The 63,660-nt window shown below is 37.2% G+C and overlaps 3 protein-coding genes across 6 annotated transcripts in view; all 3 read left to right on the top strand.

Moving 5' to 3' along the window:
- The window catches only part of LOC107561924 (PIN2/TERF1-interacting telomerase inhibitor 1-like), a 29,783-nt gene extending 20,904 nt beyond the window's left edge, over positions 1-8,879 (top strand). The window contains exon 6 of the mRNA XM_016246461.1: positions 8,119-8,879. Coding sequence (XP_016101947.1) covers positions 8,119-8,781 — 663 coding nt within the window. The 3' untranslated portion in view covers positions 8,782-8,879. The remainder of the gene's footprint in view (positions 1-8,118) is intronic.
- Positions 8,880-19,056: 10,177 nt separating this feature from the next.
- Positions 19,057-22,090, top strand: LOC107561931 (transcription factor Sox-7-like). Its single transcript, XM_016246467.1, has 2 exons — positions 19,057-19,480; positions 20,722-22,090. Exons 1-2 carry the CDS (start codon positions 19,249-19,251, stop codon positions 21,681-21,683), a joined length of 1,194 nt encoding a protein of 397 aa, XP_016101953.1. The 5' UTR covers positions 19,057-19,248; the 3' UTR covers positions 21,684-22,090.
- Positions 22,091-36,498: 14,408 nt separating this feature from the next.
- On the top strand, positions 36,499-59,167 carry LOC107561938 (retinitis pigmentosa 1-like 1 protein). 4 transcript variants are annotated; one of them, XM_016246483.1, is made up of 5 exons: positions 36,499-36,530; positions 36,722-36,862; positions 42,707-43,321; positions 47,298-47,475; positions 47,726-59,167. In XM_016246483.1, exons 3-5 carry the CDS (start codon positions 42,830-42,832, stop codon positions 58,069-58,071), a joined length of 11,016 nt encoding a protein of 3,671 aa, XP_016101969.1. In that variant the 5' UTR covers positions 36,499-36,530; positions 36,722-36,862; positions 42,707-42,829; the 3' UTR covers positions 58,072-59,167. The 4 variants fall into 4 exon arrangements, with proteins under 4 accessions (XP_016101969.1, XP_016101971.1, XP_016101968.1 ...); XM_016246485.1 differs by lacking the exons at positions 36,499-36,530; positions 36,722-36,862 and adding an exon at positions 38,709-38,826 and having other exon boundaries at positions 47,726-56,230; positions 56,296-56,404; XM_016246482.1 differs by lacking the exons at positions 36,499-36,530; positions 36,722-36,862 and adding an exon at positions 38,709-38,826.
- Positions 59,168-63,660: the final 4,493 nt, after the last annotated feature.

Raw genomic sequence — 63,660 nt, 5'->3', positions numbered from 1 at the left:
GTGTCATTCGCTCAGTTATGTCATTTTTAATGCAAATATGACATTATTTTACCTAACCCTACCCCTACCCTTACCCCTAACCATAGCCCATAACAAAGACATCTCAAACAATGTCATCTTTGCATTAAAAATTACATAACTGAGTGAATGACACTTAATGACAGTTGTCATAAACATGCATAAAAACCCTTCATATTCATGACATGTGTCATGTCATGATTATGTAGGTGTCATGTCATGATTATGAAGGTGTCATGTCAGTCTTATGTACACCCCTTCAAGTAAAGTGTAACCATACGTTTAAATGCACTCTTCCTTACATAAATGTAAATATACGATGTACCTACTCGCATACACAGCCTATATATGTGACCCTGGACCACAAAACCAGTCTTAAGTCGCTGGGGTATATTTGTTTCAAATCTGGGTTGCAGCATTTTTTTTTATCCCTTTCATTTCCTGTACTCTCTTCTCATTAAAAAGATACACAATGCTAATAATAAAAATGAGAAAAAACTTTAAATATAAAAACAGAAACTTTAGGACCAGACAGCAGTTCACACTGGCACGTTGTATCCTTGTGCTCCAGCATGTTTTACTTCTCAACTAATGCAGTAACTGACGCCTGTGCACCGGTGTTCAAAGGCATGTTTGTTTTCGAGCGGGAGATCCCTAATATGTTCTCCGATAACATCTAATTGCCTCAAACAAAAGCGCGGCCTCCCTTACACTGTTGATGGTGCTACAGGGTAATGAAGAAACGGACCGTAATGACTGCTTGCTACATACCCTCCGGCAACTGGCTTTAAGCCCATGCCAACCCACTGACACGTACAAACTAGTGTGAAAATAAAAACGGCAATAACTAAAAGGGGTAACTGAAATGGGCAACTTCTGCAGTCATTGTTGGCCCAGGCAGGGCTGCCCTGGCATGGTGATTACAGTACGAATAGAGGAAGCTAACCACCTGACGCTCCTGAGAGCCACCACCACCGCTGTTTTTATGAGCCTCGGCTTGCATTTAATCACCGCCAGTTTAATCTAATAAATCACCGCAGGGCAGAGAATAAATGGTGTGTCCTCCATCTTGGGGCTGACACATCAGCTCCTTGGAGAGCATGGAAAGGCAAGCACTTTTCAATGTAAAGTAAGCAGAGTTTAGTGATGATGCCCTATGCAGCGTGTTGTTGCCATTTGTTACTCATGATAAGTAATGAAGTCTCAGGTTGGTGGAGAGGTCTGCATCACGCCGGCTTACTTGCATTAGGTGAAAGTCTTTGTTATTCAAACACCTCTTCATCACTTACACCTTCATTTGGCCTGTTTTATTCATTCTTTTTTGTCATTCTGGTTAATTATTTTAATGATTAATATTGAAAATGTAATTGTTTTTATAGTTATTATAAATAAATATGAATTGAATAATAATAATAATTGTATTATTATTAATATTAATAATAATAATAATAGTATACACCAGAGAAATTCTTTGAGGTTGCATGGTGTATGCTTAATTGGTATAATAAAAATAAAATAATAATACCGGTAATAATTTATTGTTATTGCTGTTGTTGTTAAATTTGTAATATAATTTTATATTTAAATGAATTTATATATAATGCCCACTGAAAATGTTGTTTGGTGTAGATTGTTGTTATTGTTATTAATAACAATAAAAATAATAAGAATAAGAATAAGCAGTGATGTGCTTGTTTGTATCAATATCTGTATTTAAACTTTTGATCCACTGCTATTGCATTTTTTGGGCAATGTTTGAGTGCATCCTTTAATTTTGTTTGATTGAATCTGTTCTAACATGTTGACTAAAGTTTTGTGTACATGATTTACATATTCTTGGTAAGAAGAGCATTGTGCTTATCGTACATTTAAAGAAACGTGTATCAAAGGATGGCTTGTAATTGGACCATTTGCTTTGTTCTACTTCGTTACATTACGTTCACATAATGTATTATATCATGATACATGTTAAAATGCTCATTAAAGCATGCAAAGCACTGTATTGCGTGGGTGCCACCTGTTTTGCTGTCCGCCCACGTGAATGGTATGAAGGATGGCACGGCGGGTCCTTTCTCCTCATCAGGGAGGGACAGCTGGGTAATCTGAGTCCCGATCCATAAGCCCAGGCCACCACCAAATTTATAATAGTGGCAGGACAATGAGAACACACTCGCACAATCAGCCCTCTTCCCAATATCATCTCAATATTATCCATCGGCCTGTGAGCGTAATAGGCCAGGATCTATTTTGTTTAGAATATAGTTTAACTTTGAACCCTCAAAGGAGTAAATTATCCTCAAAAACCCAAAAATTGAGGGATAAGAAGGAAAAAAATGGTGTTGATGTCTTAAAGAATTTTTTTTCCACAAATGAAGATTGATTGATCATTGAACTCCAGCTTTTTACCTTGCCCTTATCTATAGTTGATGCCCAACCGAGAGCTAAATCAGGTATTCATTTAGTCAGGCACCATTATATATGTTTTTAAGAGTTTTTTTTTTAATCAACTTGAAAATTATCCAAATTGGCAAAACAGGGGATCATAATTGCAGAAATATGACAGATTTTTAAGTCTTGTTTGCGAGATAGTCAAAGCAAGAGAGACCAAAGCACACAAAAGTATATTTCTTAAATAAGTATTTTATTTATTATTTAATTTAAATTTGAATGCATTTAATATTATAATTTATAATTTATTACTATTACTTAATTATGATAGCACACTACTAACAAATTGTTTGTTGTGCATGCTCACTGTATTAATAAATCAATACATATATTTTTGATGATTTTTCATCCTTGGCTAGGATTATTGTAAAAGTATTACTAAATATCTGCACTTTAAATAATCATAACTTTATATATAGCACAGTATTATTGCACCACCAAGTTGATGCCACATCGAGAGCTTAATCAGTTATTCATTCAGTCAGGCAACATTATGTACTTTTAAAAAAAATATGTTTTTATTAAATTTAAAATATTATGCAGATTAGCAAAACGGGGATAATAAATTCAGAAATTACAGATTTTTAAGTCTGTTTTGAAAGGTAAAATCAAAGCAAGAGAGATTAAAGCATACGTTAACGCATATTTAAAAAAAATAAATATATATGTATATATATTATTATTTTTTATTTATTTATTTATTTATTTCAATATCATGTCTTTTTAAGCATTATAGCACACTACTAACAACTTGTTACCTATACACTGCTTGCACTGCATGCCCACTGTATTAATGTATTTATACATTTATTTTTGAAGGTTTAACATTCTCAGCTGGGATTATTGTCAAAGTATTGCGAAAAATCAGTACTAGAAATAATCTTAGCTTTATATATAGCACAGTGTTATTGTACCATATTGTGGTCTTTAATCCCTGGACACCAGAAGTTCTCATTGCTGACACAGCATTTGCAGTGCTAAACTAGCGTAGTCAGAGCGCCGTGTCTCTATGCAGGAAGGAATATTACTTTTGTGTTATAAATTAGGGACTTTCTGACATAGCACAGAGTGGGACAAATTAGTTGCAGTTTTCAGCAGCAAATTCAAGAATGTTGTCACGATTTGTTTTTTTTTGGTTCGTGAACACATTTAGACAATTTTTTTTCCTCCGTCCCTGGCTGCTTCGGACTGTCTGCTGCAATGTGTTGGCGTCAGCGGCAATGTCTTATTCTTCAGCTTCCTCCTCACGGCCTTTTGAATGTCCCGACACCCCCCTCCAAGTCCAGCCCCACTGCCGCGCCGCCCCCACCCCTCCAGCCGCCCATGCCTGGGGAGAGCGGAGCAGGAAAGAGCCCATAGCTCCTGCTGCAAGGGCCTTATCTGAACACTGCACACAGTTCAGGGAACGCATCCTTTTTCCTGGGGCCTCTCATCTGCCAGGAGGAGAGAAAGAACGAAGGGAATGTGGAGGCAGAAGAAGCCAGAGAGTGTCTGAGAACATTCAGGAGCCATTTTTTGTTGTGTTTACACCCTCTTTAGGACATCCAAGCACAGTCATGAAACCTGGACCTGCGTTATCTCCGTGTCAGCCTTCCTGCTCACTTTTTTGTTTGTGTGCGCGTGCACGTATGTGCTTGCATGTGTGTGTGGTATAACCCAATCCATGCTCAGCACTGTTGAGGGAATGCTACCAGCAGCACTTCTCTTGACACATTAGAGAGATAAACCTAATAGAGGTCCCCAGGCGGTGAGACATCGCACCACACACACACACTATCACCACCTCTACGGTGAAGAGGATTTCCCACTCGCTCCATCTCTCTTCCTCTTCTCCTCGTTCTCTCTCCAGAGAGTAATTTCACAATGTGCTCCAAAATGCCCCCCAGTTGTTTCTCTAAGTCCCTGCTCTAAGTCAGACGCATCTCTTCTGAAGACCCCCCCCCCCCCCCCCCCAAAAAAAAAAACAGAAATATAGATTTTATTTTATTTGGAGGGAAAAGTGAGACTTCTGTTTTAATGAGCCTACATCTGGGAAGTCGTGGCCTAATGGTTAGAGAGTCGGACTCATAACCCAAAGGTTGTGGGTTCGAGTCTCGTACCGGCAGGGATTGTAGGTGGGGGGAGTGAATGTACAGCACTCTCTCCCACCTTCAATACCACGACTGAGGTGCCCTTGAGCAAGGCACCGAACCCCAACTGCTCCCCGGGCGCCGCAGCATAAATGGCTGCCCACTGCTCCGGGTGTGTGTTCACGGTTTGTGTGTGTTCACTGCTGTGTGTGTGCACTTTGGATGGGTAAATGCAGAGTATGGGTCACCATACTTGGCCACACGTCACTTCACCTTTTTTTTTTTATTTATTTATTTTTTTTGCAGTTCTCCAGTCTCCCTCTGGGCGACTTCCAACTTTTGAGGGACCTGTGGCAGCAACTTGTAGTCACAATGACCATCTAGAACAGTAGTTACCAACGCTGATCCTGGTTTACCACCAGCTCTGCATTAAAGCATATCTGAATGAATCCATTAGCTTGTTGGTAGAGATTTCAAGACCTGAAATGGGAGTTACAGATACAAATGTCCACTGGTCCAGGGTTGGGAACCACTGATCTAGAACAGTGGTACTCAAAGAGATAATCCACCCAAAAATGAAAAATCTGTCGGTAATTACTCAGATCATTTACTCATGCTCCTGTCATTCCATTTAATTTTTCTGCTGAATGCAAAAGAAGGTACTTTGAAGAATGTTGGTGACCAAACAATTTTGGCATTTTTCCATACTGTGAAAGTCAATGGGTCACAAAACCTTTTAGTTACCAATATTCTTCAGAATACCCTCATTTGTGTTACACGGAAGAAAGTAAGGCCCAATCCCAATTCTACCCCTTAGCCCTTCCCCTTTCCCCTACCCCTCTGTTTCGCACGTTCATGTGAAGGGGTAAGGGTGTCTCGATTGTCTTTTGGTTGGAGGGGTAGGGGAAGGGCTAGATAGCCCTTGAAATGAAGATTTTTCGGGACCATACTTCAAACAAAGGGGTATGAATTATCTCAGCGTAAACTGGCTTCAGGGACAACATGGCTGCCCGAGCGAACAAAAAGACAAATAAATATAAGCATTTTTGGCATTAATAAAGATTTTAACGAAAAGTAATCATCTGTTTTATGTTACATTCAATCGTGAGTTCATATTTACGGTCATGTTACTCAAAGAAATGTTTGCAAAAAAATCGCTAATATTTGCTAACTAACGTCATATCATTATAGACTGCACGATAGTGCCACAACATATTTTCATGTCTGATCAGGGCGATAACCACCGTAGACATTGAGGGGGGCTAGTCCCCCCAATAATTAGAAATCGTGAAACCCTTTTCTCAAATATTGCCAATTCGAGAGAGAGAGAGAGAGAGAGAGAGATGAAAGTTGCGTGTATGCGCGTCTGTGCGTTTCTCTTTTTAGAGTTAGTTTACTTCAAAAACAGCGATTTTATCCTCTCGTTGCTGGAAAATATAATGTATCGATTCAGTATTTAAACTGTTATTAATAAAAGTCGTGGGGCAGCGTTGACAAGTTTCTTTTCTCCTGGATGTGTGAGCTGCGCGATCTCCGATATGTGTGTGTCAGTAAGCAGCGCATTACTATAGAACGGTAATTAAAGGCTCTAATGCACACCAGCACACCAGTATAGGTGTGTGTATTGTAGGAGCTAGAAGACGTATGATGACGTGTGACGTATAGTAGTGATGTCCCAATTCTTAGGGGAATATTTTCACCCCTACCCCTTGACACTCTGTTTCAAGGGACAAGGGGAAGGGGTATAAAATAGAATTGGGATTGGGCCTTAGTCATACAGGTTTGGAACAACATGAGGGTGAGCCAATGATGACAGATTTTTCAATTTTGGGTGGACTATCCCTTCAACTTGTTTTGCTTGAATGTGTGTATTTAACTGTTCAAGGACTATAAAGTGGCAAAAATAACTCCGTTCAATACTCACTCGCTCTATGAGCACCGTGATTGTATCCGCGATAGAGACGATAGTTCAAAATCTCTACTTGGTTGACAAATTTTTACCAGTTAACTGTGTTTACTGGTATATCACCCACCCCTACCTACTAGTTATAATATTGTTTTATATTAAAATGTTATTTTATTGTAAATTTTTTGTTCAGCTCTTTTTCACTATTTATATGTAGAATGCTTTTAACATCTTCAGCATTGTAAGTCTTCATAAGGTATTTTGTTGTTTCTTGGCTATACAAAACCTTTGCAATCTATTATTTTTTTTCCGTCCAATCCCTCCATACATCTTTTGAAAAATGCTGTTTTCACCGGTGTCTCTGGCGTAATGTAGAACACTGGCATGGTTTAGCGCAGGCTTCAGAGAGGGTATTCTTCACTGCAAATCATTATGCATTGAGGAGGCCATTAGCAAAATGAAGACGAATGGGCGAGAGAGTCAACGTGGTGATGAAGTATTGGAGGACGACAGTTTAATCTAAAGTGTTCCTCTGTGGTCTTTCAACATAGTCACTGTGTCTTGCTACAGTTTGGCCTGTTATGATTAAGCTGTATGTTATGCTAGAAAGTTTGTTCTTTCTCTTAATGCTTATAATCACTCTTAGTTTGGCCAACGCAAGCACTGACTCTCACTCATCAGGCAAGTTTTTCAGGAATTCACAGTGACTTGTACATACGCCCCCTTTTGAATCCATTTCCTCTTTATATATATATATACATGGTGCTGAATATTATACAACACAGTGTAAAAATATATAAAGACATGAACAGAATCAGATTCTTGACAGATTGAGAACAATAAATGTTTTCACTTTAGACATTTTTTTATTTAAACAATGTTTTTTAAATGTCTCTTAGCAGATAGTTCAGATGAAGTTCAGTGGTGTCATTAGATACCTGGTACAAGTCTCAGCATGACTGGAAGTTGATTGACACCTTTAAGCATTTAATGACACATACACAGGGGTGTGTGCATCAAGGTTCTTTAAATTAATTGAGGGGTTGTCCTATTCATTCCTAACAGACAGTTCTCTCTTTTTCACTGCTGAATATTCTGCTTGCATGTTGAGTTCTTTCTCTAATTTTTGGAATAAAACCATTATTATTGTTATTATAATACAGATAAGAATAATTATAATTTGACTCTAGTAAAACTATAATGACGATAATAGTAATAATAATATAATGTGATTTAATAACAATATTTTTTATTGTTGTATTATACAGTTTCTATTATAAAAATATATACTGTATTATCACTTGATGTGTGTATATATTCTTCATTTTGTTGTATTGTTCAATTTTTATATTTTAATACAAAATAGTTTTTATTATAGAAATATACTGTATAATCACATAATAATTATAATAACAGCAATAATAATAGTCATAACAATATATTATTATAAATTGTGATTAGTTTATAATTATTTTATTAAATTATTTTTGATAAAAAAATAAAATATACTCTCACAACAACAGCAACCATCATCCTCAATTTTTTATAGATTTTTTATAATATACTTTAATCATATAATAATAATATTATTAATAATGCAGTTATATACTGTATATTACTACTGTTTTTTTATGTCATAACTTTGTATCGTTATATTGGTCTATATCTTTCATTTAGGGAAGCAGTGGACCTGACTCTCAGGAAGAGAGAGAAGAGGACAACGACACGGGAACAAATCCGAACCCAGAAACGCAACCAAACACAGTGACCAGCACACTGACCATGCAAGAGTACTTTGCTCAGCGGATGGCCCAGATCAAGAAGGCTCAGGCAGGACGAGACCCAGCCGCATCTTCATCTGAGGTCAGCAGCAATGCACCTTCTCCACTGGCTCCATCTGCCTCCATGGAGGACTCCCCCAAACCCAGTGATATGGAACAGTCCAAAAAGAAGAAAAAGAAGAAAAGAGATGGCGCAGAGGAAGATGCACTGACCTCAGTAACAGGAGAGAGTGTTGAAGAGCCAAATCACTCACAGAAAAAGAAAAAGAACAAGAGGAAACGAGAGGAGCGGGATGAGGATGGGACTGAAGTGTGCAGCGCCCCTACAGTAATGGATGGCACCACTGAAGAAGACGCTCCCACCACAGGAAAGAGGAAGAAGGAGAAAAAAACATCTCTAGAGGTTCATGCAGATGAACTTAAAACAATAGAAATTGAGAATATGGACCATAAAGTTTCAGATAAAAAGAAAAAGAAGAAAAAGAGAGAACGGGATGAAGAGGAAGGAGCAAGTGAGGAAGTGGTGCCCAAAAAGAACAAGAAAAAACAGAAAAAATGATTATTTTTTACAATTAACTGCTGTCGAAACTCTTGACTTTTTGATTCCAAAAAGTATGATTTTTAATATTGAGATCACCAAAATGAATGACAACAAAGCATATGAATTTACATTTATGATTGTTTTTTTCTCCATATTTAAACTAAATGACAAAACATTAAAATAACAACAACAACAATCTGTATGTGCAGTTGTGTTTTTCATATGTATTTGTTTTTCTTTGTTAGTTTTCCAGGAAGTAACATTTTTAGATGCATGCTACAATATGGGCCATATTTATACATATGTGTGTGTGTGTGTGTGTGTGTGTGTACGTGTGTACAATATTTGTACAAAATATCTGATATATAGAGAGATAATAGTGTTGTGCAGCATTCAAAATTCCTGAATGTAGCAAAAAGGATATAGGAATATACTTTTTATTTTTATCATAAAACATAGGGAGTATTTTCAGAAACACTTGTTTTCAGAAATATGTTCATGTTTCACATTCAGCCTATATAATTTATTACCTTAAATTATAAAGTGTTTTTATATGCTCCATAATGGAAAAATGCTTAGCTTTCCAGAAAATATGCCCCCAGAATGTTTAAAAGGTAAATATAAATGTATAATCAATAAATTAAAATGTTTCTACAAATATTTATTTGAAAACAATGTTTTGATCACCATATGGAAAATCTAATTTAAATCTTTTTTCAGAACATTTAACATAATTTAGAAAAAATATGACTAATTAGGTGAGAAATAATGTATTCTACATAACGGGACCAATATCGGCATAATTTGTCAAAATCATGTAATTTTGCTTTGTTAAAGTTCATATTGGACTAATAGAACTCTTGTCATTTCTAATATGGCAAATTAAATTCTAATCCAAATTCCAACTTGTCAAAGCAATAGTTCAGATCAGATTTGGAGAAATTTTGCATTGCATCACTTGCTCATAATCCATAATAAAGCTTCCTCCAGTGTTGTCCTCTCACATCAAAATCCCAGACCATATGCTTTTTACTTAAAAACTATACTTGCACATTTTTCTCTTGATTCAGATGAGACAACTTTTTCACTGAAGAAAGAAATATGATGGATAGAGGACTATGTATTTTGGACAGAAGGAACCGTTTGAAGTTAAAATGTCTTAATGGTTTGATTGCAAACATGCAGCTTTTCACTTCACAAGATATTAATTGATGGGCTGGAGTTTTATGGTGGAACATTTTAATGTTTTTATCAGCTGTTTGGACTCTCATTCTGACGGCACCCATTCACTGCAGAGGATCCACTGGTGAACAAGTGATGTAATGCTACATTTCTCCAAATCTGTTCTGATGAAGAAACAAACTCATCCACCACAAATGGCAACTTTTCTTTTTTTGGGTTAACTCTTTTTACAAAACTGATCATAAATAATAAATAGTATAACATTGCTAAGATATTGATTATTAAACTGCTCACATGCACTCTTTTAAACACTTGTTTGGTTCAAGTTCAGTTTATTTGGGGCAGCGTTGACAAGTTTCTTTTCTCCTGGATGTGTGAGCTGCGCGATCTCCGATATGTGTGTGTCAGTAAGCAGCGCATTACTATAGAACGGTAATTAAAGGCTCTAATGCACACCAGCACACCAGTATAGGTGTGTGTATTGTAGGAGCTAGAAGACGTATGATGACGTGTGACGTATAGTAGTGATGTCCCAATTCTTAGGGGAATATTTTCACCCCTACCCCTTGACACTCTGTTTCAAGGGACAAGGGGAAGGGGTATAAAATAGAATTGGGATTGGGCCTTAGTCATACAGGTTTGGAACAACATGAGGGTGAGCCAATGATGACAGATTTTTCAATTTTGGGTGGACTATCCCTTCAACTTGTTTTGCTTGAATGTGTGTATTTAACTGTTCAAGGACTATAAAGTGGCAAAAATAACTCCGTTCAATACTCACTCGCTCTATGAGCACCGTGATTGTATCCGCGATAGAGACGATAGTTCAAAATCTCTACTTGGTTGACAAATTTTTACCAGTTAACTGTGTTTACTGGTATATCACCCACCCCTACCTACTAGTTATAATATTGTTTTATATTAAAATGTTATTTTATTGTAAATTTTTTGTTCAGCTCTTTTTCACTATTTATATGTAGAATGCTTTTAACATCTTCAGCATTGTAAGTCTTCATAAGGTATTTTGTTGTTTCTTGGCTATACAAAACCTTTGCAATCTATTATTTTTTTTCCGTCCAATCCCTCCATACATCTTTTGAAAAATGCTGTTTTCACCGGTGTCTCTGGCGTAATGTAGAACACTGGCATGGTTTAGCGCAGGCTTCAGAGAGGGTATTCTTCACTGCAAATCATTATGCATTGAGGAGGCCATTAGCAAAATGAAGACGAATGGGCGAGAGAGTCAACGTGGTGATGAAGTATTGGAGGACGACAGTTTAATCTAAAGTGTTCCTCTGTGGTCTTTCAACATAGTCACTGTGTCTTGCTACAGTTTGGCCTGTTATGATTAAGCTGTATGTTATGCTAGAAAGTTTGTTCTTTCTCTTAATGCTTATAATCACTCTTAGTTTGGCCAACGCAAGCACTGACTCTCACTCATCAGGCAAGTTTTTCAGGAATTCACAGTGACTTGTACATACGCCCCCTTTTGAATCCATTTCCTCTTTATATATATATATACATGGTGCTGAATATTATACAACACAGTGTAAAAATATATAAAGACATGAACAGAATCAGATTCTTGACAGATTGAGAACAATAAATGTTTTCACTTTAGACATTTTTTTATTTAAACAATGTTTTTTAAATGTCTCTTAGCAGATAGTTCAGATGAAGTTCAGTGGTGTCATTAGATACCTGGTACAAGTCTCAGCATGACTGGAAGTTGATTGACACCTTTAAGCATTTAATGACACATACACAGGGGTGTGTGCATCAAGGTTCTTTAAATTAATTGAGGGGTTGTCCTATTCATTCCTAACAGACAGTTCTCTCTTTTTCACTGCTGAATATTCTGCTTGCATGTTGAGTTCTTTCTCTAATTTTTGGAATAAAACCATTATTATTGTTATTATAATACAGATAAGAATAATTATAATTTGACTCTAGTAAAACTATAATGACGATAATAGTAATAATAATATAATGTGATTTAATAACAATATTTTTTATTGTTGTATTATACAGTTTCTATTATAAAAATATATACTGTATTATCACTTGATGTGTGTATATATTCTTCATTTTGTTGTATTGTTCAATTTTTATATTTTAATACAAAATAGTTTTTATTATAGAAATATACTGTATAATCACATAATAATTATAATAACAGCAATAATAATAGTCATAACAATATATTATTATAAATTGTGATTAGTTTATAATTATTTTATTAAATTATTTTTGATAAAAAAATAAAATATACTCTCACAACAACAGCAACCATCATCCTCAATTTTTTATAGATTTTTTATAATATACTTTAATCATATAATAATAATATTATTAATAATGCAGTTATATACTGTATATTACTACTGTTTTTTTATGTCATAACTTTGTATCGTTATATTGGTCTATATCTTTCATTTAGGGAAGCAGTGGACCTGACTCTCAGGAAGAGAGAGAAGAGGACAACGACACGGGAACAAATCCGAACCCAGAAACGCAACCAAACACAGTGACCAGCACACTGACCATGCAAGAGTACTTTGCTCAGCGGATGGCCCAGATCAAGAAGGCTCAGGCAGGACGAGACCCAGCCGCATCTTCATCTGAGGTCAGCAGCAATGCACCTTCTCCACTGGCTCCATCTGCCTCCATGGAGGACTCCCCCAAACCCAGTGATATGGAACAGTCCAAAAAGAAGAAAAAGAAGAAAAGAGATGGCGCAGAGGAAGATGCACTGACCTCAGTAACAGGAGAGAGTGTTGAAGAGCCAAATCACTCACAGAAAAAGAAAAAGAACAAGAGGAAACGAGAGGAGCGGGATGAGGATGGGACTGAAGTGTGCAGCGCCCCTACAGTAATGGATGGCACCACTGAAGAAGACGCTCCCACCACAGGAAAGAGGAAGAAGGAGAAAAAAACATCTCTAGAGGTTCATGCAGATGAACTTAAAACAATAGAAATTGAGAATATGGACCATAAAGTTTCAGATAAAAAGAAAAAGAAGAAAAAGAGAGAACGGGATGAAGAGGAAGGAGCAAGTGAGGAAGTGGTGCCCAAAAAGAACAAGAAAAAACAGAAAAAATGATTATTTTTTTACAATTAACTGCTGTCGAAACTCTTGACTTTTTGATTCCAAAAAGTATGATTTTTAATATTGAGATCACCAAAATGAATGACAACAAAGCATATGAATTTACATTTATGATTGGTTTTTTCTCCATATTTAAACTAAATGACAAAACATTAAAATAACAACAACAACAATCTGTATGTGCAGTTGTGTTTTTCATATGTATTTGTTTTTCTTTGTTAGTTTTCCAGGAAGTAACATTTTTAGATGCATGCTACAATATGGGCCATATTTATACATATGTGTGTGTGTGTGTGTGTGTGTGTGTACGTGTGTACAATATTTGTACAAAATATCTGATATATAGAGAGATAATAGTGTTGTGCAGCATTCAAAATTCCTGAATGTAGCAAAAAGGATATAGGAATATACTTTTTATTTTTATCATAAAACATAGGGAGTATTTTCAGAAACACTTGTTTTCAGAAATATGTTCATGTTTCACATTCAGCCTATATAATTTATTACCTTAAATTATAAAGTGTTTTTATATGCTCCATAATGGAAAAATGCTTAGCTTTCCAGAAAATATGCCCCCAGAATGTTTAAAAGGTAAATATAAATGTATAATCAATAAATTAAAATGTTTCTACAAATATTTATTTGAAAACAATGTTTTGATCACCATATGGAAAATCTAATTTAAATCTGTTAATCTTTTTTCAGAACATTTAACATAATTTAGAAAAAATATGACTAATTAGGTGAGAAATAATGTATTCTACATAACGGGACCAATATCGGCATAATTTGTCAAAATCATGTAATTTTGCTTTGTTAAAGTTCATATTGGACTAATAGAACTCTTGTCATTTCTAATATGGCAAATTAAATTCTAATCCAAATTCCAACTTGTCAAAGCAATAGTTCAGATCAGATTTGGAGAAATTTTGCATTGCATCACTTGCTCATAATCCATAATAAAGCTTCCTCCAGTGTTGTCCTCTCACATCAAAATCCCAGACCATATGCTTTTTACTTAAAAACTATACTTGCACATTTTTCTCTTGATTCAGATGAGACAACTTTTTCACTGAAGAAAGAAATATGATGGATAGAGGACTATGTATTTTGGACAGAAGGAACCGTTTGAAGTTAAAATGTCTTAATGGTTTGATTGCAAACATGCAGCTTTTCACTTCACAAGATATTAATTGATGGGCTGGAGTTTTATGGTGGAACATTTTAATGTTTTTATCAGCTGTTTGGACTCTCATTCTGACGGCACCCATTCACTGCAGAGGATCCACTGGTGAACAAGTGATGTAATGCTACATTTCTCCAAATCTGTTCTGATGAAGAAACAAACTCATCCACCACAAATGGCAACTTTTCTTTTTTTGGGTTAACTCTTTTTACAAAACTGATCATAAATAATAAATAGTATAACATTGCTAAGATATTGATTATTAAACTGCTCACATGCACTCTTTTAAACACTTGTTTGGTTCAAGTTCAGTTTATTTATAAAGCACATTTAAAAACGACCACAGGCCGACCAAAGTGCTGCAAAGTACAGTAATAGCATGAGAGTTAAAACAGAACACTCTTATAAACCAAAAGCAACAGAGAATAAATACGTTTTGAGATATGACTTGAACTCAGACAAAGTGGAGGCCGATCTAATATAGAGTGGGAGCTTGTTCCACAGTGTCGGGCCGGCCACTTCAAAGGCTCGGTTTTAGCTGGATTTTGGGTTTATCTTTGGATCTAAGGCCTCTGGTGGGAGATAGGGGTGAAGTAGATCGGACAAATAAGAAGGTGCTAAATCATTTAATGCTTTATATACCAGTACTGCAATTGTAAACTCAATTCTAAAATTAATCGGAAGCCAGTGAAGGGATCTCAGAAGGGGGGTCGCGTGATCTTTAAATGGATTGGAAATGACTGATAATATTCAAAACAAATGTCTCAGTTCATTATTTTGCCATAGTGTAAATCTTTTCCAGTCATGGTCCTGTGGAGTACACTATGGTATTGTGTTTAAAATAGCCCTTTTATTGTGTCTGTCGCGTATTGTGAAATTTGTGGCAGGTCACCTCAGACTCCATTACACTAAAAAATTTTTTTTCATATGCATGCAAACTTATGCAGTGTTGACAAACCAGCTCTGTGAATATTGCTTGCACAAATTGTGTAAAGGTGTCTGCCCCTTCACTCTTATTGTTCCCTTTAAAACATTTACAGTTAATTACAGAGTGACCTAAGTGATGATATAAGATAGTTTCAGTGTCGAAATAGTCATTTGCATTGCAGTTCATGTTCATAATTCGTTTATAGGATAAAAATCGACTTTTTGTTCAGTTTTTCAGTCTTTATTCGCGTCTACCGCCTTCTCTGGAATAAGTTGACCAGCCCAACATGTCAGCAGTGTTTACTGTCAGTATGATTTATACAAATAGACAGTTTTAGGACATGGATCATGGGACTTAAATTGAATCTCACCTATTTTGCACGTATCCTTAATGATGACACTAAACAAACACGTTTCGCTTTTTTTTAAGCGCATGATTAATAGCGCACCGCTCTGCATGACCCTAGTTTTCTTTGTCACACTAATGTGTAGCTTTAAGGTCTTTTCATAATGATAATGTCATCCCATTGGGCCCAGCTTATCCAATGTATGTTAAGTATATATGAGTGAAGTCTTGAGCTGGTGTAGAGTAACTGGCAGCAAATACGATGCTTTTGTTTAAAATCCTAATGACCTTGTCGCACGGTCAATATTGATCCTCTTGAAATCTGCAATACCAAAGGATGTCCTGTTTTACTAGATTAATCAAATCCAATGGAACTGACGTTCTCGTGCACTTTGTTCAACTTTGTGGGCATCTGTCATGAATTTATTAAAGAGACAATCGAAGAGTAACATTTTCAAAAATACGCCATTTTGAGAGGATAGCAGAAACCCCAACACAAGATAATCTTGTTTGGAGTCTGAGTGGGCGTATGGAGCAAAAAGGAAACGGACAGCTTATGTTAATCAGAACAATAATTGTAGAATCTGCCACACAGCAACAGCTTCGTTTGTTTATGTGTCATGACTGTGACTATAAATGGCATCTGCTTCTGAGGTAAATCTGAACACATCGTCAAACCCGTTTGTGATGATTAAATAATGGAGCTACATCCTACCTATTCCCATGGTCCATGTCCAGAATCCTTTAAGGTGCTTGTCAGAAGGGGAGGGATGAGAAGATGGAGATTGTTTCAATCGTTTCTTAGAGAAAAAAATAAATAAAGGGCAGATTATTTTGTCAAAGCCTTAAATAGCTATAGGGTGAGTGGGGGAAGATGTGAGATGTGTCACAGTTTGCTTATGTTGTCCTCTAGGGATGGAGAAATAAGATTTTAAATGAATTAAAACAAAGTTCTCAACATGTGGACAGGAGAGCTGTCAATCAATAAATTGAAAAAAAAAGTAACTTGCGTTACTTATTTGAAAAAGTAACTCAGATATTCTCTTGTAAATTAAAAAAGTAATGCGTTACTTTACTAGTTACTTGAAAAAAGTAATCTGATTACGCAACTTGCATTACTTGTAATATATTACCCCCAACACTGATCACAATAATAGTATTTTTGCTTCTTTCAAAAACATTAAAAATACATGCATATATATTTATGCATAAGTTTGTATTGACATAAAATAACCAGGCAGTTTTGCATCATAGGCCCTTTATCAATGTTTGGTCATGTGACAATAATTATGAAGAGTTTTTCCTGAAGCTTCTCAGTAGGTGTTTGCTTCAACACAGATAATGTCAAGTTTATCTGTGTTGAAGCAAACACCTATTGAGAAGCAGCAGGTATGCCTGCATTTCCCCAACGTTAATCAAGTGAAACAGGAAATCATGTCCCAAAATGCAGAACCAGAAAGATGTTTATCTAGTGAATGGCACAAATGAGTAAACAGTTCACACGTCCAGTTTGTCACACCCCAACATGTGCAGGTATGACGAGGAGAGCAGGAAGTGTCATTTTCTGTCGTAATGTTTTTGCAATCTGGGGCATCAAGCTCCTCTTCCTGTTCCTTCATTGAATGAATCCCTCATTTTAATGGTGTTCATCCTCTGCTCGTTCACTGAACCTGCCATTCATTTGAACTCTCAGACATCTTACAGGAAGAAATTCAAAGGTCAGTCATAAAATGATACTTTTAACATTCATTGAAATCAATAATGGGACCAGTTTCTCAGTTCAGATTCTCTTGAGTATCACTGAATTATTCTGAATTATTCCTGTATTTGCTCCAGCTTTTATGACCCACCGATACAGCTGTAAACAGGAACTCCACCATCTGATCGTGACAATAGAGGAGTTCAACCTAAACACCAAAACAAGTTGGTATGGAGCACATGAAGTATACAGGTGGATCTGAACTGTCTGACTTGTGAATCATTGTTTAGAACAACTGGTTTTGATGAGTAAGTCATGTAGATGCTGTACGGTGAAAAGTCTTCTTTCATGCCTGATGGAAGTTAAATGACAGTTTCCTCAAGTGAAAATGAATAATGAGAATGTAAAATGCGTCTTTAATTCTGCTGAAACGTGGACACATACAGGCGGCCCCATCAAAATTTTTATATCTGCTATCTAAATACATCATTCCATTTAAAGCAACATTTCAACACCATTGCTATATTTCAAATGAATTACATAATTTTATGAAGAATTGTTTTGTTGCTTTTCCAGTCGCAAACTGGTGTTGGTTACCCCACTTTTCCTTCTTTGATGAATGTCTACAAGAACAAAAGTTTTAGTTTGCTCCTAGTTGGGTCAAGTGCTCAGGTAAAAACATTCTTGACAGAATATGTCTTTATTTATTTTTTTTAAACATGACTAAATTTATGTTCCACATCTTTGCCAACCAACCCCAACAATAATTAATTGTTAATTTTTCTAATTTTATATCCATTTTCTAACCCACTCACACTCTTTTCAGCCTGGCATCATCATTTATTACAGGCTTCCACATTTTAAATCAAAATTCATAAAATGGATAATCCCAGTCCTGGCTTCTGATTGCTATTTTTGATGCATAAATAATGCCTAATAACAGCCTTTAGCCAGTGAAACACAGTATGGCCTCTTGTGCCTCGGTTAAATAACTTTTTTTCCAAATAGCTTTTCTTAAATAGCTTCCTGTATTTTTATAACAACTTCAGCTGAAGTGGTTAGTTTTTGTTTTGGCATTCAAAAACTGAGAAGTTGAACTCATAATGAGAACTTTTAATAATTTATGTCATGATAATATCATTGTGGATCAAGACGACAAACATTCAGATGTCACAGAATGCACTTATGAACTAGACAAATGAATTTTTTATTTTTTTTAATAGGTTACAACTGAAGAACCTTTCCTCATTCTCTAGGTCTTTAGAAAACCTATGGACTAGTGGTTTGATGAATCCAGAAACCAATACTCTGATCATATGAACTGGTAATGTGACTTCAAGACCTTTTTTAATTTCCAAAGAACCCTATAAAAAACTCAAGAACCCAAAACACAGAAAAACTGGTCTTCATAAGGAGAAAATGCTGTGCTGAAAAGAACAGTTGAAGAACCTGTATTAGTAGGCTATATTCAACCAGACTCTTGTAAAATATACATATATATTTATTTTTTTTCAGTTTTAACTTTGAATACAAATCTCATTTTATTAACCTTTATTTATTGAATAATTGTCATATAGGAGATGCCTGCTACATTGACTGAAAACAGTCAACCATATCTGTCGCTCCGTCAAAATAATGTGTCATGAAATCAAACCCAACCAAGAGCTACTGACGAGATTTAGTAGTAAAGCTGTTGAAATATTTTTGTCTCCTGTGGTTTTTCTGTCGCTGGTCTCAGGTTGCAGTCAAGGAGGAGCTGATATCCTCCCGTGGGCCTGTGCTGGACGCTGCTCCTCTCATATAAAGCGCTTCCCAATGCCGGAGGAAACATTGAATCACAGCTTCAGAGGGGAGTCGAGCACCATCCACTGATCTCTCTCACAGTGCTCTTCAGCCACCAGCTGCTCAGTCAAAGTCATCTCTGATTGAGCTTTTACTTCGCTTTTAATTCATCAACGAAAGAAAAACTCTAGGTCACATTCGCGCCCGAGAAACAAAGTTTGAGACGAAGGGAAGCTGAAGTTTTGAGAGCGCACATGGCTGCTCTGATAAGCGCGTATTCGTCCTGGCCGGAGAGCTTTGAGTGCTCCGCGGGAAATGCGGACGTACCTGACGGACACACCTCCCACAGAGCTCCCGCGGACAAGGTGTCGGAGCCGCGTATCAGGAGACCCATGAACGCCTTTATGGTGTGGGCCAAAGACGAGCGCAAGAGACTCGCAGTGCAGAACCCCGATCTCCACAACGCGGAGCTAAGCAAGATGCTGGGTAAGACATTACCAATACTATTTGTGTAATAATCATTATTATTATTAACAACTCATATTTATTATTATTATTAGGCTATTATTATTATTAGCTTATTACAGTAAGAGATTGTTATTAATATCACTGGCAAGTTTTGTGAGGCTTCATCTTCTGTTACAGAAGATTCAGTTTTGAATCAGTTCTGTTCAGTTTTTATTTTGTTTTTATGTATCCATTGCAGAAAGTGGGGTGTTTAACATCATCTAAACTAGTTAAACAAAAAGATGTAAGTATTTTTTTTGGAAGCTTGAGAAGCGTAAGGCACACAGAGAGCGTCAATCTGTTCGAGAGCAACCTGAACTGAAACTAAACTGAAATAAATCACAGTGAGATGAGGCACATCTTTAAATTGTATTTGGTTGTATTTAGATCAAGAGCGCATATTATCATTTAACACTTATGGGAGACTTTTTCCCCCCCAATCATAAATACTATATAAATCTGAGTTTATATAAAATATCAAAATAATTTCAATATTTAAACTATTTAAAAACAATAATAGAAAAGAATTAATAGAAACAATTTCAAATTCATTAATTTGAAATCAGTATGATCTTTGGGGTTGTTTAAGAAATAACTGAAAGAAAAGTGTAAAACTTCATGGGATAACGAATTAAGAAGATGTTTTTTTTTGTATGTGAGTATATTTTTTAATCAGTTTTTATACTGTTATACATTATTTCAGTTGTGATAAATTTGCCGGCCTGTTTTAACAGTTATTTTAATGTATTTATTTATTTTTGCTGCTCTAATTTTTCAAATTCTTTCAAGTATTCCTAAAAGCTAAAAATGATCAACTCAGTATAATTACTGCCAATATTATATTTCAAACATTATAAAATGAATGCCAAGCTACAAATAATATACCTTTAAAAGATTTAAAAACTATGGTGCAAAAAGATATATATTTTAACTGGCATTATAAGCAATTATACTAGCTGATGATTATTTATTTGTATTATTTCTGTTTAAATATGTTTTAAATGGTTATGAAGACATTATTTAATTTAGCTTTGTTTGCTGCACAATATATAAGCAGACAAACTAACAGTTTGTAAACTAATAATGCATTTAATGATTTTGTGTTGGTGCTAGTGTGATTGTAAATGGAATAATTAACTGGGCAATCTCAAAAACTCCAAATTGATCCTTCAAAAATACAGTATTAAGTCGTATGCTCCTGTTTTTCCCCCCTCCAACAGGAAAGTCATGGAAAGCTTTAACTCCACCGCAGAAGAGACCATATGTGGAGGAAGCGGAGCGGCTGAGGGTGCAGCACATGCAGGACTACCCCAATTATAAATACCGTCCCCGTAGGAAGAAGCAGCTGAAGCGCATCTGTAAACGCGTGGACCCTGGCTTCCTCCTGACCACCCTCGGCCCCGACCAAAACTCCCTCCCAGATCCCAGAGGCTGCTGTCACCCCCTCGATAAAGATGACGAGAGCGCTGTGAGTGGCACTGTCGGCTTCAGTTCTCCCAGTGTAGCTTTACCCGGCGTCAGGGTCTTCAGAGATCCCGCCAGTTCCAACAGCAGCTTCGATACGTACCCATATGGCTTGCCCACGCCACCTGAGATGTCGCCTCTGGACACTGTGGATCACGAACACCAGTCCTACTACTCATCCTCCAGCTCAGTCTCCACCAGCTCCTGCTCGTCTTCCACCTCTTGCCCAGACGACAGGCATCCCACCCCGGTGCACATGAGCAGTCCACCCCACTACCATCCCGATTACTCCCAGCAGGTACCTTTGCACTGTAGGAGCTCACATTTGGTTCACATCCCAATGTCCCATCAGGGAAGTGGGGTGACCCTTATCACAGCTCCTCCATTGTCCTATTACAGCCCTTCATTCCCGCAGGTTCAGATCCATCATGGGCACCAGGGGCACCTGGGCCAGCTTTCGCCCCCTCCAGAGCAGGGGCACCTAGAGGGTCTGGATCAGCTGAGCCAGGCTGAATTGCTGGGTGAGGTGGACCGAGATGAGTTCGACCAGTACCTAAATTCTACAAGTTATCACCCCGAACAGGGTGGGATGACAGTCACGGGACACATCCAGGTAACGCCGGCTTCTGTTTGCTCCAGCAGCGCTACGGAAACCAGTCTCATCTCCGTATTGGCCGATGCCACGGCAGCCTATTACAACAACTATGGCATTTCATAAACACAAAACAGAGGCAGTTGACACAGACATAGACTGTGGGCTCGACAAGGGTCAGCAATATAACTGGCAAGTGAAAGGAAGGCTGTGGAGGGAGCGGAAAAGAGAAGCTACAGGAAGTCAAAGGACACCTCAGGGATGCATAGATAAAAAAAACTGAAGTTCATTCCCATCTTTGTTTCCAAAAGAAGAACGGAAGTAAAAGAAAAAATGGACAAACAGAAAATGCTCACATATCTTGCCACAAAAGCATGTACATATGCTATAAAGCTTATTTATGTATCAAATTGCTTTGCATTAAAGCTTATTGTATTGCATTTTTCAGTCCAGATATATTCAATAGATTTTTTTTCAAACATAAGTTGTTTTACGTCAAGATTTATTTAAGTGAGGCTGGTCTCTTTCTTTATAGGATATCATTTTGAAGGAAATTCTGCCCTTTCTTTTCCCTTTACATTCATTACAAAAATGTATTTGAATACTCATAAACAGTTAAAAGAATAATAATAATGAATACTATTGTATGCCAATTTAGATTTGCCATATTAATTTAATTGAAATAAAATTTTGAGTTTTATACATTTAGCATTCTCACTTTTGATATCCTCACTGATGTCAATAACAAGCGAATGAACATTACATTACTGATTTCATGATAAATTGCATTGTTTATGCCTATTTAAGTACAGCAAAATGATTATGTCTGTAGGTCTGGACTTAAGAAAATAATGTTGCAGATGCTCTTCATTTTGTGATATATTAAAAGTGAATGTTCTGAGGCCCCATCTGAATTAGACGTCACTAAATAAAAACACAAAATAAATACAGGTGAAAAGACTCTTGATTTTGTAATGACTGGTAGATCAAGATTTTTTGCTCTCTCTGTTAGTAGTAGTAGTAAGTATAGACTGCTTTATTGAAAGTTAAAGGTTTATTTTCAGCTTCATTATAATTATTCAGTTCTTTTTAAGTTTCATTATTATTATTATTATTATTATTATTCGTGAGTATATAATTTCTTTATGGAAGTTAAATGTTTTTGCTTTTTCATTTTTCATAATATTTTTTTTTATCATTAGTGAGTATATAAACTTCTTTACAGGATACTAATAAATGTTATTTTTATCCACAATTATTTCTTAGAAATATTTAATTCTAATTTTAAACTAAACGTTTAATTTTTTTTCAATATTTGTGTAGCTTTTTTTCCATGCATTTCTTTTAGTATTGAATGCTACCGTTTGAGGTCCCTTCAAGAAGCTGACCTCTAAATTTTTTGTTGTTGTGCGTGACGGGCCATTGCCATAACCATAGTGTTGGAAACTGGCGGCATCCATCCTAAGTTCCCAGTTTGCTATCAGCAACACCCATTATGCACTCAGTTTCACTCCTCCGCGGATCAGAGGATTAGTGTAAAACAGGCTCTGCTGTTTTTCTCCCCGCCTCCATCTCCACGGGCCTTTTGTTTCCCCTCGTCTTATTCTGGGTGCGTGTCTTAAGCAGATCGCTGGAACTCCACTCCTACCCTACCTTCCCCCCCCTCTGCTGCCTGTCCTATCTTGCTGATGCAGACTTTCATAATCTCTGCGAAATAAACAAATACACCTCGTCCCGTCAACTGTTTTACACATTCATCGTTTTTATTTTTCTGCCTCTGTCTCTCTCGCTCGCTCTTTTCAAATTCCTCCTCTTTTCTGATAAAAGGAATCTGAAGTGGGGGAAAGCGGGAGGCGGTGGCGGGCGTTTGACAAATCCTGGAGTCTGGCTTGGTCTTCCTGCGTTTTTTGGGAACGGTTGAGTCGTGTTTCTTGTAAAGAGGATGTGGTGGAGAAGCAGTGTTTCCTGCCTGATAAGAGTAAAGCCTCTCTCCATCAGGATGTTTGGGCCCTGGCCGGTCCCTGCATTAAAAGAGCCCACGGCGAGGGAAAGGGAACCTGCTGTTCATTTTAGAAGGGAGGAAACATGGCTCTTGTTGATTAATATCTCACACCGTGATTTTTTTTAGGGCTTCGATTTGACCCTCCTCTGGTTTGGCCACACACTTTTCATAATCTGTCTCTGTCACTGGCTCCAAAGACATGGTTATGAGGCGTCATATTTATTTTTATGAAACATTTCAGTCAAGGGACATTCATCATGTGACTCCAATTTCTTTTCACAAGTGAGGTTGTTATTAACAGCCTGTGAGTGAATGCTTAAGGTTTAGGGGAGAGAGGGTGATTGGGGCCATCAGCCCCAGGCCGAGGCTTGAATTGTGGCTTATGACCCAAACACCTCTAGGTTCAGAGTAAGTGGGCCCATTATAACATTCTCCACTGGCCTTGGGGAAGGGCACTGTGTCATGGTAAACCATACGCACTTCAACATCAATATGTTTACATACATTTTAAAAGTTTGATCTCAATACAATTGGCCTCGTCATTGTGTTGTTGTTTTAAATTACAGAGAAGATGTGCAACATATATTCAATCAATTAAATATTCAATTACGCATTGCATGTATACTTAGTAGACAAACTGACAGACATATTTAAGCTAAATTTAGACTTTGTTTTGACTAATTGTATTTAAAAATATACTATCCTGCAATAATAAATGATTATATCTCAGTTAGGGTCACAATATCAATCTTGAACAGGCAAATTTATTAAATGCAAGAAAAACACCTTTATTTACATAAACGAGTCCATAGCACAGGGAATTGGATAAGCATTTGATCTGTTATTGAGTGATTAAATGAATCGCCCGAAAACTGGTCTAAAATGACTCGACTTTCCACCACTACACAGAGGGAAGCGTTTAGAGTGAACCGAGCCACCTGAATTAATCAAATTTCCAATGCTGCATATCAGAAAAGCACCATTAAGAATGAACGATTCATTAGAATTGCACAACAGTGGACCGTTTAGGTGAGCACGTGATTCTCTCAGAGATCTAGCGTTGCCTTTAGTAGCTCCTTTCTGGAATATATTTCAAAATATTATCCACTATTTTAATTATATTTCACTAGACACATTAACCTAATTAAATTAAGACATAAAGGAGAGTTAAAGGAGAGTTTAGGGGAGTGTGTTTGATTATTCTTTCAGCTATGTTGCATTTAGTCACAGTATCAGTAGTCTCACGCCCACGGATCGTTGACTGAATGTTTGATGCATTATATGACACATAAAAAAGGCCTTTATCGTACTTCCATGTTCGAAAAATGGAAGTTTCTAATAGTAGCGTAAAAAAACTTCCGCTGCAGCCTGTATCATTGGCCATAGCATGGGATTGTTGTGATTTATTTATGTAAAATTCAGCACAGATACATCTTATAAAGATACCAAACTCAGTTTACAATCATTAATTGAGTATTGTGAAACCAAGGAGATGGTTTCATGAAATTCTGACATATAATTCATGACTTAAAGGGGAGCGCACAAGCCATACTGTATGTGTATGCGCAACAATACTTCAGAGTCTGACCATCTTATTTCATTACAGAACTGCAAGAAAACAAACAGCATATCACGTAAAACAGCGGCAGCGAAAATCGCGTCGCTCAGATAATGTTACATTAAAATTAAAGATAACATAGGCCATCAGTATAAATAAACAGTTTTAAATATTGACGCTTATTGCGAAGTCCAACTAAATTAGAACTAAACTATTAGAATTAGAATTAAACTAAATTAAATTTTCTTAACAAAACTGGCATCTGTCCATTGACAATAGTGCAGGTGGAAATTCCTTAATGCTACTAACTGGAGCCGGATGTGACGACACACGGACTGTGATAAAGGCCTATTGGAAACACTTCAGGTGTTTCGAAGTCGTCATCGGATTGTATGAAATATACAGGATTTCCAGGAAACGTTTGTGTCACGTTCTTTACCCTTCTGCCTAGAAACAAAGATGCTGTGATGCCAAACCACCTCATGGAAGAAGAAAGCCGTCATGTTTACAACTGTGACAATGAGCGCTTATCAGGATCAAGTAAACGCTGGGTTTTCAAAAGTGCGTGGAATATTTAAAGTTTGCTGCATAGAATCTTTAAAATAAGTCCAACGGTGCGTCAAAAATCACATACTGTCTGGGCAGGTACTACATTTGAATTTGAATTTAATTCACGACCGTTAAAAAAGTATGTTCTATAGTATGAAAATGGGTAGTATGAATGAAATTCGGATGTACTACATCCACCATGTTGTTACTGTCACATGACCTAGGTGTTGGACTTGAAGCAGAACTGCATAGACTGTTCTGTGTGTGACATCAAAGTACAGCGAGAGCGTTTAGACAGCATTTTTAAAATGTTTGTTTTGATGTCAAATAAGTCTTGCTGTTTTGCTTTTTTGTTAAAGCAGTGTTGCTGTTGTAAAGTTATACAGCTACGGTGTGTTGCTGGGTTTTAAAGCAGGTCTGATTTTTTTTAATCTTCCTTATCGCTCTGTATTTACAGGATTTCACTGTACTGTATTCAGTAGGTGTAATGTATTCTAAGTTGCTTCAGAAGTATTGCAAGTACTAAGTACAACAATAAAACAGTGCATTGACATAAGAAAGGAAATGTACTTTTGGTACTTAAGTACTTTTAAAAGCAAGTACTTCTGTACTTTTACTTGAGTAAAAATCTGTCTTTACAACTTTTACTTGTAATGGAGTAATATTTGACCAGCAGTATCTGTACTTTCACTCAAGAAATGGAGTTGAGTACTTTGTCCGCCTCTGGATGCAGCACAAGAGTTTTACACACCTGTCTGTTATTGTGGGGACATTTCCACCCCCCTAAACATGACGCGGCACAAAACAAAACTTGATTGGTCATTGGCCATTCAAAGCGGCCAAGTTTCCTTTCTACGTGAGACTATGGTTTCAGCTACTCTTTGAATTAAGTAGCTTGATAGGTACTGGTCATATTTCAACATATTATCCATTATTTTATTTATTTGTCACTGGACACATTACCTCATTAAAATAAGACTTAAAAAGAGAGTTTAGGATCGTTTAGATGAGTGTGCACGCTTTCACCTAAAACAGTAGCGTTTAGTGGCACTGATAAATAGCATGTTACTTGGTATATTTCAAAATATCATCCATATTTTTATTAATATTTAAGTGGACACATTAATCTTATTTGAAATAAACAAAAAAAGAGAGTTTAGATAAGGATTGTAAAACAATAGTGTTTAGTAGTGCTGTTAAGTAGCTGGGCATATTTTAAAATATTATAATTATATTTCACTGGACACACTAACTGGAGACTGCTGACTTTCAGGAAACCAGGGCAAACAATCAACTCACCTGCTACAATCTTTTCCTGTGTGAAACTTGAAAAATTCTCCATGCAACATACTAAGAATGCACTGCACTCAGTGTCACCCACGGAATGGCCCCTATTTCCATGTTCCTTAAATAGGCCAGAGTGTTGGCTAGCTCAGTGCTGTGCCTGAGAATTACGTTAATGTGCAGAATGTTATGTGTATTATTATGAGTAAAATTAGGTCATGCATTCAATTTAAATATGCAAACAGTCAACTTAACTATTATAATAACTTATTTATGCTAAGTTTATGGTTTACCATGTTCATCAAACTCTTCACACTTTCCTACAGCATTACAACTTCAAATTCTTGTTTGAATTTGCATCTGTCTCATGACAACCATTTAAGGCCTCTATGCTTCAAAGGTATATCATTTGATATAAAGGTATATAACAGATTTTCCCTTTTTAATGGACTCTTCTTGTTTTTTCCCCTCTGATTGCTCCCTGGTTCAGCTCCATTCTCAGGTCAGCTCTGTGGAACGTGGATGTCAGGTAGTCTCAACTGTTTCCTGTTTCCCCAGCAGTGACATCACATCTCCGGGCAAATATGCAAGAGAGTGCTCCAGCACGCGCCTTCTGATGGTGTGACACTGCGTGTGTACGAGTCCGACCTTGCTGAGCACATCTGGGTAAAGTATTAATTGTCCCGAGGGAGAGAAGGTCATGCGTATTGACACCCCTGTCGGAGACATACTGGCTCGAGCTCTGATCATAAGCCCGGCTGGGTGTGGACAAAACCACCTGATAACGTCAGCCCATATGCTAAAATGAATTAGACAGCATATACTGTACACTGTAAAATTGCAAGGGTAATATACTGATATAACATATATATAAATTGCAATAAAATACTGTGGTTTTTACTGTGTAAATTGATGCAGACAGATGCAAATTGTACACAAAAAGAAATTACACATTGCATTATTCTTTCAAAGTCACCATTATGGTTATTTGTGTTTTCTTCGGCTGAGATCTTGGAGCAGAATAAACCAGCTAATGGTAAAAAATGCAACTGCATAATTTATTTATGCCAGCATAGTACTCATACAGTTAGTTATGACTGTACACGCTACTACATCACAGTTATTTCCTGCTACTGTTTACTGTGAAGTCACACTGTACAGTCAAACTAAGTTGTGTTAAATTATATAAATATTGTAAAAATACACAAAAAACTATTATAACTATTGTAAAACTTAAAAACTATTGTAACTATGTACTATTGTAAATATGTAACTATTGTTAAAAAAAAAAGTAAAGAAAAGTTTTTACACTATAACAACAATCTAAGGAAGCCCACCTTGAAGTAGAAAAAAGAAAATAAGGTAAATCTGAGATACGTTTTTAAAATAACAAAGTATATTTTACAAATGTGAGATATAGTTGCAATTATGAAATTCAAAGTGTGAGATATAAAGGTAAAATTGTGATATATAAAGTCGATGAAGTTAACTGCAAGAAATTGACATTGTAAAATATTGAGCCACAATAATGAGAAATGAAGTTGCAATTATGAGGTATAAAATCACATGATCAAATATTAACTCACAGTTAAGAAATAAGTCCACATTGAAAAATATTAAGTGACAGTTATGAGAAATGAAGTTCAAATTGTGAGATATAGATTATGAGAAATAAATTCACATTGTGAAATATTTAGTCAGAGTTAGAGTTAAGTTGCAGTTGTGAGATATAAAGTTGCAACTGTGAGATATAGTCACATTTGTGAGATATAAATTCACATTGTGAAATATTAAGTCACAGTTATGAAATAGCTTCTGACTGAATCACCGACTGGGGCGGGTCCCTGGAGCCGGGCCTTTAAGGTCGGAGAAGATCTCCGCCTTTCAAGATGGGCTTGTCCCATGAGCAAAATGGGATTTCCGAGCGGGAGGTGGCAATTGCTGGAGGGTTTACGACCCTTTGTTCTCTAAGCATGGTAATTTGCAAATGGATTTAAATCGAAATTATTAACGATTCTCAGGGCCCTAATATATATTGCCTATGTACCACCATGTAATATACACGCTTGTTTCGATCATACGAAGGCAAATTCATAGATACTAAACAAGGTAAGATTACATATAGTGAAAAGGGATGATCAGGAATGGGTCCCCTCACAAGCATACTAAAATAGTCTAAGAATATCAAAGACAAAATACACAATGACAATAATATACTCAATGGCCTGAAGAAATATGTGTGTTCATTCAAATAACGTTTTTTCTATGAATTAACTAGAACACAGTCCATTTCTACTCTGCTTTTCCTTGGGACAAGAGTGGGCTATCCTTCTCACATTCCTGGGGGGTCATAAAACCAGTGATATCATGATTAGTTGTCATGGTGACCAGAGGGTCTGGTGTTCAGCAGACATCCTGGCATCCAGTTTATTGAGTGAGGGGACTGTGACGATTTGTTAACCTAATGAATAATTGATTTGTTAAATCAAATTAAAATTAGTGTGTCAGATTGGTCGAGACGCTACAAAGTTGTAATTTTAAAATATTGTTGCAATAACGTTGCAATTGTGAGATATAAAGTCAAAATTGTGAGACATAAGCTCCAACTGTGATATAGTCAAAATTGTGAGATATAACAAGATGCAACATTAATAAATAATAACTTAGTGACAATAACTTTTGCAGAAACAGGTTTCAATAACCTAAACATCCTCATGAATTCAAATAAACATATCTGATGTCCTAAACAAGTCTGCTCAAAGCAGCTGTAAAGTTAAAGGGGGAACAATGACAGTGACCTTGTGATTTTACAGAACAAATATCACGCATTAGTCTACCTAATCACTCTAGTATGTCAGAGACTCACGCGCAAATCTTCCAAACAGAACAGGAGTCTGTGTCTGTCAATATGTTCACTGCACATACCAGCATGTGGATCGAGAAGAATAATAACCTGCTTACTATTCATATTTGGCATTCATTACTGGTGGCTCGGGATTATAGGTCTAGCTGTTCTCCTGCATTCCTGTTCATTGTGGTAGAACAACAGACTCGGCAAGCAGATGTGGTGCAGGCGTGGTGCAAGGCCAGCTAAAGAATGGACCAGACCCGGCCCAGGGCCCTGTGCCATGTGGTGGAGCCAGCGCATGGGTACAGATGGGAACCCCTGGAAAACTTGAGGGATGCTGCAAGCAGCCAACGGCCACCCACCTGTACCTGCGTGTGAATACGCCAGCCGTGTTGAGTCCAGCACCTGTTTACTGCAGATACTGAAGGTGCCATTAATTGAGAAAATGAGGCTGGAGTTCCACTGCCAACCACGGGAGAGGGAATACAGCTTCCTCATTTCCCTTCTTAGAGGTAAACGATTCCAATATCAACATTTTATGCCTCGTCTCCTCCCGCTCAGCATTGTCAGGATACTTTCGCCATGCATACTAATTGTGTAATGTGAAATTTAATGTTTTAAAAATTAAACAGCTTAACAAATGGGGAAAAAAATCACAAGTTATGGAACTGTTCAAAAAGGCTTTGACAACATATCAGAACATGTTGGAAAAAATAACGTGCACACCTGGTACTTGATATTTGCAAATTCCGAAATATATAAAGGTCGTTTTTAATGTTTTTGATGGAAGCCTCTTATGCTCACCAAGTCTGCATTTATCAAAATACAGTAAAAACAGTAATATTGTGAAATGTTATTACAATTTAAAATAACTGTTTCTATTTTAATACACTTTAAATGTATTCCTGTGATCAAAGCTGAGTTATCAGCATCATTACCCCAGTCTTCAGTGTCACATGATCCTTCAGAAATCATTATAATATGCTGATTTGGTGCTCAAGAAACATTTCTTATTTTAATCAATGTAGAAAACAGCTGAGCTGCTTAATATTATTGTGGAAACATTTTTTTCAGTATTCTCTAATGAATAGAAAGTTAAAACAGCATTTATTTGAAATATAACTTTTGTAACATAAACTGTAAAATCTAATTAGTTGGGCTTACTTAAAAAAGCATGCAAACCGATTGCCTTGAAAAAACTAAGTAAAGTGAAATAGGAATAGTATGTTGTATTGACAGATGCTTAGTTAGTATAGCTTACTTACACGAGAGTTCTAGTAACTAAAAAAGAACTGTAGGAGGTACTTTATCCTTTCATTTAGGTTTACTCATGACTTAGTATAGCTACTCACTGACTCCCAGAGTGCATTGCGGTATGAATAAATTATACAGTTGCTTTGTTTTACAGTCGTTGATTTTATTTGACAATTTTATTTGCTGTCTTGTGTCAGTAGTAGCACAACAAAAAGAGCAGATAAAATGGTTATTGTTACAAGTAATGAAAATAAATGAAATTGAATTGTTAGCATTGTTGTGATTCACGAATGTTTAAATCTGTGTGTGAGTGACTTCAGCATGTTACCACACACTATTGAAGGACATTATAAACCCAAATAAAAGCATGTCAGGGTATTTATGATTTTTTTTTATAAAGTTCATTAATATACACACTATAAATACACTAATGCTTTAATTAGAAGATAGGTCACGTTCTAAAAGCAACCTATTTATTACTTTTCTTCCCTTGAAATCTAATAATTTTGACTTCATAATGCATTTTTGCATTAACAGAAAGTAAATTATAGTAACCTAAACCAAGTTCAAAGTACCCAACCAAAGGGAACGCTAATCACTTTTTGATTGATGATAAAAAAAAAACACACATTTTAGGAAAATCAACATCAATTTATGAAGTTAGATTATGTGATGTTCTCTCAAATATTTCAGTTGTATTGAGAACTCAACATTCAAGATGACTTTGGGAAACGAGCGAATGCAACTAGTGAAAGATAACTGCAGACATGGAGGAAATGGGTGAAAAGTCTATTAAGACTCTTTTTCTTTTCCTCTTCTTCTGTTGTTATGTTGCACATTAGCAACATATTAATGCAATGCTGCCTCGCACTGGTTTAATAATGTCATTGGTTCCTTTGTGGCTACTTGAATATTTTAAGTAAGTGTCACTCAAAACAGTAAGTAAACTGTTTTATTTGCCTTGAAAGTAGCTGTAACTTAGTAAAACCTAGTAAGTATAACAACTAAGTAAAGATAACTAACTAAATCCAAGTAATGTAAACTAGCTTTACAAAAGCTATTTGTATTTTCAGAATAAAGGTTTTTAACATCAATAACACTAATGACAATCTATTGTACTAACAAACAATCTAGGGGCAAGCATCTTTTTTAAATTGTTTATACTACTAAAAAAGAATGTAAATGTACTAGATGAAGGGAACAAAGGTTTTTCAGGCACTTGACAAATGCATTATTATTTTCTTAAATGTGCAAAATAATATGGAGAAAAAACAGTATAATGAATATAAACTGTTGTGTTATAAAATTATGCTTTTCTGAATATTTTTATAACTCAAAAGTCAAGGCACAGGTTTGTCACTGCACTTTTAACCCATAAAGCATTCTAACAAAACACAAAGCTATACGAAGAGTTTCAGCAATTTATGTGACATCTGTGTCAGGTTCTTGCTCACTTCTGACCCACAACTCCCATACAGAGCTGACATGTATTGTAGGTGTAATCAGTGTCACAGAGTCAGATTCACTGAATCCTTTGCTGATGCAGATCATGATACTGTGGACATCCTACCAGGGTCAGTGTGAGTAGGCTGCAAACACTACAGGCTTGTTTTTGTAAAGCACAGGAGCTCCCAGGAGTGCCATAACTCTTAACCCCAATGTGGAGAAGGATGTTCCTATTGTGCTTCCTAATTGCAATGTGGATCTTTCATTTAGTCTGTGTAAAAAATCACGTCATTTCCTGTCCTGCTGCTGGAAAGAGTTTTTGGTGACAGCCCAATACTCTGGAATTTTCTTGTTCCAGTGATCTATGACCTATATGAACTGCGAAAACCCATTAAACTATTTACTTAAAGGGGTCATATGATGCGATTTAAATTTTTCCTTTCTCTTTGGAGTGTTACAAGCTCTTGGCGCATAAAGAAGATCTGTAAAGTTGCAAAGACTAAAGTCTCAAATCCAAAGAGATATTCTTTATAAAAGTTAAGAGTCAGCCACACCTACCTAAAACGGCTCGTTCTAACACCCCACATATCTACGTCACTATCTTGGAAGATTTGCATAACACTGCCCAAATGTTCACGCAAAGAAAGAAGGCGTAACTCTTATTCTCGCTGTAGTATTGTTGCCGCCGCCATGTCGTGAAGTCGCTGTGTGCTTCGTTGTGAAAGCGAAACCACTTTGCTTGGCCTTCCAAAAGAGGACGATATACGCTTTGTCATGCCTAGAGCTGATCCGTGCTGGTCGCTGAGGAAATACATCAACTTCACGCTGTCGATCGCCGGATCGGCTTTCACCGTGGACGAAGCGGAGTCCAGCCCGGGGTCATCACATGTGGTTGCCACAGGCATCACAATATGGTAAGGGACGTAACATTTCCGTCACACGCTTGAGGAATTCGGCCAATCACAAGGCACTGGATAGCTGGCCAATCAGAGCACACCTCGATTTTTCCGAAAAAAAAAGTTTCAGAAAGGCGGGGCATAGAGGAGAAACAATAATGTACAGTATGTGGAAAATAATGTGCTTTTTGAACCTTAAACCGCATAAACACATTTCATTACACCAAATACACAAAATAATGTTATTTTTAGCAACATCTACTTTCATTTACCTACAACAAGGGCTACTTTTGGAGACGCTGAACAATTTAGGTTCTCTGAAAATGAGAATGTCAGCATTAATTTGTAAATATTTATTAGGTTTGACAGCTTCGGAACCATTTTTCTTAAGGGTGTTTGATGCTTGTGACCGATCATAGACCCCATAGTCGACCACTAACATCTTGTCTGAAGTTACTAACTATTGTGTTTACTCAACTAATTTCCTGAAACCACAGTAATGATTACGATGAGAGACGTTTTAATCAGTTTCGTCCTGTTATGTCTGGTGTGCACTTTATAGACAAATCACACGAGCAAGACAGCATAAGTGATCGACGTCATTATTCAAGTATTTTGCCTGTGAAAACAACAAAAGCTTATAGCACCTCTGAACTCATGCTCTCCAACAGTCATACCAAAAATCATTACGTTTATCCTCAAATATGTTATTCTGACAAAAGAGAATTTCCAATGCCTTGATCCCATGTGTTTACAATGTGACAACAGGGGGAGGATCAGTAGTGGCTGACCTTGGCCACTGCACAAAGTAATATCATTTTCCCTCATGTGCGCAAACATTTTAGAGCGATGTTGTTAATGAGTTCGCAAGGCATCTTTTCCTGGTGGATAGTCAGATCTATTTCCTTAAGACTTCACTTCAAATGAAAATCATGGAAATGAGTCATAGTGCCAGTGACAGTTTGTCATGACACTTCTTGACAGGTGCATAACAGGATGTACACTATAGTGTTCATACATAATCATACAGTAGCCTATAAGCAAAGATGATGTTGAGATGTATAGGTATCATGATAAAACATTGAACAACATATTCAGGCTCATTTTTATTTATTAATATAATATCGCTCATTAATTGTTAATTGATATTTGTCTGTAACAAATGATGTTAATATATACAACTTGAAATACTACAAATGTATTACTAGTCTTTGTAAAAATTAACATTAATGTAGATTAATAAATGCTGTAAAAAAATAATTATTTTAACAAACTGAACCTTATTGAAAAGTGTTGCCGATATCGCAAATGTGTCTGCTGTGACTGGTTTTCGAGGGCCTTTGATTTTGTGACTAATATGTAAGTGTGTTTGTGCTGTTGATCGCGGAAAAAAAAATGCACAAATGTACTTACATTTTATTCTAAACAATAAACGTGAAGTTTAGAGCAAAGTTCTGTTATTTTAGGGAAGTTCCTGTATGAAAACCACGGGATATAAAAGGTAATTGGGATTTTTTTCTCTCACAAATCTGAGTTTATATCTCACAATTCTGACATAATTTCAGAATTGCTAAATATAAAGTCAGAATTGCAATTCTGAGAAAAAAAGTTTGAATTGTGAGAGAAAAATTCTTGATTAACTTTTTAATTTTTATTCTGTGGTGGAAACAAAAAAAAAAGCAATTGTGCGGTCAGAATTTTGAGAAAAAAGTCATAATGGCAAAATATAAACTAGTAATTGCAAAATATAAATGTAAACTCATAATTGCAAAAAATAAAAATGTCAGAAATCTTTGTTTATATCTCACAACTCTGACTTTTTTTCTCAGAATTGTGAGACATGCGTTTCTATCTAAACAAAAACAGATTGGACACTGGTGAAACTGCTATTATAATATAATGAAGTATTTGCACTTTCAATGTTGCTTGCAAAAAATAAATGGCTAATTTTGTGTGGCCAACAATGGAGAAAGATGCTTTTTGTTGCTTTCAGACGGTGTAGTTGCAATATCAACCAGCATGTGCTAACTATAGTCTATGCTAACCGGTGAAACTTTGACCCTTGTTGGTGTAAATGAGGTCAAAGGGTCATGTGGCATATTAATACATGTACTGCAGGTAAAGATGTGCTCTTAATCAGGTAGGTGTGAAGGCAACCTTGCATACGTGCCAGAATTAATTCAGCTGCTTACTTATGCAAGAGAGGTTGATTATGGAAAAACAGTAAAATTAGCATTGGATAAAGTGTCTCATGTTCACACAGCCCTCTTTTGTGACGCTCACATTCCGCTTTGTCATACTCCTACTTTTTTTTCTCTCACTTTCTATCTCTCTCTCTCATTTTCTTTTAATAAGCACCCCTACAGTACAACACTATCTATTGTTGTATTCTTGATTTCCTGAGAAAATAGATTTAGAATATCAGGTTTGGCAAACGTATTACAGACAGAGACTAATTAAAATGACTTTAAATGAGAATTGTAATTTCATGCCAAATTTAATGCTGTTTCTTTATAAACTTAAAAGATTAATTCATCCAAAAATGAAAATTCTGTTTTTATTTACTTACCTTCATGTCATCCCAAATCTGTATGACTTTTTTCTTTCTTTGCTAAACAAAACAGAACATTTTGAAGCCTGTGCTGGGTGGTTGCTCCTTTCAATGCAATATCAGTAGCCTAAAGGCCAACTACAGCTTCAAAAATATGCAAAAACAAGTAAAAGCATCAAAAAAGTAGTCGGTTCGACTTGTATGCTCTATTGCACGTTTACTGAAGCCATAAGATAATAACCTGTTTGCTTTAAAGCAGCACTATGTAACTTTTGGCGCTCTAGCGGTTAATAAACAGAACTGCACACATCCCGCGGAAGAACATTCCAACCGGAGCTACTTCTCTAAGTTTATGTCTATGGCGATGCAAACATATATATATATATATATATATATATATATATATATATATATATATATATATATTAGGTGTAGCCTTAAAGACTAAATAGTCAAACATAGCTACAGCTTGTATCAAAGCAGGTTTTGCCGTAATTAGGCCTGACAGGAAGCAGCAGCTAAGCCTAGGTGTCAGAACTCACGTGTGACCTGGACAAACTGCTGCTGTGGTTCAGATATGGCGCAGTACTTTTATATATTCATGCTCAGAAGATTGTCTTTTTAACAGCCTTTACATTTTGTGGAAAAAAACAACTATTTGTTTATCTTAGTTGCTGTCTTTTATGTCCAGAAATCATGAATGTCTTAAAGAATATTTGTATATGATTTCTCTTGGAAATATTGCAGTGCTTTTCATTCTGGCTCCACATCTTTAGGGAGGTTCCTTAACTCAGGAAAGACCAAGAAGGGGGAGGCCAGGGTGTGAACTCTACGAGGGTCTTACGGCACATGACTCAATCGTATGTCCCCACTCACCCATCCGCTCAGCCAAACCTCTTATGACACACAGACAGATGGTAAGTAGCATTCGTAGAAAGACTCTATCAGATGAAACAGCATCTCTACCCTTGCAATTTCCAGAAAATATGTTGTAATCAGGGTTGGGATATCTTTACAAGCTGCAGTTTCTGATAAGAATGACATTAGCAGGTGACTAGCCTTGAGTGGTTCGCTTTTTGTTTGTGGCCTTATTCAGCAGCAAGCTGTTTCCTACTGCTTTGGATATGCTTATTCCCAGAAGTGTTACAGCCAGTGTTCAGGATATTTGTGAACATACAAGCAAACAACTAAATATTTTTACTCTTAGAGAAAAGTTGAGTCACACAGTTTATAAAAATGGACTTGATTCAACAATCAAAAGAGCAGATTTGTGGGCTTGACTCAGCACCGTGCAAGAGACTTGTGATTTTATGTATTAGATTTTATATAAGTAGATGATCAATTGAATTTGTCATTGCTGGCAGAGTCTTGATGAAAATAATGCTGGTTCGGATCCGAACTGTGGCCTCAGGACAGCAATGTGATATGCATTGTTCTAATTAATGTTGAGAGCCATTAATCCATTTCCATCTGGGCCACCCATCAAGTTAACTGGATCATCCCAGATACCCTCCTCTGTTCGTAGCGATAAGGTACTGTAGATGTCTGACTGCCTTTTCAAATCACTTACATTACTCAGTTTTTTATGCAAAGAAACTTTCCTAATGGCTAATTTTGACAGAGGAGGGCTTTGGTCCCCCATTGCATGGGACACTCCTGCTTATATTTGGACTAAGGCAGAAATGTTGGGTTTAGTAACCAAAATAACTACTATACCTCCATCCATCTAGCTCATTATCATTGCCAATAGAAGGATGCAATATGTATATTATATACACTACCATTCAAAAGTCTGGGGTCAGTAAGATATTTTTTGTTTTTGAAAGAAATAAAACTTTTATTCAGCAAGGATGCTTTAAATTGATGAAAGTGTCAGTAAAGACATTTATAATGTTACAAAATATTTCTATTTCAAATTAATGCTGTTCTGCAGTTGAACTTTCTATTCATCAAAGAGTCCTGAAAAAATGTATCATGGTTTCCACAATAAAAATTAAGCAGCAACAATGACAACTTTTCAACAATTTATCGATATAGGCTAGCTATTGAATATTTCATTGTTCATTCTCAGGTCCCCTATTTTTGCATTTAGAATACCTTTGTCATAATCTAACTTCAAGCTCATCTTTAAAAACACTAATAATTTAATAACATTGTTAAATCTATATAATCGTCAGCAAATCTCAAAATGAATGCCCAGTTTTCATACTTTACATTATAATGTAATGATGCTTTCATTAACATATAGCATTTAAAACAACTGATTTTAGATTTGAGTGTTTTATCTTTAAATTTACTTTAATATTTACTATACAAAATAGCATGCCGTTTTAATGTCAGCCATTTACCATTTATCAGCAAATAATCATCCGCTTATATTGGCTAGAATTTTGACATATATGTTTGATTAACAATCAAATACATTAAGTACCTTGTGTCTTCTGAACAGTTTGATTAGGTAAGACTCCTACATTCAGCTGAGTGTTTGTTCATGACATACTGAGGCTTTTTTTGTTTTTTTTAATTTTTCTGAGGATCCTGAAAAATGTATCCATATGCTATCAACTATGAGTGTCCTTGAAGGTCTTTCACTTACAATGTGCTAAGTTTGTCTGCTCTTTTATGCAATGGCCATGGCCAAGTTATAGTCATGTGTCCAAAGCCTCAGCAGATTTTGATGCAGTCTCAGAGTGATTAAGAAGGCTTTTCGTTCTATCCTTAGCTTCCCGATTAGCAGGTAGGCCCCCAGTGGGACAAGTGCTTTTCAGCTGGCAGTTCACAGCAGCTCCTGCTCCTTCTCAACTCTCATTGTGTGGAAACTCAGAAGATGCTTTTCTGAGCTCTTGGTTTTCTCAACGTTGAGATCATGGTTCTTATGATGGTGAGTATTTTGCAGTCCTTTGGGACAGTTTGAGTTTACACTGAAGACTTTCCTGGTTCTTTTGGATCGCAGTTAGTTGAAAATGTAATTAAAACCATTAAGAGTGCTTTTTCACAGTTATTACTTTGACCTTGGCTAAACCTCAATGGTTTAGAAAATGTCTATGGTAAAAGTAAAGATTCTCTCCAATTTCTGTGCTTCAATTGGTGTTTTTGATGGTCTTGGTGTTCAGATCTGAATTAAGTGATCACGAGGATATCAACACAGGTGCTTGCAATAATACTGGAGAAACATCATTGCAGTTATCTGGCATGCATTAAAATTATTGTGCCAATCAGAGTTGAAAACTTCTGCCCGCATTTACAAGGTTCTGTGGACATCCATGATGCTTAAAACGTCCTTAGCTCAGGTTTGTTTAACATCTTTTTCATATGCATATCTTTTTCATTTCATATTTTTCATATTTTGAGCTTACAGATCCTCTGTATCACAAGAATTTACTTGTTTTGGGTAACATAATTGATTTCATATGATTTATATTATTTGTTTACATTCTGTTTTCTTCAAATGTTCTCATCAAAAGCAGATATTGTAACAAGCCTCTGGGTAATTTATTAGAATATCTTTTTTTCCAGAAAGAAGGATGCAGATTCAGCTTTCCTAGGTCTGTATTTTGTAATCTAAATTACATCAGTAACACTTAAAAATGTAAATTATCAAAAATTTTTTTTTTTTTTTGCTTTCCTGTAGTTGGACATTATGATCATGGGCCATTTTGATCACTATATCATTTTTGCACATATGTATTTTTTTCCCCATTGTGTCCTAGTTTTTGATAACCTTTGATAACCTATTGATGCAACTACCAATATTTATACACGCACACACATACACACACACACACACACACACACACACACACACACACACACACACATATACAGTGTCATATACAACGTCTTCCATTTAAGGATTATGGAGGCCACTGTGCTCTTAGGAACCTTAAGTGCAGCAGAAATTTTTTTTGTACCCTTGCCCAGACCTGTGCCTTGCCACAATTCTGTCTCTGAGCTCTTCAGGCAGTTCCTTTGACCTCATAATTCTCATTTGCTCTGACATGCACTGTGAGCTGTAAGGTCTTATATAGACAGGTGTGTGGCTTTCCTAATCAAGTCCAATCAGTATAATCAAACACAGCTGGACTCAAATGAAGGTGTAGAACCATCTCAAGGATGATCAGAAGAAATGGACAGCACCTGAGTTAAATATATGAGTGTCACAGCAAAGGGTCTGAATACTTAGGACCATGTGATATTTCAGTTTTTCTTTTTTAATAAATCTGCAAAAATGTCAACAATGCTGTGTTTTTCTGTCAATATGGGGTGCTGTGTGTACATTAATGAGGAAAAAAATGAACTTAAATGATTTTAGCAAATGGCTGCAGTATAACAAAGAGTGAAAAATTTAAGGGGGTCTGAATACTTTCCGTACCCACTGTATATATATATGACAAAACTGAATTATCAGCATCATTACTCCAGTCTTCAGTGTCACATGATCCTTCAGAAGTCATTCTAATATGCTGATTTGGCACTCAAGAAACTTTTTCTCATTATTAATGTTGAAAACAGCTGCTTGATATTTTTGTGGAAACTGTAATGTTTTTTTGTTTTTTCTTTTTGGGTCAGGTTTCTTTGATTGAATAGAAAGTTCAAAACAAAAGCATGATCTTTTTATCATTATAAATATCTTTGCTGTAACAATTGATCAATTTAATGCCTCCTTGCTGAATTAAAAGTACTGATTTCTTTGCAAAAATCGTACTGACCCCAAATAGTTTTAACGGTAGTGTATATTAGGGATTATTATGTGCTTTGCAAGACTTAAAGAGTCTGATTTGGTCCTGTTATGCAATAAACCTCTCAGGCTGTATCATTTCCCTGTTTTTGTGCCGATAGCGCGAGTGGAAAAAAAGAGCTGGAACTGAGGCTTTTTTTTTTTTAAGCGATCATGGTCTTTTTTTTCCAGTAAAAAAAAAAAAAAAAAGTAAATGTGTTTCAGAATATAAGGCAATGCATTAACTGACCTTACATCCAGTTTAGAAATCCAACTTTATTGGTTAAAATACATCAGATGTCTGATCAAGAATTTAAGTTGGATTTCTTCAAGAGTGAGTGTTGCACCTTTTCTCATCGACAAAATTTTTTTTTATTTTTGGTTGCACCCCCTCTTCTGTCGGTAGAGAACCTCTTTTTCAGCAATCTTTCTTACATCCAGTTTAGAAATCCAAATTGTTCTGTTATTGGTTTTGTGTTAGATTTCACTGATTTACCCTTTCTTTTAACACATCAAGTATTTCTGTTTCTTACTTCATAACTTTGTTTTCTTAAATCACATGACTTGGTAATATTTAATTTCACATTTGTACTTGAATCAAAAATAACAATAGGCTTCCACTGCATCATCCTGTCGCATGTTTCTTCCACTTTCTCCCTGCACTTGTAGATAAGCTCTTTAGTCTAATTCAAGCGAAGTCTGCTCTTTTTATCCCTGCTTAGTCTCTGATATCTGTCCATTATTTCTGTGTCTTGAACTTCGTAATGCTCCCTCAGCCGTAGCGTGTGCCAGGCACAAATATGCTGTCATGATGTGCCAGTGGGATTCTGGTAGATGTACCTGTTTAGGTTTTTTTTTTTTTTTTTTAGCTTTGGTTCAACATCAACTCTACAGATACTTTCAGTTTTAATAGTTGCAATGGGCATTAAGCACTCTGTGCCCATTTCAGTTCTAAAGGTACCATGTCTTATGTAAAGAAGCTTGATTGTGCAAGGAAGTGATTGAGAAAAGACTTTAATGAGATTCTGGTCGAACAGGTGGTAGAAAAGTAGGTTCAGGTACAAATTTTTTTTAATTGAAATGTAAAGTATCAATTAGTAATCTAAAAACGCTACATTTCATAACAGTGCAAATGTTTCAGTATTGTGTTTGGATCACTTAGCAGAGAATTTTAAATTCCGTTAAGAACAGGATCGATTTAAAAGCATTCAGTGTTTTTTAAGCTTGTGAGTTTATCCTCTTGTTTAAGCTTATTAGTTTATGCCCAGGTTCATCAGGACTGCCTTTACACAAGGAATATTCTCATAAACGATGTGTTCGATTCTTATTATTATCAATGCTCTTATATTTGTTTCATATAACATATGAAAAGTATGCAACATGCTCAATTTGCAAGTGTGCATTAAAATGTAAACGGTTTCTTATTTCTAGTGAAAATGTTTGAATTTTGCATTTTTTAAAATATGTTTTCTATTTTTCTTTTCTATATTGTTTTAGATATTTTATTATATATTTATTTGAAAAACGATATAGCTGAATGAAGTCAACATGAATTCCAGAATTTCTTAAGTATTTACTTTAATGACATAAGAACTAGAGCTGTAAGAACTCCAAAAAAGTTTGTCAAACATGATGATCATTTGATCCAAAGTGCATCCTGAGCTTCAGTGAAATTGAGAACATCTGAAGTATGCATAGTTATTAATTAAATCATCTAGAAATAGAACCCTAGATATTTCTTATTCATTTTACACCATAACATATTTTTGTTTACGTTTACTTAAAACTGAAAAAAAATGTTTTGCTCCAGGTTTAAATTACATTTTAAATTCCCGATACAGCCCACATTCTTACATAGTTCATACTTGCAAATTTGTTTCATGGGCCTAAACCATTCAGTTGCATTTCTGTCCAATTTGCATCATTGTTTGCAATTGCAATTGTTTCCTGGGCTTGACATCCTAATGGAGTTGACACAGAATTACTTAACGCATTGTTGGTGATATTAAACTGGGCATGTGTTTTATGCTTTTGTCTTTTACAGAGTGGAAGGAGAGGATGAATGAGTGTGATCTGCTAGGCCAGAGAGTATAGCCCTGCTATATTTATCATCTGATTAAACCTACAGTCAGCTGACATCTACCACAGGCCGTTGGATGAAGTTAAAATGGCCTCCCACAAGCAAAGCTTTCAATGCTTTGACACCATCATGGACGACCCATCTCTCAAGCCCCCTTTCCCCCATGGGCACTGCTCCTCAGCGTCCTTCAGAGGCTCATCCGTCTCAACAAGACTGGAGCCGCTGGAGGATCGTGGATGCTATCTGTGTGCCGATCACCAGCAGGCCAAGGCGATGGCCTCAGAGGCCTCGGGAGCTTACTCAAACCCATGGTATCATTTCCAGACACATCCACACTCTCAGCAGTATACAATCAGGAGGCCCACTCGAGCTGAGGAAGCTCCTGGACAGGTTGAAGGTCACCACCACCATCATTGGCACTCCAGGAAGATTGTGCTTGTGAAAAACAGTGACCCCTCTGTCCGGAGGACCATCGTGCTGCACCGCAGGAGCCTGCGTAGTCTGGTGCTCTTCATGGACGAGGTCTCTGAACTCATGCAGTGTCTCATCAGGAAGCTCTACACACTGGAAGGCCACAAGGTGAGTCTCTTCTGGGAATATACACTAACATTCAAAAGTTTGAGGTCGGTAATATTTCATTTAGAAATTAACTCTATTAGTCAGCAAGGGCGCATTAAATATATAAATATTTCAATTTCAGACAAATGCTGCTTTTTAATTTCTATTCATTAAAGAATCCTGAAAAATGTTTTTCATATTAAGCAGCGCAACTGTTTATCTATCAACATAATAGTGTTTGATAATAATGTTTCCTGAGCAGCAAATCATTTTAAAATAGATTAAAATATAAAACTTGTAATTTCATATATTTCGCAGAGTTATTGTTACTTGTGTGTGTGTGTGTGTGTGTGTGTGTGTGTTTTGATCAGGTAAATGCCTTAAAAAAAAAGCCTTAGTGAGCATATGAGACTTCTTTCTAAAACATTACAAAATCTTACCGACCATAAACTTTTGAACAGTGGTGTAAATACTGATGTTTGTGTTCTTATACTGTGTAATCATCAAAAAACTATTTGAAAAAAAAGTAATGTTTAAGTTCACTATTATTATAGAGGACAGAAATCTCACATTTACCCAGCTTCGGAATGTATGAATTGAATTCCTTTAATTTCTGTCTGAAGTTGAATGAATTGTACACAAGTACAGAACAGATTGCTAAAATGGAGTTAACTGAATTAAATGGTTAATGTGGGGTGGAGGTGGGGATATAATCACTCTATCAACTACTTTTTTTGTAACTTTTTTTTATAACACATACCTTTAAACTTCAAGACTTTTTAAACTTTCAGACAAGGCTTTGTCATGCCATAATTCAAAGGTCCTTTTCTAGTTTTTCTTTTCAATTTAGTTAATTTTTAATTAAATTCCTTACAAATCTGCATTCTGATTTTTACCTCAATTCAAATGTATTTAATTGTCAGTTTAGTTCTAAGTGGCGCAAAACCCTGGAATTCAAAGCCTAGTCCACAGTACATCTTAAGTAAGTCATTGTTCAGGTTTGCTTATTTGTGTCTATCTGGTTGAGACAATGTTATAAAATGTCTCAAATTGTAAATAAAGTACATGTATCTATTTATATTTATTGTAAATTGACCTAAATTATGTATGGATGGCTGTTGGTTTGCAGGAGAAGCAAATGTTCTAAGGACACAGAGGCCTCTAGTGGCTGAAACCGGAGGTACAACCTGATACAAACATTCAACAGACTCTGAACAAGTTAGGCTAGCAAATCTGTTGTTCCTTCATTTGTAACCACAGCCCTCACTTTAGTTAAAAACACATGTTTACAGGAAGCTAGGTATTTGTAAGTGACGCCACATCTGACAGCTGGAAAGTCCCAAAGCTGTGGGACCTCGAAACTTGAGCTCTTTAATTCGATTTTTGTGCATTAGTTATTTGAGGCTAGCAAACAAAGTGACAGTCTCCACAGATTGAGTTGTATGATTTATGAAGTGCTCATAATGCTGAGAACAAGATTAGTTGAGCAGATCAGTCAGCGTAAAGTTCATTTTAGTTACTATCACTCCCACTAGTGCTTAAGGGCAAATGCCACAGACCACGGAAGAGGAAAAAATAAAGAATTACAGTCTGCAGGTGGTTTGGGTAGATAAGAGGTGGACAGGGTGTCCCGGGCAGTGTAAGAAATAGCCCCTCTGGGACAGAGCTATGGCAACCCTGATAAAAGGTGAGAGGCTAGGAGTTTATACAGCTCTGAGGGCAACCAGAGGCTGTTCCACAAAATCAAGACCTGTCTCTAAGTGTTCGCACGCAACGGTTATGGTACAGTATGCCACAGTGCTAATGATGGCATCACACTGTATGCAGAGAAAGTGCTGTCCCTTTAAAAGGGGAACACTTATTAGCTTGGAGTCCACAGAATGTCTGGAGTCGATCCAGGCATTTCCTGTCCATCAGAGCTGGACTCACTAGTCATTGCTGACTCTGGTCAGCGCTGCTGGTCCTCTGTGGGTCTAGCAGGCACATCCTATTAGCACTGCCATAGGCATGTACCTCCCATAGAAAACATGCTGTAAAGTGGCACACACCCCTCCACAGGGCCTGACTGATACATGGATAACATTATGAATGGCACCGAGACAATGCCAGAAATAGCTCGGCAAGCAATAGAGTAAAGTTTTATTTGTCACTGGCTGAAAGTTAAAAATGTAAGTAATGCAAGTGAACAAGAACAAAATCCATGACCCTCATGTGTCATTGAAGATATAAAGTATTGTGCTTCAGTTGCTGGGCAAGACAAATTTTAGTATATAATTTCTGCGTTTTCAGGGCTCCAGACCGCAAATAAATAGTTAAATGTAAATTTTATTTAAAACATAGTTTCTATTAATGACAGTTGGGAAAAAGCAATTGTGAAGCATTTTTTTATGTCAGTCAAAAAAAAAAAAAAATTTGAATTGGTCATTGGAGTGACTGATTCCCCCCTGAATACTGAACCGTGAATCATTTGCCAATTAGATTTGATTATAAATGAATGAGCCATGACTTGTAATAAAGAATACATATGCAGTTTTTATAAATATTTATATTTATTTATTTATTTAGTTTTTAATAAATAGCATTCTAAGAAACATTAATTTTGTAAAATATTGTTGGTAATTTATTAGCATAGTAAGGTTCAAATATATGTCAGATTGATGACATGTTAAAACCATATAAACAACACACACACACACACACACAAATATATTTAAAATACATATATTTATACATTTAAATAGGCAGTGATATTCTTACAAAAAGAATTATATTTATTTATGCCACAAATACAGTTAGCATCAAATCTGAACAACCATCTTTATCAAGTGGTTAAGGATATACACATTTTAATTCTGCATACAGGCTGTTTTTAAGATTATTTGTTATAACAAAATTACAGTGTTACTTAATGAGTTTTAAAAATGTTTGTAGCTTTCTAATTTTTAATGCACTCTTTTTAAATGTCTTTGAATACATTTTTCTGCTGTTCTTGTTAGATATGATCAGGATATTCCTTTACTGGTATTGTTGCACAGCAGTGATGCACCAGCATCCAGAGAAGAACTATTAATCTTGCTCAAATCAGAGCTATTTTGAACCAGCAGAAGCAGGTCAATGCCATGAAAACATACAGTTTGAGATACTTGCATCCTCTACAGTTCCAATTAATTATCTTCAAACCCACTGGAAAATTTTAAAGTTTAGAAGATATAAAACTGCAGAGCATGCAGATTTAGCATAAGGTTAGTATTGTGTTAAACAGTGATATGTGATGTTAATGTGTGTACTTTTACTCTCTCTATATACAGTATATTCTGCTTTCATGATTTTTGGAACCTGGTTCAACATCACATGTTGTTGGATTATTACATTTAAAAATGCTTTTTTGGACATATTATTCATGTGTCTTAGCTTTTTTTTCTTTTCCAAAAAGCCTTAAAGTGTTAAGAAGATTAGTTCTTTCTTTATTAATACCCCAATATTTCTAGCATAAGGTAATGCTGAGTTTAACTCTAATGAACTGACCTCAGATGAACTCTGATACTTGATTTGCTAGTTGATGTTGATTTAAAAAAAATTTTTTTTTATATTGATATAGTCACAATAGTTTTTTTTTAAATAGGGATGAAGACTTCTGGATTGACCTATGACCTATTTGTTTGTACACTTCTTGTTTATACTGGCCCATGGGTACTGACTCATGCACCGAAAACACCCTGCATAATGGATCACGCACATTTTCAGATCACTGCTTTCATGATTAAAAATTAGTGTGGGACAATGTACACACCAGATGACTTCCCATGGCCATTAACCTTTAATTGGTATGGCTTCAATCCCTCATAGCACATTTCCTCATCAGAATTTGGCAGTTATAATAATCCCTGCTGATTTAATTTCAGCCAGATATTGCTAATCTTATCAATTTGATTCTGTCATATTGTAATCAACCAGCAGCACAGTCTAACGCAGATAGAGCTATTTGCATGTTTTTCAGATTGACAGTGTGCACAGTCTGCTCCAGTGCCCGAGCATTTTGGTTTGTGTGGGACGTGAGCCTTTCCACCCACTCCTGTTGGACAGCTTCAGGAAGAACTCTTATGACAAACTTCCAAGGCTGAACACAAAGCCACGCTCCAGTGTCTGCAGCGATGAAAAGTGGGCCAAGAAAAATGGTAGGTCACACTCCAATAAGTCATTAATCATCAATTTTTGTCTTTCTTTACAGTAAAAATATCTAAAGAACATAAATTTACTTGAAGCAAAATTTTGCAACGTAAAACTTGGTTTTAGAGAATATATTTTCAGTTATGTGTATTTTTTTTTAACCCTGTGGTAAATTGTATTTATTTTTTATTCTATGAGTTTAATGAAAGAATTGTATATACATATTTTGTAATAGTTACTTACTTTGTTTACTTATAGTCAATTTTGGACTTGAAACAAAGAGAAACGCCATCCATCCAAGGTGTGATTCAAGCAACAGATCAGCAGGACTGTCCATCTCATCTGAAATGTTGTTTCCGAATGGACTTAACTCATTACCACCAGGACACCGAGGTGCTTGTCCTCAAACGGGAGAAAATACGATGGATGATGACATTGAAAAGCGAGTTCTGGTCAACAAAGACGGAAGCCTGTCAATGGAGATGAAAGTGCGCTTTCGACTATTACACAACGAGACATTGCACTGGTCCACAGAAGTGAAGAAGTCAAAGAGCACTTTTAATGAATCCCATATTGTACATGATGATGCTTGTTCCCTCTCGCATGGCAGTGCAGAGAGCTGCTCAGAAGCCGATTCTCTCTCTGCTGGCGAAGCAGATGAGACATACAGCACCAAACGTTACCAGAGACACTTTGAGGAGCCACATTGCCAGCACTGCTGCACTCACTGTCAGGAGTATGATATCTGGAAGAATCCTGTACCTCCCGATCAAGAATCTGTAAGACGCATCAGATCCTCAAGCTCCAGCGCATCCTCGCGGAGAATAGTGTGCAAAAAGGCATCTACCGACAGCATGCGCACAATGTCCAGTGAAGAGTACACAGAGCATGTAGTAGAAAAGGCAACTTGCATTCAACAGACCTTCGGACAGCAGGGCGACACCACGATTGAACAATGTACCATCAACCATTGCCGCAGTCGAAGTGAAGTACGCTCAATGTCCCCTAAAACAAAGAGCACAAGTACTGTAGAAGACAAGCGCGAGAACACTCATGTATCTGAAAATGACGAGAAAAGACCTGATGTCATATCCTCTAACCTCCCTAAAGATCAATTAAGTGTTCAGATCACTCAGCCAATGGAGGAAGAGGAGAGGCCTGTATCTGTTGTGAGCTCTTCTCAAATTTTAGCATCGCTGAAAGAGGATCAAGATGATGAAGATGTCGACCTTCCTTCGAGTATCACGAGAACATCCCATGGCCAACAGGAAGATGAGGAGAGCAAAGTTGCAGAACCAAACCCATGTTCTACTACACCTTGTAAATCTCCTGCATCTCCGGCATATTTATCACCAAGACCACCAAGCACAGCTTCATCTTTAGGACTGTCTAAAAGATCCAGAAAGTTGGCCAGTCCAGAAGTGGATGATGAAGAGGGCAGGTCTGAAGCATCTGCTTCACCCAAAGCTTCATCTGGACCCACAAATTGTAAATGTGTAGTCACAAAAGACATAGCAACTCTAGGGGATTCTGAATCAAATGATCAACTAGAAGGCATTCAACCCAAAACTTATGTGCAAGATGAAGAAAAAGAAGAAAGGGCACTAAGTTCAATGTCAGCCAATTCAAAAACGTCTACAAAGTCATTGTCGGAGTTATCAACCTCTTATGAGAATGAAAATGGTGCTGAGTGTATTGGAGCAAATGGCAAAATTATAGTGGTGCGATCCTCGAGTGCTATCTCCATAAAATCCATCACCTCTGGAAAATCAAATAAAACAAATGTTTCAGAGGTACTTGAAAAGGATGGAAGAGCAGCCAGTGCCATGTCAATAAAGTCTCAGAAATCTGACAAATCAAGACAAACCGAATTCTCAGACAATGTGTCTGAGGAACAAATCTCTGAAGTAAGAACATCAAGTGCCATGTCTGTTAAATCAAACACATCTGTGAGGTCAAAAGCATCAGATAATGGCTTTGATGAGCTTCCCACATTACAAGACTATGTTGAGGAGAGGGCTGTAAGTGCTCTGTCATCTAAATCAAATATTTCCACTACATCTAGTCGGTCTAAAGAGCCACAGTCTGTAACTGATGGGGCATCAGAGGAGAGAATAGAAGAGAAAGCTTCAAGTGTTAAAACTGGAACATCAAACAAGTATGGAATCCAAGAGGTGACAAATGATGATCAAACAGTGGAGAGGGCTCCCAGCTCCATTTCGATAAAATCAAATATTTCTGCAAGATCTAAAATGTCAATTGAGCTGAGCGAGCTTGAAGATCAAGACAGGGCCCCCAGCAGCATTTCTATTAAATCAAATATCTCACATAAATCAAAGTCTGACATTTCAGAAGCAGTATCTTTTCAAGAAAGAGATGAATCTTTAAATTCAGTGAAATTAAACACACCTGAAACTAAAGCAGCTCCTCAAGTGGGGCTACCAGGGGAGAGATCGCCAAGCTCTGTGTCATCAAAATCAAATATGTCTACAAGATCCAAAACATCCAAAAAATCTGAGGTAGACCAAGATGGAGCACAAGAAAAAGTAGATGTTCAGGAAAGAGCATCAAGTGCTATTTTAGTGAATTCTACCACATCTGCAAGATCAAGGAAATCTGAAAAAACACCAAAATTAGGAGAAGAAACAAAGGAACGAGCTCCTAGTGTTACGTCAATCAAATCAAATGCTTCATTAAAATCAAATAAGTCCAAGATGGAGGAGGAGGAAATAGAAAACAGAGCCTCCAGTACTTTGTCTGTTAAATCTGAAGTTTCCACATTATCAAAAAAATCGAATGTTTCTGTGAGATCTAAAGGGTCCAAAATGTCAGAGGTGGCAGGAGATGATAATCGATCATCCGCAGTATATGCAGCATCACATACCTCTGAAACGTCAAATGAAATCAGCACAGCACCTAAAGAAACCTGCAAAAGCACAGAGAAATCACCAGACAAAGAGAAAAGAGCACTAAGTGCATTGTCAACAAAATCCACTAACTCCAAGAAATCCAAAGTATCTGATATGGCTGATGATATTGTAGATGAAGATAGAGATGATTTGCGATCTGTAAGTGCAATGTCCTCTAAATCTAATGTTTCTGCAAAATCTGTGAAATCAGTGATCTCAGAATTGGTCACAGAAGAAGCACTGGACCAAACAGAAGAACGGGCTCAGAGTGCATTGGCAGCACAATCCAATCAGTCAGGAGTGACGGTAAGTGATGGAGTTGAAGTAGCAGAGGAATGGGCGCTGAGTGCCATGTCTTCTAAATCCAATGCTTCTGAAAGATTAAAAAAGTCCAGTAATTTAAAAGTGCCAACTGCTTTGCCTCAAGCAGCAAAACACCAACCAGAGGAGCGAACTCAGAGTACATTGTCAGCTAGATCAAGCATTTCAACAAGATCCAATAAGTCTAAAACTTCAGATGTTTTAACTGATATGCAAGTTGATGTGAAAGACCAAAAACAAAAGAGAGCTTCAAGTGCTTTGTCTGCAAAATCAAGCATTTCTGCAAAGTCAAAAAACTCAAATATTTCTGCAACAGACGTCAAAGCTGATGAAAAAGGAGACAGAATACCAAGTGCTATGTCAGGAAGATCTGCTATTTCTACCAAAACCAGTATCTCTGCAAAATCCAAAGCATCACAAGTTTCAGAAGTACCACCAGAAGAGACTGATGATGAAGAAAGTGAAGTAAAAGCACCAAGTATTACTAAATCCAGTATTTCAGTAAGGTCCAATAAGTCAAATCATTCAGACTTTAGTGCTGAAGAAGGGGTTCAGAACATAGAGAGACCTCCAAGTGCAATTTCAATAATATCTGATGCCACACCTGATGAAAATGAAATCACAAATGATGATGAAATCCAAGAAAGGGCTCCAAGTGCTGTTTCTGCAAAATCACATTCCTCTGTAAGATCCAGGACATCAAAAGTTTCTGAAATAATCATAGATGAACCAGATAAACAAAACGTGGAGAGGGCACCAAGTTCTAGGTCATTGAAATCTGATGCCTCTGGAAGATCTGGTCCAGGTGACCCTGTCAACAAAGAAAAAGAAGCAAGAACAGAAAGTGGTTTGTCCTCAATTTCTGTAAGATCAAAGAAGTCAGAAGATTCTGAGATAAACAACAATGTAGAGCAGATAGCATCAAGTACAGCATCAGTTACATCTACAACATCTGCAAGATCTAAAAGGTCAAATATTTCAGTAGTTGCTCCTAAAGAAATTGGGAAAACAGATACTGAAGATGTTCGAGCATCAAGTGCAATGTCTGCAAAATCTTGTACATCTGAGAAATCAAAATGTTCAGAAAGAACAGTTGAGAAGGATGAAGAAGCAAGTAAAGTGGTAGACAGAACATCCAGCTCTTTGTCTGCAAAATCAAATCAATCCATAACATCTGATGCCACTGTTAAATCAAGTGTTGTGCCTACTAAATCAAATGCTTCTGCAAAATCCCTCCTCTCAGAAGCTGAAGAGCCTGACAGAAGATCCACAAGTGTGGTTTCTAATGCATCTGCAGATTCTAAAATGTCTGAAGCTGGTGTGTACACAAAAGCAAACCGTTCACCAAGCAAATTGTCAGTTAAATCCAATGTATCTACAAGATCCAAGAAGTCTAAAATTTCTGAGGGTGAGGACCATACACCCACAAACACAGAAGATAGGGAATTAAACAGAGATGAGAGTCCGTTGTCCAATCACTCAGAAGTATCTCAAGCAGAGAATTCAAATGAATGCATTTGTGGTGCAATAAACAAGCCATCAAGTCCAGTGGCATCATCTGAAAAAGACTCCGACCATGAAGAGGTACCTGCAAGTCCTCTGTCTAAAAAGTCAGCAAAGTCCAAAATTAGTTCAGTTGGTTCCGCCTCTGAAAGAGTTTTAACACCAACAAGCACCTCAGTTTCTATTGGGGTTGTTGAAGACCATGAGGCTGATGATGTTTCAATTAACTCAAGAATATCTGCTTCATCAAAGACTGAAATCTGTGGTAAATCTGACCAGGGTTCATCAGAATCTCCAGTACAAATCACAAATGAAGCAACACCGACACCAGAGGGAAGACCTAAAAGTTCTACAACAGCTAATTCAAATGTCTCTCGTAAATTGAGGTCCAAAAGCTCTCATTGTGGCTCTGCATGTCCTACAGACACAATTCAGGACAGAGATGATGTAGCAAGCAATAAATCCTCTAAAATAACATATTCAATAATTTCATCTGATAGCCAACCATCTGCCAACAGTTCAGTGAAACAGAGCTCTCAAACCCAGAAGATTTGTCCATCTAGCAAAGCTTCCGGTATGTCTGTACACACTGAAATCACAGGTCAAGAGAAAGCTGAAAGTCCATATGTTACCAAAGTGTCTCATAAATCTCAAAGTGTCTGTTCAAAATGCAGTTCTACACAACAAAAAGGAAAAATGTCACCTGCTTTGAGTGCCTCAGCAATCTCAGACTCTGAGAAATCCAAAACCAAAGAAGGAAATACTGCAGAAATGACTGACAGGCCAAAGAGTAAAATATCCAATCCATCCTCTCATTTGAAAGTAAATGGTCAAAATAATTTTGAAACTACAGTTGTCAATGAAAGAAGCAATAAATCAAACACCATGTCAACACAGAAAGTTGAGGACAATGCAACCAGGTTATCTGTTACCTCAGGAAACCATCTAAGTCCTAGCCCACCAAAATCTCCTAAAAAATCCAAAAAACCTGTTATTCTACTTGGCAGCTCTAATGATAGTGTGTTATTGCAGACAGTTCCTGCTCCAGAACCAAGAGAAGAATATACTGACCATTTGAATGCTGCAGCAGAAAGACCTCAGTCTTGTAGATCTGATACAAATGTCAGTGAAATTAAGAGTGAAAAAAGTAGCAAATGTAGAAAAAGAATTGGAAGCAACTCTTCTTGCCACAAGATGAATGATGACATGTCTGAGCCGAGTCCTTCTCGCTTGCCAAATGCTTCTCCAACTGAGGTGGTGAATGAATGGCTGAGGAAAATCCCATCAGACACCACCTTGTGTGATTTGGGGGACGAATTCCATGACAATTATGTTTCAATAGAGCCACTTTGCACATCTGATGTGCCTTCAGGAGTTGATAATGAGCATGGAAGTTTGCAGCCAAGGGATGTTACCAAGCTTGAAACACAAAATGAGATGGAAGGTGCTCATGTGGTGAGTACAGAGGGTGCTACGGACAAAAAATCTCCTGAAGTTGCTGAGGGTGATCACTCTCAGAGAGGGGATGAACCAAAGATGTTTAGCTCCTCAGTTCTGGTGATGAAAGTCTTGCTGACCCCCAAACTCGACCGATGCAATAGCCTACCAGAGGTATCTCCTGTATATGGACGTAAGCTCAGTGCATCAGTGCAAGGTCTTCTGGATTGTTTGGCAAATCTTCAGTTGTTAGACTTTGGTCCTAGTGATGAAGATGGTAAAAAAGAAAAATACCAGGAGCTCACGAGCATGCTTAAGTCCCTTTGGCTTTGTGACCCAAAAGACAATGAGAAGACATCTGTGGAAAGAAACAAGCGTCTGGATGAGGAATTCAAAGCCAGGTCATCCTCAGGGGTAGATGTTAACAGTGGCTCAACCGGTTCAGGGAAAAGTAGCATTAATGATGGCATCCAAGCCCAAATCAACACAGAATGTGAAGGCTTGGATACCCTGACAAAGGTACTGGAAGTTGATGAAACCGTGGAAGGGGAAGCTTCAGAAACCAAATACGATTCAGCCACTCCAGATATAGCAAGTCAAGCTCAGTGGACCCCAGAGACAAAGGGCACAATTGAAGTGAAGCTAAAAGATGATGTCCCAGGCTCTGAAGAGACAATCAGGAGTAATGATAGTCCAAGGGAACTCATTGAAACACCTCTTTCATCAAACAAGAGTTCTGGGAATAATCCCAAAAAAGAGGAAACTGAATCAGACCGTCAAGAGGACACAAGTTCAGGCAGCGCTCCAAAACATCAAAAAGGTCAATTATCAAAAAGGCTTTCTCAAGACCCTGATCCTGTATGGGTTCTGAATTTATTGAACAAATTAGAAAAGCAATTTATGACACATTATATTAATGCAATGGCTGAGTTCAAAGTCCGTTGGAATCTGGATGACAACGAGCAACTTGATGCCATGATATGCGAATTGCAAGATGAAGTCCGCAGACGGATACAATCAAGTATAGACAGGGAGCTAAGGAAAATCCAAGGCAGAGCTGAAAGACCAAGACCACCAAAAGACACAATGTCACGTGAATCTACCATTCAAACAGTGCAAAGGCGGAGACGTCTGAAAGTGATGCGCAACCAATCAATTGATCCACAACCTGCTAAAAGTGACGATGATTACACAATGACATGGACCGACTTCAGCGATCAACATAGCGATGATGAATATTGTCCTTGTGACACATGCTTGAAAAAGAAAATGGTATCCAAGCATGTGTTACCTGTGGAAATGTTTAATTCAGCCCCTGTAATGAAAGACTTTGATTTAAGGAGAATTCTCCAGATGAAGAAATCGTCTCCAACCAGTGAAAAGATCGAAGAAACTGCCAATGAAGAAGCAAGTGAGCTGGAAATAGAAAATGCAGGGCTTAAGGCTGTCAAAGAGGAGGATGAGAAAGAGGGTGCAGATAAAGAAATACTTGCTTCCAGTGCTCAAGAAATTGAAGATGAAAAACGAGAAAGTGAGGAGGGTGAAGAGAATGACAGTGCCTCCAGCACTTATGTAGAAGATAGTTCCGAGAATCAATCAAATATACTCAGACATTTAAAGAAAGATGTGAATGAAGTTGGGGAAATTGCTGAGATGTCTTTTAACACAATGATGATGCAACAAGATGAAGAGCAAGAAGAGAATATTGAGATTGATTCTGATTTAACGGCTGTCAAAGAAAGTGCAAGCAGTTCTAAGATTAATGAATTAGATGAAGATGTGGCAAATTATGACATTAGTGAATTTGATGACATAATGCAAACTGAAGCAGCAAAGGAGGAAGCAACTGAAGAACACACTGAGGAAGAATCAGAACAGCAGGACAAGACGGATGATGATGAAACTGCAGAAGAAGGGCAAACTGCAAAAACAGAATCTGTTAAAGAGGGTGAGACCACTGGCGAAGAGACTTCAGAGGATGGGCAGACTGCTGAAACAGTAGCTGTTGGAGAGGATGACGTAGCTGGTTGTGACACTGCAGAAGAAGGTGAGACAGCTGAGGGTGAAAAAGCAGAAGATGCACAAATTGCTGAAGCTAAAACTTCAAGAGATGGTGAGACAGCAGAAGATGAGTCTGCAGAAGCGGGTGAAACAACTGAAGATAAAGCTTCAGAAGATGGACAAATTTCAGATGAAGAAACCACTGCAGAAAATGGACAAACTTCTGAAGGTGAAACTGGAGAAGACGGCGAGACAGGTAATGGCGACACTGCAGAAGAGCATGAGACGGCTGAAAGTGAAACTGCAGAAGAGGGACAAACAGCTGAAGATGAAACTGGCAAAGAAGGTGAGACAGTTAATGATGATACTACAGAAGAGCATGAGACGGCTGAAAGTGAAACTGCAGAAGAGGGACAAACAACTGAAGATGAAACTGGAGAAGAAGGTGAGACAGTTATTGATGACACTGCAGAAGAGCATGAGATGGCTGAAAATGAAACTGTAGAAGAAAGACAAACTGCTGAAGATGAAACTGGAGAAGAAGGTGAGACAATAAACAATGACACGACTGAAGAGCATGAGACAGCTGAAAGTGAAACTACAGAAGATGGAGAAACTGATGAAGATAAAACTGCAGAAGAAGTTGAGACAGCTAAGGATCAAACTTTAGAAGATGGACGAACTGCTGAAGCAGAAACTGTTGGAGAAGATAAAATAAGTGAAGATGAAACTGCAGGGGAGAGTGAGGCATTAGCTGAAAGTAAATCTGTAGAAGGAGAGACTACTGAAACTGTGGAAGAGAGCAATATTGGTGATGATGAAACCGAAGAAAAGGGTGAGACAGCTGATGGCAACACTGTAGAAGGGCATGTGATGGCTGAGAATGAATCAGTAGAAGATGGGGAAGCTGAAACTGCAAGAGAGAGTGATACAGGTGATGAGGACAGTGCAAAAGAGAATGAGACAGCTGAAGATGAAATGGCAGAAAATGGCCAAACTGCTGAAGTTAAAGCTACAAGAGAGGGTGAGACAGATGGTGATGAACCAGCAGAAGATGAGCAAAATGCTGAATCTGATGCAGGTGAGGAACATACGGCTGATAATGAAGCTGTAGATGATGAGCAAACTGCTGAAGCTGAAAGTGATGAAGAGAGTGAGACAGCTGAAGATGGAACAGAAGCAGAGAGAGATACCGTGGAGGGGACATTGGTTGAAGAAAGAGGAACTGATGTAAAAAGAGCTGATGAAGATGAAGACAACACAGATGATGTAGGAACTGCAGGAGTTGTGTCAGCTGATGAAAAAGGAACTTCTGAAGTAGAAACAGCAGATGAGGCAACCTCTGAAGCTGAAACTGAGATGTCTGAAGAGAAAGCTGCTGTTGAAGATGGCAACACGGCAGAAGACAAAAATGCTGTGGTAGAGCTGACAGAGAAAACTCATGATCATGAGACGACTGGAGAAGAGACAGACAAGAGTCAATCAAATGATGAGGAAGACAAGGAAACTGTCAGTTGTGAAGCAGCAAAGGAGGAAGGTGTTCTTTCTAACTTTGAGGACACTGAGAGTCATGATGTTTTAACTATTCTTGAGGTAATTGAAGATGAAACACCCCTTAAGAACAAGGATGACATTGTTCTAGATAGTGTTGATGATAAAGGTGAAGAAAGTAGAAAAGAAGATGATGAGGTGGAGATAATGGCAAATAAAGCTGGTTATGTGGCCAACACTGGTGAATCAGCTGAAGCTGGTGATGAAGCTGAGGATGACACAGAGCCAGACGTGGAGAGAAATGAAGGGGAGCATAATAGGAACAGGCTAGGTTTACACCCTCTGTTACAGCCAAAACCAAAAGATGACAAACCAGATGGGGCGACTTCATTTAATGTTTTGGTAAAGCACAACTCGGAGTCTGAAGATGGTGCCGATGCTGACGGAGAAGACTCAGAAACAGAAGAACACAACCAAGTCATAGATTTGAGTTCTGAGTCAGAGATCAAGCCACAGAGGAAAACTGCACATAAAACCTTCAAAATGCTCGTTCACACTCTGAATTTCCTCAAACTCTCAGCCGCTGGACAACCAAAGAGCAGGGAAGAGGATAATGAACATGAAGTTGAAGATGAAGAGACTCCAGAGGATGGGAGTGATGATGCAGAAGAGCGTTCCTGTGTGGAGAAAGACGAGGTTGAAGAGAACAGAAAGGAGAAGGGCAAAGTCTCAGATATTACAGAGGATACATCAGAAGATGAGGAGGACCAGACAAACGAGACTGATGATGATTCAGAGGTTCATGAATGGGAATCATCTGACAATTCCTGGCAAAAGCGGATAACAAAGTCATCCCTGGAATCTCAGTCAGGTTCCTTTGATGAAGTTCATGAGGAACAGGCAAAAAATCAGAAAGGTTTAAATCATCTGAAAGCCAACTAGTAGAATCCTTCCTCAACATCAAAGACAAGAACCAAAGATGCTCTTTAGCATGTGAAAATGGTTCCAGAGGGGTTATTTCTCTATTATACTTAGACCTTATAATAATGATCCTATACACCTAAATTTAGTTTTTTAATAGCCCTTTGGATTCCTTATTTTATTGACCAAAGAGTAACATATAATGCACTTTACTTATTATTAATTTATTATGATTCCATTATACATGCAGATTATATATATGCAAAAGCACAGCATTACTGCTCAGGTACTGTAAAAAGGGAATTGTTAAAACTTGAAGCTCTTCTAACTTACTGGAAGGAAATTTGTTTAGAATTTTAGTACATTTATGTCAAAACAACATATTTAATTGCAGTTATTTATATAATTCAATCAGTTGTAAGCCTTAGCCATGCGAGAGACTTTTGACAAAGGCTTAATAATGTATCATAGTTACTGTATCATACTGTATATGTATGTGCTGCTATACAAATGTTCCTTTATTGAAATACAGTGTAAATGGAAAACACATCATAGTGACATGCAATGGAAATCAGGGGGCATAAACTGTGTGTACGAGTGCATGAGAATGAATGTGTATTGAACATATTTCAATCTGAATGTTTGTTTCATTGTAGCAATATGAATTAATAATCTAATTTACCTGTAGGTTGCTTGTGGGAGAGCATACCTTTAAAAAAAACATAAAATAATTTTTTTTATCCCTGCTAAAACACATAAGAGATGTCCATTCCATAAGACTTAGTCAGAATATGTACATAAATGCTTACTTTTAAAGTAGGTGCATTGAATGCAGATGTACAGGATTGACATCACCAGAAATCACCAATATACAGCATATTGTATATTATAAGAATTGAGGTGCACACATTAAGCCATGCCTTAGATGTTTTGCCACATAAAGAACTGCACATCTAATGGACTGTAATGTCTATGTTTTGATCACACAAAACTCTAATGTGAAGCGATGCAGATGCAAATGTGGTTCCTTCATTGCAGTTACTTTTCTGCTGGCCAAATGGTTAATGGTTAACTTAAATATAATACATTCCTTGTTACTTAAATGTACAAATTTCCTGCCTGAAATAAATATATTTAAGCTTAAATGGTTATTTTATTTCATTTTATTACATTTTTTTATTTACTTTTCTTGTTGTTGGCTTAAGAATTATTGAAAAAGCCTGAAAAATTCCTAGTGCTTTTCATGAGAGATCCCTTTTTAAATATGACTAGTCTGCTCAAATGCATCAATCAGGTTTTAAAAAATTGTCCATTTGTGTTGGCCTTTTGTTTTGTATGCTACTGTCTGTCTAGAGAGCAAATTAATCCCAGTGATCGGAGTAAAATTAATGTTTGTTGAGTAATTATTTATTTTTATTTACCTTTAAAACGACAAGTTCTAAAAAAAAAGAAAATTTTCCATTTTTAAAAGAAGGCCCAAATCTCTAGGATATACTGTACATGTCGACATATAGAATCCTTCCAGAGGGATGTTGCATAATTTAATTATGGAGTCATTGTTATTTAAGTCTGTCACTAGCAAGCATTAGCACTAATAATGACTCCCTGGGGCCGGAGTGGGACTCATTTTCAGCCCTGGAGTTTCATGCCTTAGACCGGCCCACTTATTTTTTTTACTGGCCTTTTCAGTGCCGCCTTTGCGCTTTCTATTATCCATTTTTCATCTATTATTTTTTGCTCGGATATCTCTAACAACTGAGTTTTGTTTGTTTGTTTGTTTTTTTGAGCAAGGTGGCGCTGTCAGGGGAGTCAAAAGATTATTACATCATCACTAGGGTTGCCAATTAACTTCAGAAATGGAAAATAAGGGACAATTGTGATTCTTTATCTTTTATTCTTTAAGAAAATAGTGTTTTTTCTTGTATTCTTGTAGAAAATAAGTGTAAGGGATGCTCCAAATATTTGTAGGCTACTGTACCATAATGTATGTCTGCCTGCAGTCAAATAGTTCTCAGAAATAATCCCAATTGTTTAACCTATGTATGTGCAATTATTCTACAAAAATGTCATCGGCCTGAGTACATTGTACTAATATAGAATTGTGACTTCACAAGTGTAGTGGTTTAGGAGGTGAAAATACTGTGAAATTACAAATGGCATGGAATTTGAAAGTGTAACAACTGAAGGTCTATGAAACGTCAGTCAATAAAGCATTTTAAACAATGGCATTTAAAGTTTTGAACTAAAAAATCATTGCAACCATATAGCCTTTGGATGCATGAAAATGCATATTTTTCAATTAAAGAAAACTTAGGGAGTGTGGGCTGCTTCTGGTGCTTGTATTTGTACTTCAATAATGAGGTCCAAGAATACACTAGAAGTACATTTTTTTTAATGTATTTTTTTCTCTCTCTCTATTTAACTGCATTACAATGAAAGACGTCTTCCCTCAGGTAGACTGAATGTTGGGCTCATGATCAATAAATTGTTTGCATTCGCCCAAACTGAATCAAAACGCGGATGGTGAAGGGAACTATGAGGCGCCGGGCTGGACAAAAGTATGGGAAGCCAAACACACCAAAAGTGGGACGAAACAGCGCGGTATTAAAGTGTTCTTTCTAACCTGTATTAAACCTGTCATCAGCGCGGCTCAATGGACCGAGCTGCGCGACAGACTCGACAGCGCAGAGAAGACGTGTTTACTAGTGCCACCGAACTGACAGCGCAGCGCTGATCAGTTACTACAGCGCAGCGCGAACATTAGGCTACTCTCCGCAGAAGTTCGTGTTTTTTTTTCCTGCACATAACGAAAATTAACCATGATTTTATTACACTAACCTTTCAACCATATATTTGTAGTTAAACTGTGGGTTAAAAAAATGACAATCAATCCATGGTTACTGCACTTTTACTATAGTAAAACCATTGTTAATTTCCGTATTTCCATAAGGGAAAATTTATGTCCTGACAGAAAAGTATCCGTACATTTTACTCTTTTTTTCCAAGTATAATCATATCCTACAGTTACACAAATATCCTTAAATGTAAAATTTACTTAAAATATGCCTTGATGAATGAAACCATAAAATATTTTAATTCTAAGAGGATAATGGAAGTTTCTGCTATGAACGTGACTACTAAATATAGGCTATATGTGATTCAAAGTAGCTAACACTACTGTTTACATGTAGTAGCCTAATATGAAAGATAATAAGCAAAAGAAATGTAATAACTCTTCATTATGTTATGTGCAGGAAAAAAAACACAAACTTCTGCGGAGAGTAATGTTCGCGCTGCGCTGTTATAACTGATCATAGCTGAAATAGACCTTCATCACTCTCTCGTTAGTATAATCTCTCTATTTGTATAACTATTTTCACTTTTCTTCCAGTAAAATGCATATTCTATGACAGACACCTGCCAATCTATTACTCTTCGATAAATCAACTGTCCACTCCCATTACAAAAGCCCTGTTGCTTTGGTCACTGTGCCTTTCAAAAGTTTTGGATAAGTAGAAAATTGTTTCAAGGGAGCTGACTTTGTCTCTGAACCTTTAATAGATCATACCATGACATTCATGACACAATAAAAAATACCTCCTGAAAATATTGAAGGTGAAAATCAGCAAACTATTAATAACCTGACCCACCTCATTCATCAACCACCTAGTTAAGAGTCAATTCCCAGCCAGTGAGACATCTGAAACAACCTGCATTTTGTTTTTGCTCCCCAACTTTGCTGTTTTTAACAGGCCGGCTGGTTCACTGAACAAGGGCAGAGCCCAAGGATCCCACGACGACTCCAATTACTTAAGTTAACGCCCCCCAAAATAGCGTCACCTGTCCAATCCATTAGTCTAATATAGATATTTGTAGACTAAATGTTATGTATATTCAGGGACTTTTAATTACTGTCTCTTTCTGACAGGTAAGTGTGTGGCTGGTTATTTGAAACTGTCCTAAGAGACTTCATTCCCTGCCTTTGCAGTGCTGCAGTCATAGGTATATACAGCCCCATTGGACAAGTCTGATGGATGGTCCTCTCTTGTTGAGTTTCCATCCTCTGCTTCCAGAGGGAACGTGACATAAATAATTGGTGTCACTCCCATCGACCGAGTGCCACACTCGAAGGCGGGGCTCAAGCAGCTGACAAAACACAGCTGTCTAATTTCACAAGTTCTCACCATATCCTAGAGGGCCTTCCATCTCCTTACAGAGAGAGAGAGAGAGAGACACGATGAGACCATTTGCATTTTAGCATCATGTAAAGACGGACCAGAGGAAGAACATACAGTGCATGACTATGTTTGCATGCCAGTATGGATGGCATACAGAAGTGAAGTTATTGCTTTAACTTTTAACTTTATTTGCAATAGTACTGTAATCATTTGAAAGCTTTATACTCAAATGTTTCAACAGAAACTGCTTTATTGCTTTTAGTCTTATAAGGGTCAAAGACAGGACACTTATTATATTCATTTATTCAAAAATACATCATAAAGTGCAGTACATGAACACTGACTTTAACTTCCATGATGAGTTTTTTTTTTTGTAAAGGGTGAAATAACTGTCCTGTATGGAAGCCTGTTTCCACCATGGATTACAAAAAAATAATAATAATAATAAAAGTTTAAAAAAAATTCCTAGTTCAGCAATTCCAAGTTTAGGTTTCAGATTTCTGACTTTTTCTTGCAATTCTGAGTTTATATCTTACAATTTTGCATTTTTTCCTCAGAATTTTGAGTTTACGGTATATCTTGCAATTCTGAGTTTATATCTCACAATTCTGCCTTTTTTTCTCTGAATTGCAAAAAAAAAATATATATATTGTAATCACCTTTGTCACACCCCTGTGGACTGTCGATTATGGTTTCTCCCTCTGTGTCCTTATTTGGTTGTTCGTGTTCCCATTATTAGTTAATCACCTCATTGTGTTCACCTGTCTGCCCCGTCATCAGCGGTGCGGTTCCCACGTATAGCTTTCCCCTGATCGAGCTGGTTAATCCGGTCCTGTATCTGAATGGTGTTAATATGGAGGTAGAAGAAGTTGGTCTTCCTGAGTCGAGTCTAGTCACAGCTGATAGTCATGAGTCTAGTCAGATCTCAGCTGATCAAACAGTCACGTCACATGACGTCTGGTTGCTCTAAATCCTGTAACTTCCTGTCTGTTGCACCCAGATCAAGGACTGTTCGGCTGTATCCCAGACTGGCTTCCAGCGTGGAGGACCCACCGCTGGTGTCGGCACGGGCAGCTGGCATCCCGAAACCAGCGCTCTCAAGCCCGCCAGCCTCTGTCACGAATCCAGTCCCTCCCGAAAACCCCCCCGCTGCACCAGCTCACCCCTCGCCTGGACCCTCCACATACCCATCCAAAAGTTCCGGTTACCCATCTCATCCCATCACCGTCTCTGTCCTCAGCCCCGGAAGGGCCCCTGATCCCCAGGTAAGCCCCGGAAGGGCCCCTGATCCCCAGGTAAGCCCCGGAAGGGCCCCTGTTCCCGAGTTCAGCCCCGGAAGGGCCCCGGATCCCCAGTTCAGCCCCGGAAGGGCCCCGGATCCCCAGTTCAGCCCAGGAAGGGCCCCGGATCCCCAGTCAAGCCCAGGAAGGGC

The sequence above is a fragment of the Sinocyclocheilus grahami genome, unplaced genomic scaffold (assembly GCF_001515645.1).
Source record: "Sinocyclocheilus grahami isolate Dianchi unplaced genomic scaffold, SAMN03320097.WGS_v1.1 scaffold799.1, whole genome shotgun sequence".
Classification (NCBI taxonomy): Eukaryota; Metazoa; Chordata; class Actinopteri; order Cypriniformes; family Cyprinidae; genus Sinocyclocheilus; species Sinocyclocheilus grahami.
This window is presented reverse-complemented; position numbering and strand designations above follow the sequence as displayed.

What these genes read in the sequence shown, in the direction of transcription:
- LOC107561931 (XM_016246467.1), top strand. Translation starts at nt 19,249, where the DNA reads ATGGCTGCTCTGATAAGCGCGTATTCGTCCTGGCCGGAGAGCTTTGAG. An exon ending in GGAGCTAAGCAAGATGCTGG is followed by an intron (nt 19,481 to 20,721) that starts GTAAGACATTAC and finishes CCCCTCCAACAG; the next exon opens with GAAAGTCATGGAAAGCTTTA.
- LOC107561938 (XM_016246483.1), top strand. Translation starts at nt 42,830, where the DNA reads ATGGCCTCCCACAAGCAAAGCTTTCAATGCTTTGACACCATCATGGAC. An exon ending in ACACACTGGAAGGCCACAAG is followed by an intron (nt 43,322 to 47,297) that starts GTGAGTCTCTTC and finishes CATGTTTTTCAG; the next exon opens with ATTGACAGTGTGCACAGTCT. An exon ending in AAAGTGGGCCAAGAAAAATG is followed by an intron (nt 47,476 to 47,725) that starts GTAGGTCACACT and finishes GTTTACTTATAG; the next exon opens with TCAATTTTGGACTTGAAACA.